Source organism: Protopterus annectens, chromosome 7.part0 (genome assembly GCF_019279795.1).
Source record: "Protopterus annectens isolate FY-2018-M chromosome 7.part0, PAN1.0, whole genome shotgun sequence".
Taxonomy (NCBI): Eukaryota; Metazoa; Chordata; order Ceratodontiformes; family Protopteridae; genus Protopterus; species Protopterus annectens.
Window position 1 is genome coordinate 1529286948 of NC_056739.1, and position 72089 is coordinate 1529359036.

Here is a 72089-nt window from a genome sequence, read left to right on the forward strand (position 1 = left end):
CTATATAAAATGTTTTTCTAACCACTTTGGCCACGTGGTTGTCAAATGAGAGATTGCTATCAACTTGGGTCCCCAGGTCCCTAATTACTTCTTCTGTACTTAATGGATTACCACCTATGTGGTAATTTGTGGGCACTGTTTTGCCAAAGGGGATGACTATACACTTTTTGGCGTTTAGCTTGAGGCCATGACTCTGGCACCAGTTGTCTGTTTCTAGGAGGCCCTTTTGGAGGATGCTTGTGTCGGCTGGAGAGTCGAGTATGGCGCCCAGTTTGCAGTCATCTGCGAACTTGGTCAGCCACAGTCCTTCCATGTTGGCCTGTACCTCCGAGAAATATATTCCGAACAAGAGAGGTCCCAGGACTGAGCCTTGTGGGACACCACTTGTAACTGGTTTGGAGTCTGACATGGCTCCAGCAATTCTAACCATGTGGGTTCTATCCTTGAGCCAGTTTGCAATCCATCTAGTGACATAGGGGTTTATATTTAAGCTGGTGAGCTTATCTATAATGCCCGAGTGGGGTATTGTATCGAAGGCTTTTGCAAGGTCCAGGTAGGCTGTGTGGACTACTTTCCCCTCGTCAGTGGCCTTGGTGACTGTTTCAAAGAAATCAACCAGGTTTAAGAGGCAGGATCTGCCCTTAGCAAAGCCGAACTGGGTAGGATCCAGTGTCTGTAGGTCCCCAATATCTTTATTTATGAGGTCCATGATGATCCTTTCCATAGCTTTGCAGACCAAGCTAGTCAGTCTTATGGGACGATAGTTTCCAGGATCCGTTGAGGCACCACCTTTATGGAGAGGGACCACTGTTGCTGTACGCCACTCTTTGGGCACATATCCTGTAGTAAGGCTGAGATTGAACAGTAGTTTTATGTTTGGGTTTAGCTCTTCTTGGAGTTCATGTAGGATGCAGTCCGGGACACCATCTGGTCCCATTGATGCTGTGTTTTTTGCTTTGGAGAGGGTGGCTCTTACCTGAGCATCTGAGATGTCAGGGGGCAGCACTCTGCTGGGATAGATATTTGCCCTTTTGGTGGGGGGGGGGAGTTTGCGCTGAACCTGTCAGCTAAGATGTTGGCAATGTCTGTGGGTTTGGTGTATTTTTTGTCATTTGGACTAATTCTGAGCATATCTGGGAATTACCACCCAGGTTCCTAACATAACTAAAGAAAGCCTTGTGATTATCCTTAGTGTCCTGTGCAATTTTTCTCTCGAAGCTGGCCTTAGACAATTTTATGAGTACCCTAGTTTTTTGCTAATACTGATCATTGATGCCTTCCCTTTTGGGATTTTGCTCTATCATTTAGTAGCTTCCTCCTTCTATTGTATAGTTTGTTTATGGCTGGGGTCCACCAGACAGGACATCTGCCTTTGGAGGATTGGGTCTTGGTTTTATTTGGGATCGCATGATCCATGCATTCCTGAAGGTGTTCATAGAATGCATTTATAAAGGATTCTGTGGTCTGGGCGTATTTTCTACAGGCCGGGGCTTTGAAGGATTCCACCTCGGTTTTGAGGAGTGTGAAATTTGCTTTAGAGAAGTTTTTCACTGTGGTTTTCTGGGCAGGGGTGGGGTTGGGATGTGAATATCCAGTGAGATTAGTTTATGGTCTGATCTTACCAGTGAGGGATACACTTCTGGTCTGGAGCATAGAGTCCCCATGTTGGTGATGATCAAGTCCAGTATGTTTTCCCCTCTTGTGGGAGTGGTAACAAGTTGTTCCATAGCATTTGAGTTTATAAATTCTAGGAACCTTTGGGCTAGGGTGTTGGAACTAGAGTAATGCTCCCAGTCTATGTTTGGGTAGTTGAAGTCGCCCAATATAATGGTGTTTGGAGAGACCTTCATATTTTCCAGTGTTCTCAGGAAGGCCGAGTGGGGTTCCTGGGTTTGCTCCCAAATATGCAACACAGTCTAGAAGATTTAGGATTTTTACTTGTAAGTGTTTGCATAGGTATTTTTAAACCTCAAGCGGACTTCAAAGAATTTTTCCTAAGGTAGCAAATATACTGGAGGTGTGATGGGTAAGAAAAAGGTAACTGGAAGCATATGTTTTGGGAGTGTAATGAGTTGGTAGACTTTATAAATTCCCTACAGAGTACTTTGTCAGATATATAAGGTGAGCAAATGGGTGTAACTAAGGAAATGATTATTTTTTTAGCTTGGAGACGGGGGTCTGAATTGCCTAGACCTGGGGGCCAGATTCATTAACAGCTGCACTAAGTGCAACTATTGTGTAGGTGGTGAGGCAGGCTGTGCACACAACATAGAGTTATTTCATATTCATTAAATGCCTCTACACTTAGTGCAGAGCTGCAAAACAAAGGTAAATGGCAGAGTATGCTAAGGATAGCATAAGTAGCTGAAGAACATGCTAATTAACCAATCCGACATGATGGAGCTATTGAGGAACCTATAAAGCAATTGTGTACAGTCAGTATAACAGTAAGCAAGACTTAAGCATCTACTTTAACTGCATGAGTAACAGTCACACAAAAACAGTGAGGTTCAGCAATTACAGAAGCAATCATACACAACTGGTTATGAACCATGAATAAACAAATTTATTCTGCAATACAGTTTCATTAAAGAAAGGTTTTGAATAAACAAGCATCAGACATATATGCAACCCAAAGTCAAGAGAAATGTGCAAAGGGCAGGGTGCAGTCATCATCACTTGAATAGGGAGGGAACACCAAAGAAGTGAGAGTGTGTAAGTAAAGCAAAAATGTATTCCTTAGAATCCAGTTTGCAGGGCTATTCTCAAGATATGTTTAACAGTCAATAGTACCAGTCAATAGTACCACTTAGATAAGCAGAATGTTCGTGTTTGTGTGTGTGTGTGTGTGTGTGTGTGTGTGTGTGTGTGTGTGTGTGTGTGTGTGTGTGTGTGTGTGTTTGTGTGTGTGTGTGTGAGGTGATATGGGCCAATATTTGTTGAATGTGTGTGTGTCTACATGAACACAGTCAAGCACTGTGCCTCACTATGTCTTGTCATCTTGGATAGGTGTGACATGTGCATAGTAGGCTAGTCAGTTTTGAGTTGTTGCCCTCGACCATGAGAACTACCTCTGCAAAGAGTTGCTAGTTCCTTAGCACCAGCTAGAATTTGGAGTGCTACCTGATGGTGACTGATGTCTGCTAGATACCATCATGACTGCATCCAAGACCATGACAATATGGTCTACCACATCTGGATATGGACATTGCAATCACTGATGGAGCAGTGGAAGTAGTGTCACTATGGGAGTGGGATCTTGCTATGACATGTTGGTTAACACCAGATGATGTAGTACCCCTACGGCCATGTGGATTACAGTCCTCCCCTGCAGGTGTTCCATTATAGACATTGCCAGATTCAGTGTGTCATTCATCCTTTCCAAGGAGTAACCCACATGGTTTGGCAGTCCCGGATGTCAGAACATACAATGTTTAGTACTTACTATATCGCGTCTGAGGCCCTTGTGGAATTTGCCTGTGCATATGTGATGGCCCTACACATATGTCATGTAGCACCTACTGATACACCAACATCAGGAGCAGGGTGGACAGCAGGTCTCCTCTGAGCATATCTAATAACCTGCCTGTGTGGCACCTCTCCCTCATAATGGCAATGGGGATACTCAACCAGTTCTGTGTCTGGAGTAACCACACTACCCTGATCAACTGCATCACCCTCAGCCTGTCCTGTGTCTGAGATCTGTTTGTCATGGATATGAATAGATATACTGATTGCATCGGGAATAGGGGCAAGAGATGCGGGAGGCACAACCTCAGTGTCAGACTTGCCCTCTGCACCTCCAGAATGTGCCTCTTCATCACTGCCATCATCATCAGAGGCTACCACTACTCTGATATTAGGTGGCAGGAGTTCCACAGTTACACTGGCAGGATCAGGTATGATAACAAGGGGGAAAAAAAAGAAAATAAACAATGATCAAACCTATCTTATGTGAAACGTCATATAACTTAAAAGATGATGTTGTTGTGTCTTTCGGCTTTTCCCAGTTAGGGGTCGCCACAGCGGAAATCCGGTCCACTAATGATTGGTAGTTGATTTTTACGTGCCGAGTTACCAGCCCTGATGCACAACCTTCAATGAAGGTACGCCCATTCACGCATGTCTCCACGCAGAAGACGCTCTAGCTGAGAATCGAACCGGATAGCGTCTTACTGTGAGGCGACAATGCTACCACAGCACCACCACCGGGTACAAGATGATAATGCAATTAAATCAAATAACTTTTAATTTACAAATACATTTGCCTTTTGGATATTAATAAGAATACAGAAGGCAAACTTACCATATGCATGTGGTCATATGAAACAAAAGAGATAAAACAGGGATGATAAAAGTATCACCGAGCAAATGACAGAAGAAACAGAAGAGAATCACCTTTACAGCTGCAGAATAAGATACATCTCATCGAAATTGTTACTTTTCAGATGACTAGCCCCATTCCCCCTTCCATCTCCCTCTCTGTCTGTGTTGCTTTGATGCCACAGTTCTCTCTTTCTCTCTCTCTCTCTCTATATATATATATATACACATACATATAAAGTGTGTGTTTGTATATGTATGTATACATATGTATGTATGTATATATATATATATATATATATATATATATATATATATATACATACACACACATATGTACATAAGACATTCATATATGCATGCAATAACAATTATTTGTTTAAATAGTATACCTGACAATTCTGCAGTAGACACACTTTGATTGTCTTACACATGACATCATGGATTCTGTGTGAGCTCTGTTCTGTGCTGTCAGGATCTCTGACAGTGTTTGGGAACTCCTCTGTTTCAGTAGTGGTGCATCTGTAGAAGGAACACCCCTTGTAGCCATATGTTCATGGGCAGCGGTAACTGCACAACATCTGGCTGCTGTAATCATGTCACTGACCCTATGTCTTATTTTGGAATATGTACTTTCATGACCTCTAACTGAATTCACATCATTCACCACATGCTCCCAGATATGGTTATGGGAGGACTTTAACTCCTGCCTCCCTCTAAGAGGAATGACCCATGCCAATGTAGGACTTAAATGATGACACCATTCTCAATGTCCATGTATCATGGTTTACAGGGAGCAGATGTTGGGATGTCATAGCTCTGTATGACATAAAACATAAAAGGAAAGAAGAAATCCATAAGTAGAAAACAAAAGATGGATAAACACAAAAATATGAATATATACATCCATCATACACAAAATACATGAAAAACTAAGGCTTCATATCAGTACATAAAACTTAAAACAGTCCACCCCCAAGTGCAAAACAAAGAAAGAACTTGATTAAAAATTCATAGCAGGGCTAACATTTCTGTCAGTTTGTAGTACACTGCAGCATTAAAAAATAAATGTACAGTTATCAAGGAAAATTGGTTAACACTTTTTGGTCTCATATGCACTTCTGTGGAGGTACACATCTGCGACTAAACAAAATTGTCAATGCTACTAATTCCAGAATCCATGAACTTGGTATTAATTAATACAACAGTCTTCTGAACAGAGTGTTCAGCTTTCAAGATTGAAATACTGCATTGTCAAGAAATAACTGTGATATACATACCCATGCCACATCTGCTGAGAATAATTCAGACAGTACAGCAATACTTGTATTGTGAAATGTAGTGCATAAGTAAGCTTTAAATACATACATTTTTTCATACAACTGTATCCATTCATCATCACAAATTACATGAAAAAGGGAAGGCCTTGTATGAGTACACACAGCTTAATAACAGACATCCTCTCCCCAAATGCAAAACAAAGAATGAAGTTGGAGAAAAGATTCATATCAGGACAATCATTTCTGTTACTGTGTAGCACATTGCACCATACAAAACTATTGTACACTGTCAAAGAAAAATAGTTAATATTTTTCATTCTGATAAGCACTTCTGTGGAGGTCAGTCAGGTAGACATCAAAATGTCTTAACAAGAGGATGTGGCCAAGATGGCTAACTGAGAGCAACAATTAGTGCAAGGTCTGTGACTGAAAACTTTTCTCTGACAGAAAATGTCATCAAAAAATAAAATTTGAAGATACTTGCTAGCTAATTTTATTTATTAATAGAGAAAAGATTTATAGCTTCAGTTTCATTAAAAGCGGTAGTATTTCTATCAGAATTTCAGCTGTTTGGTTAAGAGAGAAGAGACTGCAACATGACTCACTCAAGAAATTGTACTCACATTCAGTCAATATTATCTCATATACAGGATATATTACTTAAAATAGACAAACTGGATACAAAACTAGAATGTTTCAAAGAAGAGACCGGAAAGAGGATGGTACATTTTGAAGATATTATGAAACAACAAGGGATACAAATCAGCAGTATGGAAGAGACTTTGAATGATCATGAAAGCAGAATAACTCAAGGTGAGTCTCAGACTGAATTTCTTTTCAAACAAAATACCTGGCTCAGAAAAAAACTCGGTTTGGAAAACAGACTGAGATGAAATAACATTAGAATTTATGGTGTGCTTGAAAAGTATGAGGGAGACAATGTAATAAATTTCTTAACTACCTGGCTGCATAAAACATTAAATCTACCTGAAACTTTATCTTTTAGAATTCAAAGAGCATATAGACCCCTGAGAGCATCTTCTAAGAAGGGAAACTCACCTTCATGATCAATTATAGTTAAGTTCATGTCTAGCTTAGAAGAAGATCAAATATTAAAAGCAGTATGGTCCAGCACACCTATTAAAATAGATGAACATGTAGTCAGATTTGACAATGATTATTATAGTAAAGCAATGAGTAAAAGAAAATCCTGTTTACCACTGATCAAGGAACATAAAAAAAGAACACTATTGAAGCCATTTTGATATTTTCTGCAAAGATCAAATTATTCCTTTCTGAAGAAACCAAAATATTTAACACATTTGCTGAGGCATCCACTTTTGTTAACAGCAATAAAATCCTTAATACTGAAGAAAATAACTGGAACAGTATATCTCTGAAGAGAGTGTGAGCTGAATTATTGGAAAAATGCTTCTAAAACTAAAAACAAATTGCTCTTATTCACCATTTGCTGAACTATTATTTTCTGAAACAATAGATTTACCTTTAAAGTAAAAGGTTTGTACTGGACTTTAAGCCTCAAAACATATGTAAAAGTATACATTTATATTTTAAACTAAAAGATTTTTTTCATAATGAGGATTATAAAGGATTAGTTTTACTGCTTTATTATATTTACAGTGACATACTTAATATATGTCATTTAACTAAACTTATAACTGTGTTTCTAAATATTAAAATATTTTCTGTAAGAAAATGCCACTATATTATAAGCAATGGAATTGGTAATTTTAAAGCTATATAAGTTAAGAATTTTATTTATTGAACATCATTTAGTATGTGCATTGCTGAGTTAATTGAATGTCAGTTCTAAGTAATACACTAAATGGAATTGTTAAAGTGCTGGTGATTTTGTTTCCTTGTTCCTGTGTAACACATTCCTTTTATAAGTCATTTATGAAACAACTGAGGGAAAGCTTGAGAACAAAATAATGTTCTATCCCTTCAGAATACTACAATTTTATAACTGTGTTTTCGTTTAGGTCACTCCCTCGATGCAACTGAATACATACTGTGTTTCTTCTCACCTTAAATACACACATAAATCACCCTAATAAAGTAATTAAACAATAAAATAATTATATAATTAAACAATCAGCCACACATTTAAAAATTTTTTGTAAGTAAGCAGCCTGAAAAACCAACTTGCTTATACATATAAAACATGTATTTCAAAATAAATATTTTCAACAGTGCCATCTATTGACCAAAGTGGAAATGCTTTAGATGTGAATGAGGACCAGAATGGTACTAAGTCAGCCTGAACAATTCATATATTAAAATAAAACTTTTAGAATCAAATATATCCTATAAAGTGAATGGTGCTTATAATTAGGAAAATAGCGTTTTTGGTCATATAAAAATTCATATTAAAATTCATGTAACAATTCATATATTTACAGTCCACAAGGTAAACAATTGATCAATGAAGAATGTTTAAAGTTTAGCAGCTCTCATTTTTAATACTGGAGCAATAGAAATACTGTCATTAAGCCCAGGGAATTTGTTGGCCTCTAAATATATTTGCCATAAGAGTTCTTTATATTCGATCGAAGTTTCCCAAGGGCCACCTCTCAAATTATGTCTAAATAGGGCATTGTTAACACACTGATTCTTGATGTCATAACAGTGCTCATAAATTCTGCTCCTTAGCTTTCTCTCAGATTTACCAACATAAAATGCTTCACACTGACAGTTTGCAAAATGTTTGCTTTCAATCAGCAAATCTCTACTCTTTAAATAGAAAGAAAGTGTAGAAAACTTGAAAGAGATGTGAAAGAATATAAAGAGAAGTCCCAGTACCCCAAACCGAGGGTTTTTTTTTACCAGAAGGATGGAGGTAGTTATCAGAATGATGACATAGAGCATTTGGAAAATGAGGAGAACAGGTATTACTTAGTAACATGCTTGGCTGCCCAATGCAGGATACTTGTATTAATGACATTAGCAAAAATGGGTATAATATTTATAATTATAGTGGTTTGGAAATCAGCGAAACACATTTTAACTTATTTACGAAAGGACTAAAATTTGTTCCGAATAAGAAAGCAGACATTAGGAAGGTTATGATAGATTTGAAGCTTTTTCTTAGAAAGAAAAATTTGGAACTGCTGTTTCATTGTAATAATGTGGGGAGCCTTAACACAGAAGTTTTGAGGAGTGCTAATAGAAAGGAAAATTAGGAATGAGCTATCGAAGAACTGGGTAACCCCTAACTTGAAAAGAAAGAACAGAGTTTATGCATTAATTTGCGCTATCGAAGAACTGGGTAACCCCTAACTTGACAAAAGAGGAAACAGAGTTATTGCATAATTTATCGAATGATCTGGCTATAGATATTTTATGAAACCAAAATGTTGGATGTGTTGCAAAATGAGGATAGGTATGAAAGAGCTTCCTTAAATGAGATCAACATAGGTAACAAAACAAATTGATTTAAATTTGTTTAAATATCTGAATGTGGCTAAACCCAGAGTCCCTTCTATATTTGGGGTGCCTAAGGTCCATAAAGATGTTAATAATCCACCACTGAGGACTCTTGGGATTTATTGCAAAACCTTAATAAACATTGGGATTTATTGCAAAACCTTAATAAGGACATTTTTGATAAAGAAATTACTTTTATTACCATGGACATAGTTGATCTTTTCTCTTCCATCCCATTTAAGGAAGGTTTATTATGGTTTGAGGAAGCTTTAGTCAATTTTGGAAAATTTAATAATAATGAGTTTAAGTTGATTTTAACATTGATGGAACTGGAAAAGTGTTGGAATTTGTATAAACGATACCTTGACGATATCTGCTTTTTATGAATATATTACCAGTCCACCAGTTTTTTGAAATTTATGTATGTGATGGACAAAATGTCTTTAAAGTACCTGGACATTTTTATAGGTAAGGGGGATGATAATTTTTATTCTAGAGTCCATAGAAAACAAACTTACTCCAACTCATTTTTAGCATACAATAGTGCACACCCTCAACACCAAAAGAAGGGGTATATAAAGGACAAAGACCTTAAGCAACATGTTTGTAGTTAGAGGGTACCCTTATAAATTAATAAAAGAAATAGAGGATGAGGTAAATATAGGTAGAATTAATACATTTAAGCCAATTTTAGGTGTAATGAATTGGCAAATGGAACAGAAAGATGAAATATATAATGGAAGAATGGATAAAATTTGGTGAATTTTTAGATTTGACAATTATTTACTCAAACCTTTTGGAAGCAAAAAGAATATGGGGAATATTAAAGAAGGTAACTATCTATTTAAAGAGCAGAGATTTGCTGATTGAAAGCAAACATTTTGCAAACTGTCAAACAAGGGGTATAGTATACTTAGCTTCGTGTAAAAGTGTGAAGCATTTTATGTTGGTAAATCTGAGAAAACTTTTTGTCCTAGAAGTAGTTGACAGGGATTTGAGAGGTGGCCCTTGGAAACTTAATATAAAATATAAAGAACTTATGGCAAATATATTTAGAGAGGCAAAAATTCCCTGGGGCTTATGACAGTATTTCTATTGCTCCAGTATTAAAAATGAGAGCTGCTAAACTTTAAACATTCTTCATTGATCAATTCATTCACTTTATAGGATATATTTGATTCTAAAAGTTTTATTTTAATATATGAATTCATTTCCACTTTGGTCAATAGATGGCACTGTTGGTTAGGGATTAAATTTCCTACATTTTGCAGAAGCACTTTTAAATTTAGGATATTTGGCAATATTTTATATATATTTTAGCCCTCCTACATTTTCATATTAGTTTGCTTACAAGCATTTTAAAATATTTATTTTGAAATACATGTTTTTTAGCTAATATTCAAGTTAAGTATAAGTATATATGTATAAGCAAGTTGGTTTTTTAGGCTACTTACAAAAAAAAATTTTTAAATGGCTGATTGAGAACTTGTTGCCTTATTTCCTCCGCAAGTAACTTGCTTTGGTATAGTACTGTTTTTTTACTTGTCTCGTTTCCTTGCAATACTACAATTTTCCCATCTTGAGCTGTGCTGAAAAAATCTAGGTCAAAGTTCATCGTTAATGTCTGCGAAAGAAAAAAAAGGCCTTTTCTATTTTTTTTCTTTTCTCAAGTATATAGGTGCAGAATCTACTCAAAATAACACCTCTTTTCTTTTCTTAGAAGCAAAGAATTGGTAAGACAAAAGCTATAGTAATGTTATAACATATAATATATAGTAATGTTGTAACATAATTTGCTATAATTTTACATGTTAAAATCTTATGCTGCAGTGATATTAACCTTAACTTTACATATTAACTGTACATAATTGAAGGAAGTAAAGTTAAATGTTTGTTGCTGATTATAACAGCTTAAAAGAACTAAGAAGAATGAGAAACTTACATAGGAAATTAGCAGCAGCTGGGTACTGTGAGTTGTAATTTTCACATGCTGTAGCCATATTCTGATGTCATCATGTAAAGCTTAGATCAGAATAACATTTCACAATGGCTAAACACATGTATTCCAATTAAATAAGCTTGAATTATTTTATGTATAGTCAAGATTGCTTGTAATATTAGAATTAATAAAACTAAACATCTTATGAATATGCATATAGACAAGGAATGCAGTATCTACTATGTAAGATTAATAAAAAAGTGGTATCAGTAAATTAAGAAATATGTACACATACTATAATATTTAGTAGAGAACTGATGATTGACTAGCTCTTTGGTGGGATATTTTAGAAATACAAGATATGCAGAATAAAGCAGAACACTATTGGGAAAATAACACAAAATATCCATTTAAATAGCAAACTGCTTTTAAGAATGATATCTATTGCATATATCTGGATATGACAGGAATGTGAATGTACAAGAATTCATATCCTTTACATAAAAATCATATACAATATTTAAAAATAATATGAAAGCTGAAATTTGAAGCTTGGTCATGTGAATGTTGAAGCATTTTACATGTTGAATATTATTAGATTCATTAAGACTACCTGAAATAACTCATTTCATAAATCAAAGTTGAAACATGAGTGTTTCATTGCTGGGTCAGTACATTCATTTTGACAGAAAGTAAAACAGATTTTTCAATATGTTTGGATCCAGGAAAGGAGAAGAGGATTTAAATTGAACACTTGGTAACTTTTGAATACAATATAGATTGCAATTCTTTTTTGACCCCATAGAAATAGTAAAACATTCTCTTTGACCTCAGTAATATTCATATTTTATGAATTAGTTTAATAAGCTAACATTTTTTTAATATTTTGATATTTGATATAAGTGTATTACAGAAATTTTAAATATAGGCACTTGTACTTTAAAAACTAATTCTGAGCTTTTTGTCAGAGCTATAAAATGTGTGTGTCTTCTGGCATGATACATATATATGTAGATTGATCTTTCTTTGGTATTATAGTTTAGTATGCTATAATTACTTTTCATCTGTAAGTTTACAGATATTTTTATCTCTCCAAGGCCCACTCTGTTATACTTATTTATTTCTAGATCTAGCTATAATAATATTGAATGAGTGAATAATTTAGGAATATTAAATGCACAATTTAAACTACTATTATATAAATAGGTATATAGTATACTATTTGTTGGATTATTTATGGTCTGTGATTAATAGAAGAAGATTTTTAAACATGTATGTAGTAATGGGGAATAGTTTAAATGGCAAGATATATAACTAAATTAATAGTCTAATCTATTATCGATTAATGTAAATGGACTAAATAATGGCAACAAATGAAATCATTAATGAGGTATCTAAAATTAAATGGAGAAGACATTATATTCTTACAAGAGACTCACTTGATAGCTAAAGATATACAGTATTTAAAAACTTAGGTTATGAAATGTTATCATCTGCTTCTTTTAACAAAAAGAGGAACTGCTATACTTTGGAGAAAATCCATTGTAATGCCTAAGGTCAGGGGATCCTTTAATGATCCTAAAGGAATGTCTACAATGTAGTATGTAACCTCTCCCACTTTCAAAATATACTTCTATCAACAACTTTCAGCTGCATAACTGGCAACATATAGTGGATCTGTCCCTCAATGATGCTGTGACAGACTTCACCAGGACTTTCCTTATCATCCTAAATAATCTAGCCCCTCCCTCGGAATAATACAAGTAAAAACTATACTACCCTGATGGCTGACCAAATCTATAAAACCACTAATGAAACACAGGGATAACGCCTGGAAATCCAGGATAACAAACAAAACTGAAACCAGCATGCATATGTACAAAATATCTTACCAAACTACACTAACCTTAACTCCAAAAACCTCCAAAACCCAAAAGCATTTTGGCCCACCATAAATCAAGTCCTTACAGCAGGACATGCCACACAGTCTGTACCTACAGTGCTCAACCAAAACAACCCAGTGAATATTTTTACTCTCTTCAATACCCATTTTATAAACTAAGTTACAATCTTAATTAAACAAACTCCTTCCTCCTGCCTGACCAATATCAGCAATACCTGTAATTCATACTTTTTTCTTCACATCTACTATTAGAAACTCCTTCTGAAATTAAAACCCACGACCCCTGCACCTGACAATTTCCTAGGAGAATATTTAAAACTAGCAACAAAGGCAATAGCTTATCTTGTGTCAATACTCATAAACCACTCAATCACATAGTCATGTGTGCTACTGCACTGGAAAAAATGCTATATCCTTCCAATACATAAATGAGGAAATTGCAAGGAACTTAGCAAGTTCAGACCTATTGCTATCCTGTCCCCCCTCTCTGAGGTTCTGGAAAAATACCTTTATTCCAAGTTCAATGAACACATCACCCAAAGTTGCCTCCCCCCCTTCCCAGCAACCCCTATCACAGTGCTACAACCATCTCTTCCTACATTTTGCTAGTACAGGTAATGTCCAAAGGACCACAGGCAAGTTTTTGTCAGCTCTCTTTCTCGACTTCTCCAAAGCCTTTGACACTGTTTCCCACCACAGTACTACAAAAACTTTCAAATGTATAATTTGACCACTCCTCATCTGCTTGGTTCTACAGTGATCTTTCTAATCTATCCTGAGCTATGAAATGGCAGAGAGACTTCTCTACATTTCTCCCAGATTCCACAGGCCTCTCTCAAAGTAACATCCCTGGCCCCATACGTTTTAACTTCTTCATGAATAACCTCTCAGAGGCCTCTAAATCAGCCACAATAGTCCACTATGCCAGTGACACCACCCTTATTTGTACAGCCCAAAATCTAGACAATCTGCAGAAAATGACTCAGGAATCCTTCTCTATTGAAGCCTAGCTGACTGCCTCTGAACTGTTTTTTAACCCCCAAAGTAGTAAACTCATCCTCTTCACCATAAGGCATCTCTCTGGTCAGAAACCCTCTTTTGGCATAGTCTCTGCAAATAACACCAACACTGAAATTTTTCCACAAACTAAATTACAAACCATGTATATTGATGATAGCTTAAAATTTGATTACCGCATCCAACATATTTTAAAGAAAACTAAACAGAAACTGGGCTTCCTATACAGAATTACACAATATATCACAGACCCAGACAAAAACAATTAGCCTTCACACTACTTCTCCAAACCCTCCTCTACTCTGCCCCTATATTCAGTAGCTTACAAACTTCACAAGTAATGAAGCTTGGACAGTGGTACCACAAAGTACCAACATTCACATCAAACCACTTACACAAGATCCACTACTGTATAGCACTCAAAAGAACTGAACTGGCTTTAATCACCTTGCTTCCTTTCCTACTCCTACCTTTTCATAACATCATCTACAAACCAATACATTTTTTCCATCTGTCTCAACCATCATCCAGCGATACATACCCAATAGATCCCCATGATCTGCTGAAAAAACTGTCCTTCTCATTACCAAATCTGAAAATGCAGCAGGAGACACCCTTTTCTTCAATCACTCTTCCAAAATCTGGAATTCCATATGTCTCCCACTAAAACTGGAATAGCACCACAAGCCATTCAACTCCACTTAAAGTCTTCCCTATCCAAGCTGTGGCTCTACCCATGCCCCTGGATAAGCACCATATTTATAACTGTACAAACACATTAACTTACTTTCTATCTTTCACCTCCACTTATCCTTAATATTTTCTCTCTTCAGCACCTACGTTCTGTATTTATCTGTGCAGAATCCCTAAAACTCTTCTTCACTAACTTTTCAATCTCTTTCACCCCTTATATTTAGTAATGATCTGTTATATAACTCTGTTTTAGACATATGCTTTGTTAGTTTGATGCACAAATTGTAACAAGATGTATTAAGATACTATGTCAGAAAATATAATTTGTATTATCAGAGCTTTTCTCCCTGGGTCTCTGCTGAAAAGGGGTCTTGTACCTAGTTGGACTTTCCTGGTCAACAAATGCAATAAAACAATCAATCAAATAATCAGTCATGTATTAGATTTCTTTCTTATCTAATGAAATAAGTCAGAATTCAGCATAATCCTAGTAAAAAGAAGTAGAATTTGTTGTTTTCAAAGAATATGAGCTAACAAAATTAATGATGATAATTAGTGACTCCATGAAATAGAAATACAGTCTGTGAAGCCATCAGGAGTGCTAAGCTACTCAACAAGATGTAAAGAGAAATATAAAAAAAATATATATCCTACAAGAGATTCCTGCTGTGGTTGAAAAAAACAATGTGCATCAAAGAACTGTCTAAAGAATCACCTGATGAAGTTTTTTTTTTTGGTATAATACTGAAAGTTCATGAACTGAAAAGCAGTAAATGGAATGTCATAAATAAAGTTTCTCACTGAAATGTTCCAATGCAAATGTTCAGCTGAGTTGTATTTCTAAACCAGTATCTACTGATGTGTGATATTAATGACAGTACAATAACTATTGAATGCAGCTATTAAAGATTAGAATGGAAAATAATGCATATTATGATGAAGCAGACATGCAGTAAAATGCATATATTCTGCATATTTAAAATATGTACCTCAGAAAAGATGTGTATTATTTTGCTTCTGGAAAAGGTGATATATATATATATATATATATATATATATATATATATATATATATATATTATATGCAGATATAACCTTTTAAATAATATCACATTTGCTCTCAGTCACTACTTCATATGTATTTCATGTGATCTGCTTTGCTGTACATTACTGGGTGTCTGAAAGTAAAGCTGATGGAGATGATGGTGCCCCTATGAAAGGTAAAAACACAGCATGCTGACAAATCAGATTTCTGAACACAAATGCCAGAAACATCACAAGGGCAAAAACTCAAACTCTATATTTTTTTTGTTACCAGGACCTCTGCACTCCTCCACCTGTGTGTGCGCACGCACACGTGTATGTGTGCGTATGTGTGTGTGTGTGGGGGGGGGTTTGTGGGTGGTGAGGGCAACACCCCACATTCTCTAAATGATATATGCCAACTCCACGATCACACAAATGTAAATGGAAAATCTCCCCATTGCCGGCACACTTACAGAAACTGCACCAGCAGTGTCCTCCTGTGGAAAACAATCATCAGCATTTTGAATTTAGTAATCTTGTAACTCAGCACCTGATGCTCAAAGAATGTGAACCTGAAGACTCGTACCTTTGCCAGAGTTGGTAGCAAGACCACCCATCTCTGTCTTCTTTTTTTCTAAATAGAAATGATCACAGGATTTTACAGGCTGTCAGATGATATTTTAAAGCATAAATTCATAATACTTTATGATTCCTGTAGTCCGCAAGCATTAAACTGCAATGCATTTGACTGTACTATGCTATACATTTCCAGTGACACGTTTTATCATATGAGGCACATTTTACTACTTTACACAAATTGTGTCCCATATTTTGGAAAAGAAAGGCTGAGAGATCTGTTCCTGACTAAAATATGTTTTCCATTGCAAGCTCTTCTCTGGTCAGCCCTAGAGGCTAAAGCTTAAGTGACCAACTTAAATTTCTCCCACATCATCTTATGGTAAATCATGACACTGACAGCATTTTCTAACATTCTACAAGAAGAGGTTTCATCTGAGTACTGAATTTGTTTCCAAATTTAGGTTGTAAGTAAGTTCTATGGGTAGATGTTACACCTCAGCAATAGCAACTTAGCTAAAGGACAATGATTTGTTATATGAGGAACATTTAAAGATACTTTTGCTCTCCATAATTGCCTTTCTTTTTGGTTAATGCCAATCAAGTGAATCCATTCTATTGACAGGTCCAAAAGTAGACAGAGTTTTAACTTCACTAAGGCTGTGCAGCCTTAAAGTACATAAGTTTAGCTAAGGGGGTGCCCTGGGGGGCTTCCTTCCCTCTTCATTTATGGTTGTAGTTTTGAATCTGTTTAATGGAATGAGTTCACTGAATAGCACTCACTTAAAAAAATTAAATAGATTTTTAACAAACACTGCGGTGGTGGTGCTGCGGTAGCATTGTCGCCTCATAGCAAGCCGTTGTCCCGTTCGATTCTCAGCTAGAGCGTCTTCTGTGTGGAAGCATACGTGAATGGGGCGTGCCTTTGTTGAAGGTTGTACCTCAGGGCTGGTAACCCAGTACGTAAAAATCCACTACCAATCATTAGCGGACCGGAGTTCTGCTGTGGCGACCCCTAACCGGGAAAAGCCAAAAGACACAAACCTAGGGTTACCACCTATCCCACTTTGCAAAGGACAATCCCTCTTTGGGCAGTTGTGTCCTGCAAAAAAATTGAAAAAAAAAATGGCAAATGTCCTGAGATTTTATGACAAAAATATTTCCTATATTTTCTTTAATAGTTGCATAAAACAGTTATTTTGTATCTGAAACACCTAAATGTTATAAGAAACAGAATAAGCAACTCAAATGCTACAAGAATAAGCGTTTATTTTGGCAAAAAAATGAAGTTCTGTCCTTTGTTTTGCCATGCAAAATTGGGTCTTCTTCAGAAGACTGACAAACCAAAACACTGAATCCCAAAAGACTAAGAATTCAAAATACTGAACACATTTGTAATGGAGGGGGCAAGCTCACCTGCACCCCTCATGCGGGGGGCTGTGCCCCCCACTCCCCTGCTAATTATATATACCAACTCCAAGATCGCACAACAGTGGATAAGGGGCAAATTCCATCATTCAGTACTTTGAATTTTCAGTCTTTTGGGATTCAGTCTTTTGATTTTTCAGTCTTCTGAATTAGACCCATCCAGAGATATGCCAATGCCAGCAGCTTGAGGTGATAGTCTGTCTTTTAACAAATGTGAAAACACATCTTCCAGTTAATAATAAAATGAAATAAGTGACAGTGAATTTTGCTCACATAATTTCACTTAAGACTGACAATATGACTTATTTGTTAGAGAAGAATGCTTCTGAGGAAAACAGACAACAGGCAGAGATGCAGACAGGAAGACAGAAAGAGAGAGAAAGGGAGGGATGGAAGGAGGGTGGGAGTAAGAGACAGAGAGAGAGAGAAAGAGAAAAGAGAGAGAGAGTGAAAGAGATGCACATATTCTCATGATAACTATTAGTTAGCAACAAAAAAAGGCGTTGTTTGATGTATGTGTATCTGTGTGACATTGCTAAAACCAGCGCTAGTGTATATTTCCATTCATTTTGCCTGTCCATTTCTGTTAGTTGGAGGAACTCAGCCTGTCAGCTCTAGGGCACTCAGCATACAGCTATAATAATGAAAAAGGCACGAGAGTGGCACAGACAATTACCAGAGGACAGGCTGCGAAATGAGACTAGATTGGTCTTTAACATGCATTAACCATCACTGGCACATCAGGGAGAGGAGGAAGGAAGAAGGTTCAGAGACAATAAATGTCATTAATTTTATGCTCCTTTCTCAGTCTTTCCTTCGGTCTCTATTACACTACATCGTTTATCACAAGAGCAGCACTTTTTACAGCTAATAGAGTGTAAAGAACAGCAGGGGTCAGATACAAGAAAACAGTGAGTTAAGAGGAGAGAAAAAAACACGTTACTCAGTACTGAATGGAGAGGGAGCAGTCAGCAGAATTTCCAGTGTAAAAAGGAAACCATTTCCAGAGCAGCAACTCTAATTATAACAAACATACAAAACAAAATGCAAATAATTATGTTAAACAGAACTTTAATTTATGCATTCAGTGATATCTACATCATAAGTTAGGATACATTTTAGAAAAAAAATGACCATATTTGAAATGTAGCCAAAAAATGAAAGACAAAATTGAAAAATAACAGTTATAACTGTTTTAGAAAAGCTTGTAATAATGCCTAGCTATAAATAAATATGGGAATGAATGTAAGGGTTTGCCTTATAGCTATAATTACTTGGAAAATGAAGAACAAAGTATCAACGCCTTTGTTTCTTGGGACATACAAAGTCACTTTTGCAAAATGTGATTTGTTTTGCATAATGAGAAGAACTGATGTGTATCCCTGAATAGAGACATAGTACTGATTTCCTTTTTGTTAAATTAATGTCTCAGAACTGCCATTAAAAATTAATCAGAGTGGATTGTTTGCAACAATGTTATATCTTTTGAATGAGATGCTATGCTAGTACAGGATATATCAGTATGGAGCAGCTGTAGCCTGGTACTTGTATATTATGCTGGCCCAAGGATGTAATGCAGGGTGTCAGTGTACACTGCTAGTGACCTGAACTTTGTGAGGGTCCAGATGTAGAGAAGCAGCTGTGACGGAGATTATGTTCAGCTTTCAGCCTTCAGTGGGATGATTTGTGCTTTTTCTGTTATGTGGACAATCCTGGATGGTAGTTGGACAACAATAGCAGGTATGTCAATCTTCTGACAACATGGGCACTGTACTCATATTTGAGTAAAAAGCTCAGTAATACATCCAGATAACTTACATTAATGTCACTGCATTTGTGCCAGGGAAAAAGGTAGGGTATTACAGAAAACATGCTTCTGAAGTAGGCAACACTGCAATCTGCTGCCCTGAGTTTCATCCTACCCAAGAAAGCAATATAAACAGGAGTGAAGGAATTCAGAAATTCCTTCTGGAGGCATGGCCAAGATGGGCTCTGAGTAGCAGCAGATTTCAACAGCTCAAAGAAATATTATTCTGACAGGAATTCTGCCTTCAGACTAAAAACTGAAAATATCTTTATATATGATTTGAAAGAACTTAACTTCATCTACAATAATATCTACTTTAAAACAAAATAAAGGCAGATTTTCTTGTCAAATTATTCCTGGATAATTTCTCCTCATCTGAAAGAATTCATCATGAGCTTCACTAAATCCAGCAACCAATATTCCAGCCTCAAAAGAGAGATTCAGACTTTGATAACACATATACAGGATCTTACTACAAAAATTGATAAGCTGGATATGAAAATAGATAATTTCAAGGAAAAAACTACCAAACAAATGGATTTACCTCACCAAGACTTGTTACAACAAAAATCACAGATTACAGGTATTGAAGAAGCTCTGACCGATATGGATGGGAGAATTATTGAAAATGAAAACAATGTGGAATTCTTACTCAAACAAAGTACTTCTCTACAAAATAAGTTAGATGATCTAGAAAACAGATCCAGATGCAACAACCTAAGAATATTTGGGCTACAGAAGGCACAGAAGAGAACAACATGACTAACTTTCTCAATACTTGGTTACCTAAGACTCTTGATCTTACTGAAGCTATGTCCTTTGGTATTGAGAGGGCACATTGTTCCCTTGCCACAGTGAATACTGCTAACAAAAAGCAACCTAGATCTATCATTGTCAAATTCCTTTCATCCTCAGACAAGGAATTAGTGCTAAAAACTGCCTGTTCCAAGTCACCAATTAAATTAAATGAAACTACGATACGTTTTGACAATGATTATTCATCAGCAGTTATAGCAAAATGAAAAATATTCTTACCTTTGATAAAAGAATTGAAGAAAGCACAGGTGAAAACACACCTTTTGTTCCCTACAAAGCTGAAGATATTATCATCGGAAGGTCACAAAATGTTTGAAGACTTAGAATCAGCTCTGAACTATGTAAAAGTCCATAAGATCTTGGAAGAAAATATAAGAGTTGGAATGGGCTAATCCCATGCTTAAGAGAATGGCTTCTAATCCCACTTGGAAGACTTCAGAGAAACAAAAAAAGACTAAGAAACAAGTGACTTAAATATCTATGTTTGCAGTTTGTTATGTTTCTGGAAACACTGTCACTGTGTTAATTATATGTTGATTTTTTCACTTACAAGGTAAGCCTGCTTTTTCCTTTTTTCATGCTATTCACACATGAGCTTAAAGTATACACATAATTTCATAATTTCATTTTTGCTTATACTGAGGTAAAAATGTATACTAATGGTAAATATATAGTTATGGGTATTGTTATAAAGATATCTTAAGAGAGAAGGGTAAACAAATGGTGCCATTGTGACAGTAAAATAAGTACTTCCCATATATAAACATACTAGATTTCCTTTATAATCTCTATTTTTTTTAAACTATTTGCAGTCAGATCAATTAAACCTACATAGTTAGTAGTAAATAAGAGCTCACCACGCATTCAATTATCATTCTCTGGACACTGTTTTTTTTTTTTTTTTTTTTTTTTTTAATTTAAAACTTGTATATATGTTGAATTCATGTGGGGATAATATAATTTGACAGTCTCAACATTTTTATATGATTCATAAGTGAACTCCTTTACAGGTTTAAATACACTTTTAAATACACTTTTTTTTCAGTCATATGAATATAAAATGGATTAATAAGGAAATGTGATTTATTTAAAATACTTTCTGCTACATTTGGAGTTCTGTGGTGCTGTTTATTTGTAATGGACAGTTCAAACTAACTGTGCATGTGTGAGCAGGCTATGGGAAGCATGCAGATGTTACTCATATGATCTTTCCCTATACATTTTAAATACAGTTACATACTTGTTATTTTTGGTGTTTCTTTCACTCAAAATGATGAAAAAATCTTTCAGAGACTTTGTGAAGCTCGACCTTGATGTCCATGAGCTTATTTCTTCATGAACTACCTTATTTTCACTAAAAATCTTCTCTGCATTCCTGAATGAACTCCACAACATTGCAACGCATTTTGATGATGTCAGAGCTAGTCGACCTGCTCAACCAGGAAGTCAGTACATGTAATTTAATTGAAAAAGCATCAAAAATGCTGGGAAAGGTTGTATTTACTTTAAAAATGTATTTTAAATTTGCTGACTACACCATTTGGACTCGGTTTGATTCTCAAGAAAGAAATCTTCAATTATCTTATTTTTTTTATGTTTATGGTAAACTGAAGGGGAAGGAAAAAAAGGGAAAAGTAAGTGTGCATTTTTTTTCTCTTTTAAATTAATGTATCCCATGTTATTTATATTGTTGTGCCTTACTTAACAGGATAAACTAATCTTATTACGAATTACAATTGATTTTCCATTCAAAGGCTGATAGCTGGATAGAAAACAATGTGTGTGTATCTTTCGGCTTTTCCTGGTTAGGGGTCGCGGCAGTTGTTCATTTAGAATTATACAATGAATTTTAGGGGTAAGGTGCACTTTAAGTAAGTGGTAGAATATTTTTAAAAGGTTTTGTTTTTAATTGATCAATTAACATAATTGTTTTTAATAATTGATAGGAGTATTTAAGTCAGTGTACAAGTTGTTGTGAAGTTCTGATGAAGTCTATGTAACTAGATGAAAGCGCTTAACCTATATGTGTTCGGATAGTATTTGTTATGGATAATAAACTGTTAATTTTTTCATTATTGCTACCACAAAGGAACACCAGTGAAAAACAGCTCTACTTTCCACCAAAATAGATTTTATTATACAAAATTTCTTTCTCTAGCTCCTTGGCCAATGCCTTTACAGAGTAAAAAACTTTGTCTTCTAAAAACACACATTATATACTCCAAACATACTCCACTTCAATCAATCAATTATACAATTTAATAAAACAGCCCTAGGCTGTCAATAAAATAATTAATGTATAAAACTTTGCCAATTACATTCTTTATTAAGTCCTTTGGGCTGTAAAGTTTCATACTTCATAATAAGAATAGATTCCTTCTTTCTCAATACATATTTTAATAAATCCTCATTACCATACTGATGCTCTATTTGTTCTAAAACTGTAACTTTCATATCCTTTAAATCTCCCCCATGTATTAAATGAAAATGCTCCGCTATTGGACTCAATTTATTTTTATTTTTCACATCCCTTATGTGCTCTTCTATTCTTTCTGCCAAATTTCTTTTAGTTTCCCCTGTATAACTTTTACCACATGAACATTTAATTAAATAAATTATTTCCCTGCTCAAACAGGAGTAAATACTCAAAGTATCAAAATTATTTTCTCCTATTTTTTCTGCCTCTTTTATTATATACCGACAGCAATGTTAATTTTTTCATATTTACATCGCTCAAGACGATTCCTTTATTATACTTTGCTCAAGAACATTATAGTTTGTATTTTTAACAGTGGATATTGTATTATTGGGGCAAGCACCATCGGACCCTGTTTCCTTTCTCACAGCAGTTTTGGATGTTATATATTTAATTAAAAAAAAACTGTATGTCACACTCAACAAAAAACAGTCAGAAATCATAGATAAACAGATATCTTTACCGGACATACAAACTCAAATTAACAAACGTAAACAGAACAAAGCACCAGGCAATGATAGCATCATACCTGAATTGTATAAAATCATGCCTAAAACAGCTATTTCTTTACTACATAATGTATTCTATAAAGCCCAGACTGACATTATTTTGCCCCCATCCTGGAAATATACTTTTATTTTGCTCATTCTTAAATCTAGTAAGGACCCTAAATTATGTACGTCATATAGGCCCATAACTCTTTTAAATATTGATTACAAAATGTTTATGAACATCTATGCTTATAGACTAAAAAAATTCTTACCCCATTTAATTAATGATGACCAAACAGGTTTTGTAACTAATAGAAGTACATATGATAACATCAAACGGTCTCTTATTTTAATTGATTATTCACACAGAAAGAAAAAAACTTGTCTCTGGTTAGTCTGGGCATTAACTCAGAATTGGATTCAATACATTGGGATTATCTATTCACATTATTACAATGTTTAAACTTGTCAGATAATTTTATTCATTTACTATTACATCTTTACAAAGGCACTCTAGCTTATATCAAAATTGGATCATACACATTGACTCAAATACCCATCACTAAAGGAACAAAACTAGGCTGTCCCTTATCTCCCTTATTGTTTACTCTCATAATGGAACCATGGGCTAATGATATACAAGGAAATAAAAACATAGAAGGTTTGGAAATTAGTGACAAAATAACTTCTAAAATTCAGTTATTTGCTGATTGAGATAATTCCTCCATAACAGCCTTATTTGAAGCTGTTAACCCATTTCAATTTATATCTGGACTAACATTTAATGATAATAAAACTAAGATCCTATCTATCTATTTAAACAATAATAAGAGAAACATTAATAAAGACACTAACAAATACATCACAGATCAAATTACATATTTAGGCATCATTCTTGCTAAAGATATTAAATTAATCCCAAAACTAAATTATAATAGATGTTATGTAAATATTCAAACTCTACTAACACAATTGAGTGCAATTATATTTACAACTGAGGAAAGGTTAACTATCATTAAAATGATAATCCTTCCTAAATTACTCTATATTATACAATCTATTTTAATACTTCCCAGTAAGGTTTTCATTAATAAGATCAATTCTCTGTTACTAAAGTTTTTTTGGTTTCCCAGGAAACCTTGAATAGCACTTAAACATCACCTTCAAAGTTGGAACAAAGGGGGCATAGCCTTTCCTGATTTCAACCTTTATTCTAATAAAGCTATTATTAGGTCCATAGCACAACTTTTAGATACACCATATCAGGCCAAATGGAAAATATTCTGAGAATCCTCAGCTATGCTATTAATATCGAAACCACAGCCATACAAATTAGAATTTATAAATAACCCAATATTATGGATACTTAAAGATTACTTCATGTTACTCAACATACCCAAACATTCATTTAGCTACTTACACAACATACTAATAAATTTTAGAAACTTTATATTTAAACACACTAAATATTTTTTTTTACAATTTTCCCGATAGCCTTTACTCAAGAATCCTTACAATCCTCAGATATAGATAAAATTACCTTGCTTAAACAAAATGGTCTTTTGTATTGGTTTCAACTTATTACAGACGATAGGGTGAAGGCTGTAGATCAGATCATCTTCTTCTTTCGGCTTTTTCCCAGTTAGGGGTCACCACAGTGGATCACCTGTCCGCTCATGATTGGCAGTGGAGTTTTATAGTGTTGAGTTGCCAGCCCAGCACCCAACCTTCCACAGAAGGCACACACACACTCACACCTAGGGCCAATTTAGAGTATCCAATCCACCTGCAGCATGTCTTTGGGATGTGGGAGAAAACCGTAGCACCTGGAGGAAACCCACGTGACCACAGAGAGGACATGCAGACTCTGCACAGAAGGCACCCCAGCCAAGGATCGAACCAGAGAACCTCTTGCTGTGAGGTGACAATGCTAACCATTGCACCACCGTGGCGCCCCAAAATGTTGTGTCCTTTGGCTTTTCCCAGTTAGGGTCGCCACAGCGGAACTCCGGTCCACTAATGATTGGCAGTAGATTTTTATGTGCCGAGTTGCCAGCCCTGATGCACAACCTTCAACGAAGGTACACCCATTCACACATGTCTCCACACAGAAGACACTCTAGCTGAGTGTCGAACCGGACAGCGTCTTACTGTGAGGTGACAGTGCTACCACATAAACACAATAATTGTCTAAGGCTGTAGATCAGATAATAAGTGAATATCAGTTAGACAACTCCCTGTGGCTTAACATACAATCCCTCAGACTATTCTTACAAAATAAGATAAACCCGATCACTTCTGCTAATAAACAGGTCACTAGTATACTGCTAGATTTCTTTAATTCAATTATTCAACATAAACAAACTTATTCAGACATGGCATTTATATACATACTTATCAGAGAAGAAACATATTGTTGTCCTGCTAATTTCTGGAACCATTTTTATACAGTTAATAACACACTTCCAAGGGATCTAGATAAAACAAATATATTTGAATCTGCAGGGAAAGCAACACTTTCACTTAAATGGAAAATATATTCCTGGAGATTGTTATATAGATCTTTCTACACACCTCAACTAATGAACAAAATGAATGGTAAACTAAATATTTGTCACAGATGTAAGTCTAACACAAACATTAACTGGAACCATATGTTTTATGACTGCCCTGCTTTAAGTGTATTTTGGGAAAACATTAAAGAACTCCTACAAGCAATATTCACAGATAATTTTATTTTGTCCAGATCATTAGTACTCTTCAATACACCGATACCTGGTTGTGTAAAAAAAGTTAAACATTCCTTACTTTGGACAATACTGGCAGTAGCCAGGAAAACTACAACAAGAAACTGGATATCTGAATTCCCTCCTTCCTATGATGATTTTAACAAAATTCTAATGGAAGTTTGGCAATTGCAGATTGCAACTATGACATCTAGAACATCTAGAAAAACTTATAACTATCATATATGGGTTAATTACAGAATTTGTTGAAAAGAGATTGACAATGATATCATATAAATCAAATTTCAACCTCTCTACGTGTTATATACATAGAATAATCAAATACTAGGCAACTTAGTGATATTCAATGGATGTCTTTGTATATAGTTTTAGTAATTTCACTTTATTTGTTAAACATTGCTATGTGAATGCTTATGTGAACACTTTTTGAATTGTAAATATCCTTATGTTAATAGAACATGTCATTGTTTATATTTACTTCTTTAAAATCAATAAAATTGTTAAAAAAAAGGAAATTCCTTCAGAGGGTCAGAGGTTTGAGGCTGGACCTATCAACTTAATGGAAGCTTTTGGGGCCAAGAAACAAAATTAACATTAATAAAGTGAGACCTTTCCAGGATAGTCTATGTCTTACTTCAGAGATGACCCCAAGGAGAAGCAAAGGCAGGTGAGGAGAAACATGCAAGCCCTGGCTAAGTGATGTATATGTTTATGTTATGCCAGTAGATGGGAAGCTTGCCTTAAAACAGCTATAATTTTCAGGAAAGAGAACGTGTCATTTTATGTGAATGTGCACTTAATAGTTATTTTGGAGTATTCCACATGTTAGAGACTATTCATCTAATGCTTGATATGGGTGACACTTACTGATTGTGTAGCCCTAATGGAGGACTTCACTGTTCACTTGGGGAATGATAGAGCTACTTGGAGAGATGTGATTTGAGGAATTATCTTGCCTGATCTGAACACGAGTGGTGAATTGTTTTTGAAGTCTTGTGCTTGTCATGCATTGTTCATAACAAACACAATTATAGATTCAAGAATTTTTATAAATGAACTTGTCATCAAAGCACTTTGATGCAAAGGTCAGTCATTAACTTTGTAATTATGACATCAGACCTGAGGCTATAGGGTCTGAGCGCTCATGTCAAAAGAGCTGCAGAACTGTCACTCATGTAGCCAATGTGGCAGCTAGACAGACCTGGTTAACTCAAATGCACAGTGAGTATGTTTTGGGAATACCTAGCCAATGCTTCCATGTGGGATGAGCTCAACTGTCATGCCTGATACTGTTTCTCCTATGATTCTAGTGAGTTTGGGGATAAAGAGTCTGAAGGGATCTTGTTCAAGAAAGCAAAATATGACAGTATAGAGCTGTGGCTGATGGGAATTTGGTGTTGATTAGGTGGGTAATGTTAGGATCTACTAATGGGCACCAGAAGGTCAAGAAGCAATTGGGATAGACATAAAGACTTTCTGTACAATGCAAGCAAGGAGGAGGAGGAGTCTTTAGGTTTGAACAATAGGTACTGACAGTCCAGGAAGGCAGCAGCATAACTCTCAAACAGACATTATTTTGTAGAAAATATTGATTTTCAGCTGTCCTTCACATCTAGTTATGAAATACTGTCCTGCCCCTCTAAATGTATAAGGTAAGGAAGGTGTTGACTGGCCAGCAAGAGAGGGGGAGAAAGAGAGAGAGAGAGAGAGAAAATGAGAAAGGAGATGAGAGATAAAAGTGCAGGAGATCTGTGGCCACAGTGGGGCTCTGACTCCTATGCACTGTATGACACATGGTCTGAGTTCCAGTTTCTCTTTCTATAGGGACAGGCTGTTTGAGGTAACTGGCACCTGATACAGCCTGAATCAAAGTGAAAATAAAATGACTGCAGAGGTATGGGTACAGCACCAAGTGGTATATTTATTTATTTATGAATGTATGTTATGCATGTATGCTAAATAACACTATGCATGCCACTGCCACCAGGTTCTAGTTTGTATGTAGTTATGTTTTAATCAAGTGTGTGTGTGTGTGTGTGTGTGTGTGTGTGTGTGTGTGTGTGTGTGTGTGTGTGTGTGTGTGTGTGTGTGTGTGTGTAGCAGGGGTCTGTCTTCTTCACTGCACAGTACTTCATAGTCATGCAGATAATGATTTTATTTTATTTGCTTGAATCAACCTTCTAAAGATTACACACTTTATCTTTTAAAATATATGTATCAGTAAACAATATACACCTGTGCCAAAATACCCAGGCTTTTAAAGTTGCTGAATGTTTAATTATACAATTAAACCATTTAGCTTGAAACATAACCAAAGATACTACCACATATGACTGAAATGAGCTTTTTAAATAAATCAGTGTAAGCAACTCCTGGCAGAAGCCGCGGTGGTGCAGCAGTAGCGTTGTCGCATTGCAGCAAGAGGTTCTCTCATTCGATTCTTGGCTGGAGTGCCTTCTGTGTGGAGTCTGCATGTCTTCCCCGCAGTCGAGTGGTGTTCAAAAGACATGCGTGAAATGGGCGTGTCTTAGTTGAAGGTTGGGCACCGAGCTGGCACCTCGACACTGTAAACATCTACCGCCAATCATTAGCAGACCAGAGTTCTGCTGTGGCGACCCCTAACAGGGTAAAGCCAAAAGAAGAACAAGTGTAAGTAGCTCCTGGCATTAAATGTCACTTATTTTGATTGCAAAAATGGAATCCTGTACAGAAAGCAAATAGCTTAACATTATTTTTTTCATCCCTGAAGCCTGATTAACATATGTATCAATATTCCATCATCCCATTCTTGTTGCCAATAATTCCTAATGTAAGATACAAACAGGGGATGAGATATATGTTTTTTGACTTTCCTTGACTCTAGTGGCCCCTCCCTAATAGTAAATTAGGTGTATTTGGTATAGTAACAACTTCTTAAAGGAAGAAAAACACCATTCTCCAATTATAACCACATAGCGCACTTGGCACAATCTTCTAACAAATAGAATATATATGTGTGTTTATGTGTGTGTGTGTGTGTGTGTGTGTGTGTGTGTGTGTGTGTGTGTGTGTGTGTATCTACCTATCTATAAATAAGTGTATAACAAATGCATAAGTACAGAAACATTACGTAAATCAAATAATACACAAGAATTAATTTGCTAACCTGTTCTCTTCAGCACAGTATCTATTAGTAGAGAGAAGACTTTGCAGACAAATAGATATCTGAAGATGAAGACAAAGGATGAACAAACTTAAATTGTGTGATGAGATAACACCCAACACTTTCAACTGCTATAAATAGATGCATTTGAAAAAATATACTATGTTCAGTATTCTACAGACAATACTCATGGGTTACTATCCATGTCTCACAGGTAAAGCAACCAAACATTGTCAGCCCAACAAGAAAGTAACATTTTTGGTTATGTTGTTTCAAGTGAACAGGTCTCAAGCATTTTTCTAGCTTCAGACAAGAATAACCATTCCCCACCCTCACACAGTTACATTGTATAGTACCTTTTAATATACTGCTTTAATTTACAAACAGTGAAGTTATATAAGTTGGACTGTCTGTGTATGTTTGTATGTGTATATACATATGTGTATTGGTGTAGATTTATATGGGGTAAATTACTGAGGCCATTATTATTATTTTTATTTTATTACTATTTGATATCTGAGGTGTACACAGTCAATGTACTGGCTATAATTGCTGAGTATGGGGGTATTTGTGGATGTAAATAAGTGTAACTTACCTCGCTGTTGTTTGCTCAAGTTGAGCAGTGAGTATTCTGGCTTTGTAGAACTAATGTACATATGAGTGAAGTAAGGTGGAATACTTTATAATGTCTACTGTTTGTGTGAAACAAAGTTGAAACATGTTACTGTGGCCATTACTTTTTTAATTACAATCTGATACCATAGGTATACACAGTTAACAATGCAGCTATAATTGTCAAGTGTGGTACCTTTTTATGCTTGAAAGTGACTGACCCTGCTGGTATTTGTTTAGGTTAAACAGTCATTGTTCTGGCTTTGTAGGATTAAAGTATACTTATGTGAAGTAAATTGGAATACTTTTCTGTGCCTATTGTTTGTGTGAAGTAAAGCTGAAATATATCACATTGACAATTTTATCAGAGTCAAGACATCTAAGATGCGCACAGTCAAAAAGTGAATAAAAGTGTTAGGTACAGTTGATCTCTGTGGAAAAAATGACCGACTTTCTGCCATTTGCCCATTTTAAATTCATTATTCTGGCTTTGCAGGGGTAATGTGTAATTTTGTGAAGCAAATCAGAATGCCATAGTATGGCTAGTGTTTATGTGAAGCAAAGATGAAATACATTACAGTGGTACATCACTGTTGTTTGTTTATGTTTATTTGTTGACTGAAGAACCCCATTTCAGTGGACACTTGGGGTGAAAAACTCAATTGGTTCAATAAAATACAAAATGCAGTGTAAGTTAGCATAGGTAAATCAAATTCTTAGTGTCACCTTTGACACGGCAGTTTTAAAAATAAATCATACATAGTAGCATATTGATCTGATTTACAATACATAAAAGCATATCAAATAAAAGTATACATTTACACTGGTACAATCACATTGGTATAGTGCACTCATACTGGTATAATCACATTATCATGTTGAAATGGCATATATTATACACAAGTATTTGTAGTGGAATAGGTGTAAACATGCATAGGTATGTGTAAACAAATAGATACCTGTACTAAAATGGGAGTTAGGCAAGTTATTTATGTTACATTAGGGTAGTATAACCTTTAGGGGGTAGGAAGTAGTAAGTTGTAGGCATAAGAATGTTAGCTGTGGACAATAGTGTTAAGCAGTGATAAAGAACAGACTATAGCAGTAGTAACAAGAGACCAAGACTATATATATTTTATTTAAAATTGCATCTCCAGTCTTTATTACTAAAGTCCAAAAGTTTTGGGGGTTGAGAGAGAAAGAGATATGTGAAAGATGTGGTAAAGGAGAAGATTATGTGTATTATATAGAGTTATCCTGGTGAGGAGCAACAGGAGCAAGAGAATAGGCAGGAGTTCTTCACTTTTTTAAAAGTGAACAGGTTTTTATTAGGTCTTAATGGTAGAGATAGCAAATTCCGTAGTTTGGGGTGTGAATGAAAATAAAGGGCTTCCCCTGTTGAGTAACTGGCTTTGTGAGTGGATTTTAAAGATGTCTTTGTTGAACATACTTTTCTGGGGACAGGTAGCTTTAGATGATACTTTTTTGGCTGGGACACCTGATAGGTTTATGTATAAGGTCATGGGCTACAGGTCATTATGAGCAGTTGAGGTGATGATGAAGTGCAAATGAGTTAATTTTTTTGATGAGCCTTACAAGGGAGGTTGCAGACAAACCTGGTAATGTTCTTGTAGCATGTTTGTAGCTTGGAGATTTGGTTGGTATGAAGATATATAAGTATGGAGAGGCATCAAATAGTGTTGCTAGTCAATAGGCAGATTCTGTATTTTTTCCATTAGGTTCAGTGAGATAACTATTTTGCTTGGTAAAATATTCCAAGTTTTTGATGTGTTTTTTTGATTAGTTGTTGAATATGTAAATAAAATTTTAGGTTTTTATTTATAGTAACTCCTAGCAGTTTATTACATGAAACCTTCTGAATTTGTGTTTTTGTTTGAGAAATTGATTTTAAAGTCCAGGTTGGTGTCCTATTGAGATCTAGCAGTAAAGAGAAACAGTTTATTTTTTGCTTTTTTCAGATTTAGAAGAAACTGTGAACCATCTAGCCAGGCTTAAATGAAAAGAAGAACTCTTGGATAACTGGAGTTTAGAGAGATTGTTACATACAGAGATGAATATTGAGTCATCTGCGTACTGAATGAGAATGCATGCATGGACGCTTTGTAGCAGTCATATAAGAAGATTTAAAATAGGAAGGATCCTAAGGTAGATGTTTGAGGTACCGCATACTGATTAGAAGAAAGAAATATAGAGCTGACTGTCACTTTACAGCTTGGTGTCTGTTATTTAAACACCTGTTGAACAATTGGAGGCTGGAGTGTGACAGATCTATACAGTGTAATTTGTGGAGCAGTTTCTCATGTGAGATAGTGTCAAAAACCTTTTACAGATCCAAGAATATTCAGAAAACCATTGTGTTATTGTTTTTATTAAGGTTAATGGTACTGACAAAGTCCAAGAAGGTTTATCTGAGATAAGATACACTTATCTGCTTTGATGACCAATAAACAGTAGGAAGAAAAAGATCTGGCTCCTGAGATTTGCATTCTAGACTTTAGTAGTTATTTTGCTTCCATTAGGATTGTGAGGAGGACCAACAGAAGAAGGTCCTTTCAGCATCACACCTAGCTGAAACCTCATTTTATTATTTACCTAATGGAGCAAGTTACAGAATACTTGAATTTTTAACTTGCTCCCCATATATGGATCGTGCTTGAGAAACTGTGGATTAACCACTCCTTTGCAGTTTTGTATTAGGAGTTGTTTAAGTCTGCTTGCCACTGGCTCCCTTCCAGACAGAAAGAATTCCCACAGTGGTTGTAATACCCTTAAGTATTTTTCAAATAAGCATTTATAAAGAGAAATTCGGCAAAATGATGGTGGTTGCTGGCTGTTCTAGCTATATTTTTTTAACGTGGCATTTCTTTTTAATTATGTGGTAAAGTTATGTTTTGTCTCTTCTATCCTGTTACTTCTGCAAGCAGTAATCTCTTGGACATTGTTTTTTTTTTATTTTTATGTTTAATTCTGGTGATATCTGAATATTTAGATTATTGTCTTTGTTTTTTTTTGGCTAATCCTCAGTGTTTTAAACTTGCGTTTTTGAGTGGTATCTCAAAATCCTATTGTAATTGGGAGGGGATATGCTTATTGATATACACAATTTATGCTAATTATATGCCCAGATATTTGACCAGATGTGCCTGCTTTTACAGAGCCTTTGCCCAGATTTTCGGAATCTACAGGGTGAGAGGTATGGGCAGCATCTGCAGCAATCACAGAAATTAAGGTTTTGTCATCTTGAAATTTGATGAAGCCATTGAGTACAGATTCATTCCCAGCCCACTGCCTAAACTTCCATTCCATTTCCCTTACAATGTTGTGATTATTTGCTATTATATTATCATAATTAAATTAAATAATCTCTGCTTTCCAAAATATTACATTTTTAATCAAGTATACTAGAATGTATACATCTGAAATGTTACTAAAGTTTGTACTACTCACCTTGCCCTTAAGTACTTGAATGTCATGAGGTGTTAGGTGCTGTTCTTTGTTGCCAATAACTTAATTTTTAAGAAATATTCTATATTTGTTGTTGTCATTGTATTGATACCAGAGCTGTCTTGCATTTCTGTCCTGTTTTTTTTCATGCATATGTTGCTCCGATTAAGGTTATGCCCTTGGGTCTTGACAGAAAATTGGTCCTAGCTCAGTTAGACAACCTTTTAAGCATCTTAATCAAAACTTAAACAAGTTAACAATATGTTAATAAATAGGTTCTGGCAAACCATTTGGTGTCTCAGAAGTGGAAGATAGGACACTGACTAGGCTTTCCTGAGGAAGGGAGGACAATATAGACCCCAAATAAACATTGTTGAGAAGTAGCAGAATAGTTTTGAGGAATGTTTGAATTCGTGGATAGACCTTCCAATGAGAACAAAGTGCCAGGAGAAACTGGCAGGACTGGATTCATTTCAGTAGATGAGGTCTTTGTATTGCAAACAGTTTGGCTGTGGCAAGGCTGTATTAGTTGATGAGATTTGGCCAGAAATGCTAAGGATGTTGGACATTGTCAGGGTATCTTAGTGCAACTTTTCAGTACTGTATGGAATCCAGGGGCACTTCCTGTGGAATAGGAGAGTGGAGTACTGGTCTTAATTTTCAAAAATAGGGATAGGCTGGTGTATTTCAGTTATTTATGTGTCACACTTTTCAGCCTCCAATAAGGGCAGACTTTGAAAGTCTGGAGAACATGATTGCAATCTTCAGAATGTTGAGAACTTAAGTGTGAGTATGATGAATTTATACTAATAATGAGATTGCACATCTACTCATAGGTACATCAATCTCAGTGTTAGTACATAGAAGGAAAGGTGTGTGGTGCAACCCCTCACACAAACTGAGGTGCAGTGGGTTTAAAACTGCAATAGCATTTTTTCTGTCTGTGTTGCATTTCAATTTTCAAAGTGCAAGGGCACAACATTTTGGGTGTGAAAATTACAATAGGGAGCCATCAGCACTACATGCTGGAAAGCAGTCTCCATCCAACAGTCAATTGCTTGGTTCATGGAGCAACACTTTGTTTTCGCTCAGACATTGGAGGGGTTGTGGGAGTTTGTCAGTACTCTATAGATGTCATCCTGGAGAAGGCAAATGACTATATATCCCACAATGTCTTGAGGCAGATGCTGTGACAATAGAGCATCTCAGCACTGCTGAAGTATGTCATTTGTTCACTGTATTTGAAGAGTGAAAGCTGCATTCACATTCTCATCATTAACTCATACCTTTTCAAATAGGTGTAGGACTCCTCCAAGGGTGTTCCCTATTTCCTAATTTACATGGAGAGGATACAAAAGTGTAGTCAAGATGCGGACAGTGTCAAGTTTTGTAGACGTGAAGATTTCACATTTCTTGTCTGCAGATGATGCTACCCCTCCCCCTTAGCCTCCCGCAACTGTGATATCCAACATGAAATGGAATAGTTCACTGCTCAGTTTCAAGCAGATGGTATGGAGACCAACACCTCCATATCAGAGGACAAGAATTTGTCCTACCAGAAATTAGACTGCTCTTTGCAGATTAGAAGATGTCATCCATTTCAAATGGAGGGGTTGAAATAAGCTCCTTATTGAAATGTTGGCACTTGAAATGCCGAGTGCCAAAAAGCCCCCAAAAAGAGAAAACACAGGAGAACAGCAAATCTCAAAAATTGCTCTTCTCTTTAAAACGTCTTTCTGCAGGAGTGGCAAGCCCTCCTTCTACCCTCATGTGCTGGAGAAGCCCTCCATGCCCCCTAACTTATATATACCAACTCCAAGATCTCCATACCTTGGAGAACAGGGAATATTCTGAGAAGTATTATCGTAGGCTTAGTATATACAAGTCTGATCTTTCAGCCATTCAGTTTCCGCATTTTGGAACTTGTTCTGGTGAGTCCCAACATTTCAAATGGTTAACGTTTAAATATCTTGAGGGCACTTTCATGAGAGAAGGTAGATTTGTTTGTGAGTTTGGTGAGTAGATTAATACAGTAACAGCACCTGTATTTCTGCAGGTACTGTACCGGACTGATTTGGTAAATGAGAAATGAGTAACTAATTCACAGATCAAAGTCCTTAGTTGATCAGACATTGTTTGTCCCCTTTTGCACCTATGATTAGAAGCTTTGGGTACTTATCAAAAGCACATGATTACAGAGTCAAGTGGCAGACATAGTCTTTTTATGTAGTTGCTGGTTTTCTGTCCATGTTGCAGAGGGGAACTTGGCAGACCAGCATGTTATCAGTGTACAATTACTGTTTCTACTGGTTGAATGGAGTCAGTTGTCATGGCTTAGGAACCAAGCAAGGATACCCATGGTGTCTCCTATGCTAGGTTACCAGGCACAATCTTCTAGGATAAGACCCCAAGATAGGCAGAGGACATATTCAAGTATCTATATTTCTGGGCCAGAAATTATCTGGGAAGAAAATAAGATGAGCTGGAGACAACTGATGACAATAAGGAAATGCAGTCTACACAGATCAGCTGCTATCACTGTGACTTTCACTACGGCATATTGATGGATTTATGTACTACTTGTCAGGAAAGCTACCTAAATTACTTCAAACTGTCATAAACATACTTAAGTCTCATTAAAGTGAATCATAAACTATATGGTCAAATAACTTGTACAGGGGGTGACATACAGACACAGAGGCAAGGTATCTCTATTACATCTTTATCCTTGGTTCAAAAATATACTCCAGCTGTCAGAGTCAAGGCCAAGGAACAACAAACTCCAGCATTCTAGAGATATTATTCTGTTCTAAATGGAAGGGACAGGCTGATGACTCTCAGCATTTGACCTATCATGTTTAGTTTAGGGAGACCGGAGGGCGCAACAATCATAGTCCCAGTATCTCAAAGAATGCTAACATCATAGCATGTTCTAGTCTATGAACAAGGGGCACTGCAGAATGAAGAAAGCTAGTAAAACAAAGGAAGATTAAGAACTTTACCTGTTTGTCTGCCACAATGTTTACAGTAACTTCTGCAAGGCCAATGATGGCAGATTATCAGTCTCAGTATGAGATAAACAGGGCAGACTTCCCAGAGTGATGATAAAGTTCATCCAGACATGGACAGGAGACAATGGAAATTTGAATGTATTTCTTCAGTGAGCCTTCAAACAATAGCACAAATGTAATGGTATAAGATGAACCCTTTCACACAGATATTTGTAAAAAAAACACGGTTTTATCTATTGGCAAATTAAATGTACAATTAAGTATCCAGGAACAGTTTTGAAGACAGTGGCGTACCATCAGGCTCAGCAAAGTATTGCAGTTTCTTTCATTTTTTCAGTAGTATTCACTCTGTTTCACTAAGTTACAGTTTTGTTTGCTCTAGTAAAGGCCTTTTATGCTACTCTTTCTTCTTTACATAACCAGGGCACACATTTATGACCCCGTGCTTTTCTGCTTTTGGCTCCAATTTTTTTTTTACTCCACTACACTACTATCTGCTCTTTTTGTGCTGATGCACTGATTTCTGACACATCCCTCCAGTGCTTATTGGATTAGCCCTCTCTTCAGGCTTACACCCTGGTTTGAGGTGATTTTGCTGGGCAATATCTCTGACTACTTGCTTAGCATCAAGTGACAATGTATATATCAGCATCTGTGCATGCTTATTAACTTAACTTTTGTTTCATTATTAAAATAATCTGCGTTGCTGCAGTCAGGCAAAGGCTGGAAGACAATAGTTAAATTATTGCCTTCTGTATGAGGACAGAGTTTATTCCGTCTTTTGTACTCGTACTGAGCAGCTGTGCTGTCAGGCGGAGTGGTAGATGAGCTTAGTGAGCTGAAAATAAAGGATGTGTAACCTTTTTAATAAAGGCTATCATTAAATGGAAAACACTGCTAATCAAAATGGCAAAAATGTAGAATAATTGGACTGTCAGTACCAACCAACATTATGTGGAAAATGATGACATTACCATTATGTAACAGCACTACATATTTGCTAACTAAAATGCATCTGTTATTTAGAATTAGACAGATTTTCCAGTAGAAAAAATACAATCTGAATAATATGTTATTGTAAAATGTCTTCACTATGGCATGCGACATGAATGTCTTAGTGAGTCTGTATAATAAAAACGCTCAATTTCACTATTAAAATTTGATCCTTAAAGGCAGGACTAGGAGCGCATCACCTATCTAGTCCACTTGTTACTTATTAGATAAATTGCAGGTCTTACTTAGATAATAGCCTGTTCTCCTCTTCACATCCTAAACCCTACATGTCTAACTTGTGACTCCTGTGCCTTCTTTAACACAGTCATTATATTGCTCCAAATGACTTTGTCTTCTTTCTAAATTATAACCCCCAAAAAAAAAAAACATCTGTACACCTTTACACTTTTCTTGGAACACCTTTATACTTTTCCTGGATTTTTGTTACAAAAATCCATTATTTCATCTTCTTGTCTTGCACTAAAATTAGTTGGCCATATTTTAGATCATTCTTCCCATCTGTTCAAGTCCTTTGCTAATCTTTCTGCATATTATTTTGCATCAGTCCTGAGGCAGTATTTTGAGTCACCAACAAATATAAAAACTGTTTTGTCCATCCCTTCTGCAATGTAATTTATAAAGTCTTTGAAAGGGACTGGCTACAATACTGTAAGCTGTTTGTACGTAGCAGGCATGCTGTTCTTCGTGTTCTTGGAACATGTTTGCTGCACAGCCAACAGGGCCTTCATCCAATGCAGAGTAACAAAACATGAGCACTAATTTGAGCTGCCTGAGTTTCACTGATTTTTGGCTTTGCAGAACTGATGTTACAAACATTTACTCTGTTACTAATAAATATGTGTTCTTGAGATCTATTTTCAAAATGAGAGTGAAATCCCAAAGCACCTTATAGTTTCATAACTGTGTGGAAATTAAGCAATAATCTACAACAGAATGTAAACTATGCTTGGTATTATCTATGCCTAATATGGCACAGACAAGAAGTCATGGGGACAATTTATAGTTTTGAGTAGTTTGGTATGATTAAATGGATCTACCTGAGAAAGCTGAAAGTTGAGAACACCGACAGCAAAAAAGTTGAGAACACTGACAATGCAGAAGGCCGACAATTCACAAACCTGACAGACCATAACCCCAACAAAACACAGCATCAGCATATAAAGACATCTGCAGTCACTCCAGAATCACAACACAGCAACTAACTAAAACAAAAAGAAAATGAACTTACTTTCATGAAGTTAGCATTAGGGCTCTGTCCCCCTGCACCCCCTGTGGGGGGGCTCCACCCCCCCCATAACTTTAATATAATAACTCCGAGATCGCACTACAGTGCGGAAATGCTTACTTGCTTGTCTGTGTTTTGCATGTCGGGGTTTCAAGTTGTCGGCTATTTCAACTGTCGGCCTTCTGGTGTCATTCATCTCATTGTCGGTCTTCTGGGTTGTTGGCCTTATCAGATAGACCCAATTAAATATATATGTATATATATTTTTTTTTCTGAAAAGAAAAAAACTCTGTGATTCATTAATGTCTACACTAAGAGTACACTAAGTACACACTGTTCTGAGTGAACAGACAACACAAAAATAACTCAAGCTTTCTTTCTCCTAATTTTAGTTTTTCTACTGATTTTCTTGCAGCTTTAAATACTGAGGAGGCTTCATAAAGGTTATCACAAAGTATAGACTCCTTGTACACTTAGTATAGTCTTTCTGAGTAACTAGAAAGTTCAAAAAATGTGGTATGAATTTTCTTGAATACAGATTATGTACACTTAGTGTAGGTGTTATTGAATCTGGTGTATATATTTTTCTTGTTTTGTTTTAAAAGGACTTTAAAGCAAGCATGATTATGTAAAAAATAATTTGTGATTGTAGGTGGAATGGGCATTCCAGATGTGCCATGAGTTTTAAAAGCCTCAGAAAGACATTGACCGTGAACATGTGTGAAGTTTTATTTCAAGTTAATTTGTTAAAACCTTAAATGTTTGAGGTTTTTATTTTAAAAAGGGACCCCACAAATGAGAAGGATGTTGTAATCACTGGTTATTATGTCCTGATCCCATCTGCCTTAAGTGATCTTTATCCACTCTAGCAGGGAAGAGCATCTGTGACTTAGAAGGTAAAAAATGATCTTTTATGGACCTTATCAGTTTGAAGCAAATGTAGTAGGTTCATTTGTATCAGTTGGTCTTTTAAGTAGAGCTGCTCCATGGGCCTACAGGATCCATATTTAAAGGCTGGCAACAAATGAGTCAGTGTCTGCTTTATCTGAGGTTGGATTAATACTAGCAAGAATTTGAAGTGTGCAGACAATGGTAATGTCAGCATCTGGATAGCTTATTCCATCACCCGCTCAACATCTATTGGCATTGAGTAAAGCTGCATAAAATTGGCTTATCGTTTGCCATTTAGTACCAAGACTCCCAAAGTCAGATTTATGCCTCGGGATATCATTCCTAGAGTCAGCATTATGCTTTGAAATGCCATTGTTGGAAACATCAGTGTCAAGCATACAGATGCCAGGAAGGTATGTACTATCAGTGCTTAGAAGGCTGGTTAGTACCCATATTGTGTCAGATAAGGGTCACCGCAGAAAAAGGGGCAAAAAGTATTGATGTAGTGTGGCACATTAGTGTTGGCACTAGTGCTAATTCCAAGGTCTTCAGAAAGGGAGATGCAGGGTAGCTTGACAACAAGCTGCAGGCAGTGGACCTAGAAACTGACAAACTCTGAGATGGTGTTCTAGAGAAAGTGCTGTCAGTGGGCTATGGAGATGCCACTATCAGAAACATGTCTTTCTAAAATATTCTTATTATAATAATGCAATAATGTCATTGATCCCTTTGGCAAAGTTACCAAAGTCAGTGGTCAATCTAGACAGCCGGATCAGCTGACCTCTAGGAATATTTCTTTTCATGAAATGCATTATTAATGTCTTTAACAATTATTTACATTACCTTGGTGCTCATCCCACTTACATGAAAAAAGTGGGGTTATAGTGTAGTATGCTCACTGCTGCTGTGTTTGATAATTTGGGCTCCCCACCTTGTGATCAAATGAATATATCACAATATAACATTCAGATGTATATACAGTGGTGGGTCCCTCCCCCAAATTTATGTGCAAAAAATCTAAGTGCATTAAGCATTGTTTGGAGAATGCACACACCAGGATGTCTTTGTCACTTACACATAAAAAGTGGGGATGTTTAAGTGTGTTTTTTTGCAGGGCATGTAATTTAATACTTGAAGGCTCTGTCATTGTTTTGTCTCATATGGACAGAAGCATTAAATCAAAGCGCACTATGATTGTAACACCACTGGCTTGATTTACATTGCTGTCTGTTCATATTATGATGCATTTTACATTGGTATGACTACCAGAAAGTTATCTCAAAGAGTTAAAGAACACTTGTACACTATTAGCAAAGACACCAACAGTACCTTATGTAGACACACCTTAACATGAGGTTCTTTTAAGAAGTTCTATTTTGCTGTCTTAGAGCGTTTACCTGTAGATCTTAGGGTGGGTTGCTTCAAGAAGCAGCTACTTAAAAAAGAAACACTGTGGCAGCTTAAGATGCAGGCCAGTAAGTTTCCTGGCCTGAATGATACCATTTGTATAAAAAGTTTTTTTATAACTGCTTTTTAACATCATATTATCTTGTATTGTGCTATATTTATGTGCTGTGAATTCAGTGCTTTTTTTTACCTTTTAGGTCTACTATTTGTCTTAATTAATTTATTTATTGTTTGTTGTTCCTGTCTGGTCAGTTTGCATTATAAAGTTGTATTCTAGTCAGCTGAATTTCCTTGAGGATGAAAGCGCTCAAAAATAAACTTCCTTTAAGATTCTGTTCTGTTGTGCCTATCTGTGGAAGTTTTCATGGTTCAGTTGTGCTACTCGTCATCTGAGTGGTTTGTTTGTGTTGTTACTTTTCTTTATGGTTGTGAGGAAAATAATGGGTATTGTTTCCTGTTCCTTACAAGCAAGCCTTAAAAATGATCATGCTTGTCCTTACTTTAACTCATGCTTATTGCAGAAGGGGCCATATGCATTTCAAAATTTTCATTGCACTTATGAAAAAGTGATGCTTTTTTTGGCTAATGAAGAAGTTGTTTAATGAATAATGTGATACTGTCATCATTAATGGAGCTAATCTGTGTATGTGTTTGTTAAGGTTTGTGCTCACTATCTTTGTAATCTGCCTGTTTTGTGAACTTATTACTAATGTATTGCTTATCAGAATTTAAAGGTTCAAACCAAAAGACAGCAGTTTTGGAAGGTGCCAAAAGGAAATCCAAGTTAACAACCAAACACAACATTGTAGAACCACTGGAAACACAACTTATTTAGAATTTTCATCTTTTATTCATATTGAACACACACTAAAAAAACTTGTGTTTTTATAGCTTAGCTTACAGTCACATGATCACATGTAAAACCAACAGATGGGGTTGATAATTTTAGCAACAGTTTTCTTTAAAAATACTTTTATAAAAATATATTTAATATTCAAATTGTCATTTAACCCTGGACTTAAGTTTGCCTCTAAGTCGAATTGCTAACACAGTTCTTTTATTTCAAGCAACTTGTTAACAACTCCTTTAAAACAACCATTTTTTACCTAGTCAAGCTCAAAACAATGAAAACTTTTTTACAATTCAATTATGTTGTAGAATGTATATAAAAAGCATTAATGTCATCTTTCTTTTTGATAGCTTATGCACTCTCAAAAACCATCTTTGAAAGTTTCCTGGCTGTTTTCCCTACATATGTAGGAATCACAACTCCCATAGGCAGCAATGTACACAATCCATATACTGTTGAAATTAAAGTGTTACCTAGTATTTATGGACCTCTCATTTCCTTTAATAGTCAAATAGGGACTGTTCATCCTGTACTTGCATATCTTACAAAATGCAAAGGAAGATGTTCCCAGTCATTTGTTATTCTGCTACATCCCCGTGTTCTTTTATTGAGTAACATCTTAATGCACAGCTCACGTGTTGTGTCTGTTATTGTGTGGTGTTTTTTTCATAAAATGGGTTCTTATAAAGTCAATCTACCATCTTTGATTTGATACATGTCAAGCAGAGTACCCCGCTGACCCTCTTCAAGAGAAATCTTGATGAGTGGATGAGAAATAGAAAGTTCACCCCATGGATAACTCCAGTGGCTCTACTCGACAGTGGTACTGGGAACTAAGGTCGAGTGGCATGATGCCAGGGTAATCCTATGGCTAGGCTTGTAAAGACTCCAGGGGCATTAGCCTAGTACACACATATGAACCTATGATGTGAGCTATAGTAACTTCACAAATAGCTTTTGTCAAGACTTTTCCCTTGATGGTTCCAGTATCAAAGACACTTTGAGTAACAACTGGAAAACCTTTTTGGGCAACATCAATTTGCTTAAAAAGGCAACAAACAGCCCAAATTACACTTAAAAAACCCAGTAACATTAAGATGTTATTCAAAAGTTCAAGTCTGCATTGCAGCACTGGCATGATAGTCATTATTTGTCTTCCAAGCATTAGCTGCAAAGGGCTTACTCCTGTGGCACTGTGTGGAGTAGTTAGGTAAAACATGCAAGATCCTGTGGCACTGTGTGTAATAGTTAGATAAAACATGCAGGATCCTGAGGCACTGTGGGACTTAGGTTGGTATGACTTGAGAGATCTGTAAGTATCTGTCTATCCCAAGATCATTTTCTAGCTGTTTGGACTGCCCTCTCCATGGCTCCATTTGACTGAGGATAGTCAAGACTTAAGCTAGCATGAGAATAACCACATTCATCAGCAAACAGCTGGAATTCAATTGATACCAACTGTGCACCATTTTTGCAACCAGTTCATTGGGTATTCCATGTATTGTAAACATGATCTTGATCCCTGCAATTAATTGTTGTCTATTCATAGTTGATAACAGCAATATCTCTATGCCATGACAGTAATAAATCGCTACTACTGTAGCTTCTGCCCCCAGACTTACACAATTCCACAACCGATTTTTGCCATAGTCCTTATAAGTCAGCAATAATGGCTCTTTTTTAAGATGGTTTATGGATAATAGGGAATTGACATATTGACACTAGGTTTGCAATGTCTAGTTTAATGTCAGATCATCATGCTAACAATTTGAATCTTTCAAAACATTTTGTTAGATGCTGGTGTAATTTGTGTATTTGCTTGAACAGTTCGGTAAGTTGTGATGAAGGTACTACCATTCTGTCTTGCTACAGTATCTAGCCATCACAATCAGACAATGTGCACTGAGAGTCTACTATTTATCCGTCAGATATTTGACTGTGTCTAGTCACTGGGCCTTCAATGTCAGACATATTTGATAGCTGTCAGTAACTCGTGGTCATTTATGAAAACTTGTTTTAATCTTTCTAGTCTTTTTTGAGTCACTGGCCAAGATGTTACAATGCTCATCACATAGGCAGTCACATCTTCTTTAGTATCTGAATATATTTGGTCATGTACAAGATTGAATTACTCAGGGGAAACCAATGGTTTGCTGTCAGTCTAGAGGTGGAAACTCTCAAATCCCACTAGGTGTCTGTAGAACTTTTCCCATGCTCACACATTATCAAGGTACTCCTTCTTGATTTGTGGACCTTCTTATTCCTCATCAGTTAGTATTCTGGAACAATACGCAACAAGGCATGATGCTTGTTTATCAATCTGGAAACTGTACTTTCTAGGTTGTGGTCAAGAAATGTGGAACACCATTTGGCTTTAATTGTATCTTTATTGGTTCTTAGCTAAGCAGACGAACTTCATCAATATGCCAACACTGACTTGGATATTTGTGGCAGTCAGCCCCACCATGCAAACTGCAGCTCCACCTAACAAGATTATTTATGCAAGGACAATCCAGCACATAATCCCAAAGCTTGAACGTCTGCCCCTTCCATTCAGCCATGCCTAGAAATCTACCAGTGAACATTAGTTTGCCTGCAGGGATGGATTTTTGGTCACTGCTTTGTGCAACTGAAGATGTTTCAAGATAATTCTGTATGTAGCATATGATATTACAGTAAAATCTGCCCATGTTTTTATCTTAAAACTCAACGGGGTTCATTAAATATGGAGTATTACTTGCCAGTCTTATTTGATGTTTGGCTTAGCAGTTACTGAACCCAGAAGGAACACTTTCTGAACATTGTCTCGGCTTTATCTTCAGTTGACAATTCTTTAATTGGTTTAGATTTACAAATGACAACAAAATCCCCTTCTTATTACATCTTCAGTCTCAGTGCAGTACACTGCTTTGGCTCAGCATGATAATGGTTGCAGCTCATGCATTTGCAAAGCTTACATTCACTCTGCTTGTCATGCACACATTTCTACTGACCAAGATCGTATGTCTTTTTTAAGCTTCTCATTTTCTCTGCATTTTGCCTCACACCTGTCATTTGCCATACTCACATTAGCATTTTGCTTCTTTTCAGCCACCCTAGCAATTTGTACTGTTTTTCCAAACTTAAACTCACTTGTAGCTGTCATTTTTGAGGAACTTCAATGTCAGCTACCCTAATTACAATTCTACTCCTAGACTGCTCATCTTTAATAACACCAAACCCACAGTTTTCAGCCAGTTAATGCAAGCACCTTATAAAATCTTCAACACTTTTATCTGTAGCTTTACCACATCTGTGGATGCATGTCTTTACATGTATTTTGTGTGTATATATATATATATATATATATATATATATATATATATATATATATATATATATGTGTGTGTGTGTGTGTGTGTGTGTGTGTGTGTGTGTGTGTGTGTGTGGTGGTTTTAGGAATGAACTAGAATGGTTTTTTTAACAAAAAAAAAATAAAGCATTATATTTTAATGTGTTTGGAGTTGTTTGTGTGTGTGTGTGTGTGTGTGTGTGTGTGTGTGTGTGTATATATATATATATATATATATATATATATATATATATATATATATATATATATATGGGTTCACTACTAAATCTCAAATTACGGAATCTCGAGACTCTGAACCCCGAAGACTAGAATCTCGAGATTCCGTAATATTGAAATTAAAAAAATAATTATTGAAAGTATATGCAGGGGGCAAGCCCCCCTGCAACTTAAATATACCAACTCTGAGATCGCACCACAGTGGAGTGTACGGCAAAATAGTGCCATGCAGAGAGGAACAGAAATTTTGCCATTCACTCTACTGTAGTGCAATCTCGGTATATTTAAGTACAGGGGGTGTGGGGGGTGCAGGGGGGCTTGCCCCCCTGCATATACCTTCTAAATGTTGTTTTTTTCTTTTTATTTATTTTTTTAGTTTCGATATTATGGAATCTCGAGATTCTGGTCTTCGGGCATCAGAGTCTCGAGATTCCGTAATTCGAGATTTAGTAGTGAACCTATATATATATATATATATATATATATATATATATATATATATATATATATATATATATATATATATATATATATATATATATATATATATATACACACACACACACACACACACACACACAAAACACAGAGATTTTTTAAAAAAAAAATGTTCTTTTAGTTTACTAATTACTGATTCATATGTAACATTCTGGACATCAGAAAATGAAAAAGAATTGTATATTGCTTCCATTTCCTTGTCCATTGTATAGACCAAAGTGGATTTCTTCAGTTTCTTTGCTAACTTGGCTGCTATTTTGAAATATTCATGTTCTCCCACACCACACTAGATGCTGTGCCTACAGATGGTCTCTTCTGATCAGTGTACTACACCAGTAAACCAAATAAATAAATAAAATGTGGAAAACTCTGTGTCCATGCTGGTCAGGAAAAATGGTTTTACAAAGCAAATGGCACTTGTGAGTTATCATATGTAATGAAAACTTGTCTTACTAGGCCTTAAGGCTGAATTTTGGTAACATGACCACTTTGTATGGAGCAATCTCTTTTTCTCCATAAAATGGCTTATTCTGAGCTTTAATAATTCACTTGACTCATAGATGGGTTCTTCTGATCTGGGCAAGATGCGCACATTCAATTACACAGTCTTCTGTATATGCAGCAACTTTAATGTTACACAAAATAACAGTGCAGCAAGAGCAATGGTAACAGCTTCTTCACTCATCATGAACAGAACTAGCAACTGGCAAGCTAGACACAGTGCATTATGGGATACAGTACTTCTTAAAGTTGCAGTACTATTATACACATTCCTAGTATATACAAGTACATCAGCTACAGATTTCTTATCTTCACAATATTTACTAAAATATTTTAAAGTCCAAATTAAGACTTAGTATATTATAGCTGTTATTCTACATGTATTTGCTATTATCATTTATTTTGAAAATGAGTTAAATGTGTACATCACATAGTACAGAGCAGAAAGAGTTCATTGTTACAAAATGTTATTTTTACATATACATTATTCCTTAACATATACTTGGCAAACATAACTAGGTAAAAGAAACATTTTGCCACTTACTGAAGTCAATAAGATATCTCAGTTTTAACTCCCTAGTATATTGATAATCATCAATAATTTTTTTTTTTTTGGGGGGGGGAGTTGTTGAAGAACAAGGAAAAGTCCAGTGGAAACTCTGAAAAATTACCACAACATCTTATTATTAATAAATGAAAGATGTCTCAAAGCATCATTTTTCATCTATTATGTATGCTTGTTTTCCATCATAACTGACTTCTTTAGATCTTTAGAATTGCTTAACTTTAACTTAGTTGCTTTAAATACAGATTAGAAAATATTTCAAAAGATAATACAAAAGAGCCATACAATGATGTAAAGCAGTAGTGTCAATTTGTTATGTAAAGTAGTTTCCAGATTAAATATCATCTACCACCTCCTTGCAGAACAATGTCTGACACACAAAAGTTTTACTGTTATTTCCCACCCCTTTGTAAGTCATTTCTCATTAAATGCAAAAATAAACAGACTATTTTTCACTTCCATTCTGAGATATGCACATATTTAGTTATTATCAGTCCTTCTCCTAATTGCATAATACTACCTAACTTATAAAGTGTCTACAGAAAAACTCTCTGAGGCACACCACGACAATAAGAAGCTGACCGTCGTTCATTTGACTGTTTATTGTAGAAAAAACATATACATATAAGTAACAGAATGTTCCTAGTACTCAGTAAGCGCTTTCACATTCCAATAGAATGCTTCATCAGACTGTTAGTGCACCAACTGATCCTTACATTTAAATAGCACCTTCAATCAACAATGCACCAATCACCTATAGGCTCACACTATCTTAAACATTTTTTTCTGACATTAATTACTAAATGAAATTAACAGTTAAAACAAACTATTTCCTATATATGTTATTTACACATTATAGTAAAATCATGTTAAATGGTGACGCAAAAATAAAAAAATATATATGTATATACATTCTCATAGAAACTCATGGAACTCACTTTGACATAAATATCTGAAAAACTGTTCCAAACATCTTTGTGCACATCAAGCAATAAAACAATATGCACATAAAACAATACAAAACATGTATGTAAATAACATTATAAGGAAGGACCATACGTAATATAAAAACTCTATAAAAAACACCATGGAAAACAACTATCTAGCATTTTGTGTCATACAGTAAAAATATATATGCGTGTATAGAATGCTAAAAAACATCTATAAAAATCATATAAATGCTTCTCACAGTGAGGAAACTACTATTTAATAAAATAACACAATACCAGGAGGGCATATCTCATACCGGCTAGGTATAACAATGAAGTGTTAAACACCACTTGATATATATAAAAATTAATAAAAATAGAAATGAATGTTTATAACCCCTTGCACTAAGGAAGGGTTTCAAAGATACCCTTTCATTTAAACCAGAGGCTCTATCAGCTTGTAGCCTCATAATCCACCTTGCTTCTCTTTGTATAGTGTAATTTTTATAGTCACCCAACCAGACATCTCTCTATATATCAGTTCTATGACTATAAACTTAAATTTATGTGCTGTGCCTTTCATCATCACTTGTTTGGCCAAAGCATTGTTATCATCTTCTCTATTAATGGCATGTACGTGTTCTCTTACACATTCTCTAAGAGTCCTACATAAAAGGATGTGCATGTCATGCATACTGCCAGATAAACCAAATTATATGTTTTACAGTCAGCATATATCCCAAATTCATAGTGTCGTCCTATATCTGGGTGTGTAAAACCATTACCATTACATTCTAAAAGATTTTTTTAACAACTGAAAACCCTTGCAATTTTTTAATGGATGGCAACTGTCAATCAGTTAACGAAAGTATATAAGCAGAGACACTGTCTGCAAAATAAATTTCTTTAATTGGCCAGTAGATTAAGGGGTATGCAAATGTGTAACAAGCTGTTTAACAAGTCTGTACGTTTCTGAGCAGATGCATATTTTATGAATGGCAAGCAAGACAGCAAATCAGCACAGATCATTCTCTACATAAACTGTTTTGATAAGTTTTAACAGTTTTTTGCCTCATCATCTATATTGACAATTGTCAGTGATTTAACTCATGCATCCAAATTTATGAAGTTATACCACATATTTTATTTAGTGTGATCTTTGATTTTTACTGATAAATGTTGCCCTTTGCAAAACTTTTATTAACAACAGTGTTGTGTATTCCTAGGATGAATTCATATGAAGCACTAGAGAGTGGTAGATGGCTACATGTCATTCTGTTAGAGAATACCTCAGGCTTGAGCTCTGTACCTTGGGTGTAGGTAGCAAGAGCCTTAATCCCCTAACCACCACCATTTGTGAAAAATTTTCAGATTTTTGCCTCATATTTTTGTTCTGTTCTGTTCCTCATAGATCTGTGGTTTATGGAGTTTTAATTCATTAAATAGTTGATGGTGCAGTGGTAGCATTGTTGTCTCACAACTAGAAGTATTCTGGTTTGATTCTTGGCTGGGGTGCCTTCTGTGTGGAGTCTGCATATCCTCTCTGTGTTTGTGTGGGTTTTGCTCTGGTGTTGTCTCATGTTGCAAAGACATTTGTCTGGAGTGTTTCTCCCTGGGTCTCTGCTGAAAATTGGCTTTTGTTCCAAGTCAGACTTTCCTGGTTAACAAATGTTAAATAAATTAAAATGGCAGGCATTTGAATTTCAGACTTCACATTCTTCAGAAAGTACATGATAATACAAAACCTTTTACTTGAGCAGTTTTCTAAGTTTATAAGATGAATATTTGAAATTTGTCCCTATTTTGGGGACTGTATTTCCACATTACTGGCTTTGTCCTTGTGTTTTGTGCTAAGAAGTTGACAGCAATGGTGAGAACTGAATTCACTGAATATGTTTGGGGGGAATGTATTCCCCCATTATTGGCTTTGTCCAGGTGTTTTGTGCTAACAAATCTGAGATATATAACATTAAGTATCCTGTTTTTTGCTTATTTCTTAGTTATTTATAGCACTTTTATTTTACTCACTGTGTGTGAGGTATTAAGTAGATGTTTTTTATAATTGTTAAGCATCTGGTTGGGTTTGTTTGTTCTGATTTTTGTTTCCCACCCTCCCTCTTGGTATCTTGTTTTTATACTTGGTGGCTATGCAGTTGCCCACCCCTACTGTAAATTTGATCTGGGACACTCCTCCCAGTCTAGTGTCATTATCTCATTCTATCTATTCCAGGGATAACATTTGAAAAGGCCAACCCAGTTAGCTTCTGCTACTCCTTTCCCCTTTCCACTTTACAAAAAAAAAAAATTCTAAGCTTGTTTCCTGCCTTTCCTATAAGTTGTCTAGTTCAGATACAGATTTGCTGTAGCCAGGACTGTTTGTAAGCTTCTGAGCCCCCAAGCCTTTCTGTGCTGGAGGGAAGCCTTCTAACTTAATTTTGTTTCTTAGAACTACCCAGTTTCCTAGTTTCAGCACTCAAATCTGTTTCTTTGAGCTCAGCACTTGTTCAGAACTCATTGTAAACACTAAATAAGCTACAAATTACTACAGCACTCAACTTTCTTCACTTGTCTAGAGAAAAACAGTTTTTAGTACTTAATAAATAAGCAACTATCCAAGGGTCAGCTCCCGGTGTTTTCTCCTGTCTACCTGATGAATCTGGGCATCTTGAGGCAATGCAGCAATTGCCTCATGTACACAGACAACCCTCTCCTCCTACCACCCAACACTACAACCTGTGAGAGATGCACTTATATAACCAAACTGGAAGCAAAGCTCTCTTCACCCAAGACTAGACTAGACAGTCAAGAGGAGAAGGTAAACACTTGCACCACACCACACTCATCACATAGTCTCTCAAAACCTATACCACCAAAACACACACATAGTAACACAAAACACATACCTACATTTATGAAGGCTCTTAAAAAAATCTACCCAAACAACAGGGACCTCCAAAGCAGAAACGCAAGCAACCTCCACCCCCCAACACAACCCAAATGATACATAGTCCACAAACTCAGTGTGCCACTCAACCACAGCCCATAAGGCATAACAACGTACCTAAAACTCTAGTCATAGGTGACTCTATAGTCAGGCACACTGATGTTCCACTCACCAGGCTAAACAAGGAGAAAGTCACTGTCAGCTGCCTGTCAGGTGCCAGGATCTGCCACATAACGCATGCACTCAGGTCACTCCACAGCAAGTACAAATATGACTCTGTCATTGTCCATGTTGGTGTGAATGACCTGAGATGTACCTCCCTGGTCTACATGAAAAGAGATGTGGAGGAGCTTTCTGATCTTGTAGTCCAGGCAGGTATGAACCTAGCCCTGAGTAGCATCCTGCCATCACCCAGAATGATACCACAGTATAAGGACAAAATGATTGACTTCAACAATTGGCTAAGCTTCTGGTGTCATTCTAAGGGGATCCAGAATCTGTCTGCCTGGGATGACATGATCGACAAATCATGATGCTTTGCCAGAGATGGCCTGCATGTGTCACCCTTGGGATTCCGGATACTGGCTAAGGCTCTTGCTACCCCTATAGTGCCTTTTTTAGGCAAGATTCAAATGACAAATTCACCACCTTAACAGGTACAAGCAAGCTAAATCTGAGGGTAATGCTACTCAGTGCTAGAAGTCTAAACCTCAAAATGCACTCACTCGAGGCACTCCTTAAGATGGAGAACCTCAACATCTGTGCAGTGACAGAGACCTAGTTCAAGGCTCCAGAGAGCACCCCTGCATTACCAGGCTATAATTCATACCATACCTTTCGGCCACCTAACTTGGACCGAAGCACTAAAGGCTGAGGCGTGTCCATATTCATTAAGGATATCCACACCTCCAGGCTAGTTGCTCAGCATAATGCATCTGAGATTATCCAAGTGCAACTAACTGTGGGCAAGACCGCAATGCAAATTGTAGCTTGCTACAGATCCCACACCATGCCCCAGGATTCCCACTCCTCATTTCTTGATACACTGTAAAATATTAGGGTACAACCTAACACCCTAATAATTGGTGATTTCAGCTACCCCACCATTAACTGGGAAAACTACTCATGTACCAACTCTTGTGCTCAACGTTTTCTGGAATTCATAAATTCCAATGCCTTGGATCAACATATCCACACCCCCACCAGGGGCAGCCATATCCTAGACCTGGTCATTACCAACATGGGCAACCGGTGGTCCACACCAGAAGACAATTCCTTATTGGTCAGATCCGACCACAAGCAAATCACCCTAGACATCCATATCCACATCCCAGCCCCACCCCAATTAGGGAAACCACCATAAAAAATTTCTCCAAAGCCAACTTCACGCTTCTTAAGACAGAAGTGGCAAACTTTACGACACCCATGCTGACGGACAATAGAGATACGAATGCTGAATCCTCTACAATTGCACTTTATAAGCACTTACACGAGTGCATGGATAGTGCAATCCCTAACAGAAACAAGATGCTATCCTCCAAAAAAAGGAAGCCAATCTGGTGGTCCCCTGCTATAAACAAACTCTACAACAGAAGAAAAAAACTGTTGCAAAAAAAGTAAAATCCCATGATTGGAGGAACTCCATGGTCAGCCTCAGTAAGAAGCTGAGATCCCTCATAAAATCCTCCAAAGCTAGTTACGAAAACAAAATTGTCACTTATTCTAAAGACAGCCACAAAGCATTCTATAGCTATGTCAAGAATTCCAATGGCAACACTCAGATCTGCTCTGAGGTACAGCACAATGGCACTAAATATACAGAACCAACTGATATTGCCAACATCCTGGAAGATAGGTTCAGTGCTAACTTTACCCCTCTCTCATCCCCTAAAGGGCCCATCTCTATACCGGAAGAATGCAAAGTACCTGTAATAATGGCTGCACAGGTAAAAAACACACTCTCCAAAGCCAAGAACACAGCATCCATCGGACCTGACAACATCCCAGGCTGTGTTCTACATGAACTACAGAATGAACTGGCACCCCACCTAAGTACCATGTTCAATCATAGCCTCACCTCAGTCTTTGTGCCCACTGAATGGTGCACAGCAGCAGTTATCCCACTCCACAAAGGGGAACCACCACGGACCCTGGGAACTACCGCCCCATTAGCCTGACAAGCCTGGTCTGCAAGGCTATGGAGTGTATCATCATGGAACTTATAAACAATGACATTGGTAATCTCCAAACTCTGGACCCTACCCAGTTTGGGTTTGTAAAAGGCAGATCATGTCTCCTAAACCTGATAGACATCTATGAAACAGTCACCAAAGCTGTAGATGAGAGTAAGGTGGTACACACAGCCTATCTAGATCTCGCCAAGGCTTTTGACACCATACCCCACTCTGTAATTATAGACAAACTCACTAAACTAGGTATGAATCCCTATGTCACAAGATGGGTTGCCAACTGGCACACTGACCGAACCCACACTGTGAAAGTAGCAGACTCTAAATCCAACTTCAGACCAGTGACAAGTAGAGTACCACAGGGTTCAGTCCTAGGTCATCTCCTGTTTGGTATCTACTTCTCTGAAGTACAGGCTAACACAGAAGGTCTTTGGCTAACAAAGTTCACAGATGACTGCAAACTAGGAGCCATAATCAAATCTCCTAATGATGTGGACATCCTACAAAAGGGACTCACTGAGACAGATGCCTGGTGTCAAAGCCATGGCCTCAAACTCAATGCCAAAAAGTGCATTGTCATCCCTTCTGGTAAAAACTCTGTACCCATGAACTACCGCATAGGTGGTAGTCTACTTAACACCGAAAGTGTGATAAGAGACTTTGGGACACAGGTGGACAGTAGTCTCTCCTTTGATAATCACATCGCCACAGTAGTCAGGAAATTCTTCTACTTGGTACACCGCATCACAAAAGGTTTCTCAGCCAGGAAAAAAGAGGTCATTGTTCCACTCTACTCATCATTCATTAGAACCATTATAGAGTACAACGCCCCTTTTGGTATGTACCTCACAAGACATCTACAACAACTGGAAAGGCCACAGAAATACCTCACAACGAGGAATACCAGCCTCAAACAGATGCCCTACGCAGACCGTCTCAAAAAACTCCAGCTTTACTCTGTCGCATATCGCCTACTCAGAGGCGATCTCTGCCTAACATACAAAGCTATGTCAAACCCAGAGCTGTTGGACATGCTTCATGTAAAGAAATCCCAATCCCTCCAAGCTACACACTCTAGAGACCTAAACCTTGTCACCACAATAAACAGAACATGCTGGAGGGATAGATTCCTATCTCAGAGACTTCCCATACTCTGGAACAAACTACCTATCTATATCAAAGAAAGCTTCTCATTAGCACTCTTCAAGAAAAATCTTGATGATTGAATGGGAGATAGGAAATTCACCCCGGGGATCACTTCTGTGGCTCTGCTTGACAGGGGCACAGGAAAATAATTTTCTTGGGTGGTAAAAGCCAGGGTACCATTTGTCTAGGCTTATATAGGCCCTTTGGCATAGTGATATGTTGCTCTGACTGTTTTGCACAAGGTCCTGAGTTCAAGACTTGGTAGTGAAATATATGGTGGTAACACAGCATTTTATTTTAGCAACTTTCCAAGATTATACAAGCAATGTTTGAAATGTGTCCCTGTTATTTGGGCTTTTGTCCCCCTCCTAATAAATTTTGGCTTTTTCCAGATTTCTTGTTCTGCAAATTTGAGAGATACAGCTGAGTGTCCAGCAGATTTTACAAGGAACTGAGAGCTGCAGGGGAAGAGAAGTTTAGTGCTGCTTATGCTGAGTCTGCTTGCATTGTTAATAGCACAACAGGTAGTCTACTTGCTTTTGATGCAGAAGGCTGTAGGTTCTACTCCCACAGTACATAGATGTAGTGCTGATACTGTACTGTGTTGTAAAGGGGGTTGATGCTGCAGTCCTTTTTGGTGAAGATACCTAGTAACTATGAACTTGTTATCAATTTGCTATCCATTCCCTATTACAATATTACTAGCGTATCATTTTTTAAATGTAACATAGGCCATTTATTCCTCAAGGGCAACAGGCATTTTATTTGTAGATGAAACAATGAAATATAAAGTTGTTTGCTAGCATCAACCTCTTCATTAGTTACACATCTCTTTAATGTGGAATTATTTAGATTACTTTTACTTTTTTAAAGATTGTGCATACTTATTGATACTGGTGGATTGCAGAAGTTTGTGTAGACTTTTATGATGAAAATGCTCTGAATTGGGCAGTTTTGTCATTATTAGTGCATGCATTTTGTTTCATTGTTTACTGGAAAAATGTTCAAAACAATATTATACAAGGAATATTATTAAATACGATCAGGATGGTGTATCAAAGAACACAGTTATGTTTCGTGTGCAAGGGGTTTATGATTTGAAAACAGCCCAAAGTTAATCTTTATCTGCCACAGGCAAAATGTATTTTCTTTGAATCTGGGTTTCAATGCTGTTTTAATGAATGTGAGTTTCAAGGGCAGAGAAGTTTTAATGCTAAGTCTATTTACATTGGGAGACTGCATTGCTTTGTTTAGCAGATGTCTATTAGTGTTTGTGCTGAAAAATGCAAAATAAAACTTTCAAATTAAATCCAAATCATTGCAGAAGTAAAGCAGTATGCACATTACAGTGTTTATGGTAAATGGCGCAAAATGGCCAAGTAATGGGACATTGGAATGGCTGCAGGGGGGGGGCTCCATTCAACCATAATTTTGTGAGGGGAAAGGCAGCAAGCTCACAGACAGCCCCCGGCTGAACTATACCTCTCAGCTGTCCAGATTTTTGCAGAATGAATAGATTTTTGCTTCTTATTTTTGGTTTCTTCCTCATAAAATTTGTGGTTTTCTGGCAAATCATTTAGGAATGAAGTCACTAAATAATGACAGACATTGAATTTCAGACTTTATAATCTTCATAAAAATCCATGCTAAATCAAGACCTGTTATTCTGTCAACTAAGTTTATACAAGAGAAATTTTTAGCACTGTTTGTATGCTCCCCCAATATATTTGGCCTTGTCCAGATTTCCAGTGTTAAGAGTTGAGAGGTAGTGCAAATCGCTTTATAGAATCCAAACCTCTCAACTGTCCCTGATTTTGGCTCAGAATGTTGCTCTTCCCCATAATAATACCTCCGCAAAAAGGCAATTTTTGATAGAAAATGTGGAGGGTTTACAATTAATAAATAACTGTAATAATCAGAGTTATAGATTACTTTTATTTCAGAAATGCATGTAGATTCTCTTATTTTGTCTGCTTCTCAAGTTAGCAGTACTAATATTAAAAAAGTGTCCCTTCTTTGACAGGTTCCCAGCTGTATTGTGTGGCTATTTTATATTTTTGCATCACATTTTTGGTCCATTTATCATAAAATTGTGATTTTTTGGCAAATTAGTGGCAAATCATTAAAGACTGAAGTTAGAAAATAATGACAGACATTTGAGTTTCAGATTTCATACCCTTCAGAAAATGCATACTAATGCAAGACCTACTATTCTATTTTCTTTCTATGTTTATAAGAACAATATTTAAAATTTGTCCTTATGTTTGGGTTTTGTCCCACTTTTATGTATGGCTTTGTCCAGATGTCTTGCTCTGAGGTTGGGAGGTATGACAAATGTGTCAGGGCCATCACTGTCAGCTAGAGATATTTCAGATTGTGACATACTTGTTGCACCCCACTCTCCCATGTAGTGACTCTGGCTGTGTCCAAGCAAGGCAAGGAGCAGTTATGCAGTGCAAGTGTGCAGAGTATCCCCCATCCAAGGTAGACAGAAGTACTACAGTGGCTTTTCATCTGTCCTTGATTTTGCAGAATGTTCTGGTTTTCTGTCATATTTTATACTGTTGATTTATGCTTCTTATTATTCAGAAAATGCATGTTGTCTCAGTGCCTGTTGCTCTGTGTTTAAGTAGCAATACTTTAATGACCATCAGGTAAGCTTGTCTGAGATTGTAAGATGCAAGTAAGCTTTAATAAGCATACTGTTAAAGAATTACCAACACTGAAAACCTTTTTGTTGTTGCCATGCAGACAATATTTACATAACTAGATAATGTATAAGTCTAGGGTATTGAAATGCATATGACAGTATTTGTAATAATGGACAGGATTACAGTATTTTCAAAAGCTCATTTCATTTGTTGGAGACTTGCAGTCAACTTTGCAGGCTTTACCTGTAAACTAAACAGAATGAAAATCTACTGTGTGGTCCATAACCTGTGCAGTAATCCTTTAACCAATTTATCTTGAGCTTGTTTCTTGTTTGCTATTCATTTTTTACTTTGGTCATATTTTCCCCATGAAACAAGTAGATAGTTGTTGTGAGGCAGCAGGTCTTTTTTGGATAAGAAACATTTTTGCAAGTGAGGGTATCACAGAGATTGCTACTTTCAGCATGTTACTTGGTACTTTTATAAAGCTGAATATAAATTATAATTAGAACTGCAGTGCAAGGAGAAGTGGTTTGAGTTGAGTGCTGCTTGTTTTTCTTATACTTGAGTTTGACTGGCATTCCAGTAATGTATTTAAAAAGTAATTTACTTTTTTCATGCCTCTTCCATCTAGGTATTAAGTAAGCTGTCATGTAGCCAATGCATTGAAATACTTTTTTCTTCTACACTTCATTTTGTCTTGATTGGACTCTCATAATGACAGTTTGACACCCAGGGCAATGTATTTAGTTAAAGTTCCAGTTTTTGTGGTTTTCAGCATAGGTCCACTCCTTTCCAGTTGACCATACCCCTTCCCATTGGCCCCACCCATTCAGCTGTCTCCTGCAGCCCCCCTTTGATTCGAAGTCACCATCCACCACTGATATATATATATATATATATATATATATATATATATATATATACAGACAAACATGCACATATACAACACACACACACACACACACACACACACACACACACACACACACACACACACACACACACACACACATTCACAGGCACACACACATGCACACACAACACAGACACACACACACAAAGATACACACAAACACAGTCTCATATATATATATATATATATATATATATATATATATATATATATATATATATACATATGCAAACACACACACACACATACACACACACGGAAGAATTAATGACAGAGGAGTAATTGGACAAGACACATTGGTCTGAGCAGGAATAGGTGGGGTGTTTTGATAGAACAATAATGTATTTGGACTGAAAGACAATGATTTTGTTGCAATATGACATTACAAGCAGGAGTCCCGTGGTCTGTGGCTGACTGTGTGGTTAATTTTTTTCTTTGCTTCTGTGGTACAATGTGTGACATATTCTGGGTATGCAAGTAGATATTGGTAACACAAGGGATGTTTAGCTTACTACTGAAGCATGTGGTATGGGGCAGTTTGCATTAAAGCATTAAAATGAATTCTGCCTCTTGTTCAGCATGGGTCTGCAAGATGAGTTAAACGATCATACACAGTCAGAGATTGTGCAATGTGCAGATTTTAGCCTTTAAGCTTTTGGTTTTAGGGACAGCACTGTGGGTCTTGTGATTATGGTGTCCTTATACAAATAACTCAGATCACAGACATGCAATATAACTTAAGTCACAAATTTTATAAGTAGTCAGCTGGGACAGCAGATGGTGGTATTTAATGCCTTTTTCTTCCTTTTGAGCTGCATGACAAGAAGAATCAATGTACCATGAGTCAGCAATCATCATAAACTACATGGGATCAGCAATAACACATCATAAAATATAAGGACAGGCAATGTTTCTCAAATCACAAACGTCACAGTTAAGAGAATTCAAGATGCACCAGTGGGCTACTTACTGGTCAGGTTTGGTGTAAGAAGTGTCGTGCATATCACAAAGAGGCACGATCACTCACATTGCAGAATTTAGTACCATGCTACTGGAGTTAACATAGGTATTTCCCATGTCACTAGTAGTCTGTGTTACCTGCTTCAGGTGAGTGATATAGACCATGTTGTATGAAAGATTGCTTGTACAAAATGTTTACAGGAAGGCAACTATAGGTGGTATCAATTATTTTAACATGTACTTAGGGGAAATACTTCTTACGTTTTAGTCTGATGTGAAAAGTAGAATTATTCAGAATGGTGAATAAGTAATATCATTTTGTTTAGACTGCTTGGTCATTAGTGGCAATAACTGAGGAAATCTGAAACATTGCAAAAACCTATTATTATTACTGAAGATGAATGCACGACTCATCATAGCATGGCAGGCAAGTCCTTGTTAAAAACAGTGATGGATGAAAATGAGAAAAAAAAATAAAGCCAGAGGGGAGAAATCTATAAAACAGATTCTGAGCTTGTTAAAACTGTAGTACAAGTCTGCACATTAATAAGCAAATTAGTAGCTACAGGGAATGTGATGAAGAAAAAGAAGTTGGCTACAGGCCAGAAGAAAAAGTCACTAAAATGGTACCAGACAGGATTGCACTATTAATGACAGGGTGCATATGAGATTCTTGTGTAACTAGACATAAAAAGATTTTCACAAAACCAGTAGTTAATTTTATTTTTGTTTTATTTTATTTTACATTTATTTTCTAGGCTAGTACACTGATCACAAACAACAATTTGCAGGTATTGCACAGGTACAATACTTCACAAAGAAGAAGTGGAACAGAGAGGCAGTAAGCTATACATATCAGAAACAGAACAGAAAGTAGCAAAGCATAACAAAAAGTGTATAGTTGCAATTAATAGATGTAGAAACAATTATGAAAAGTGGATGCGCTGAGAAAAGACAAACTTACAAACTTGAGGGTTATACTACAGAGAAGCCAAAAAACAAAAAACAAAACAAAACAAAAAAAAAAGAAAACTAAAGCAAGGTAAGTAACTGGCAGGCACAGACATGGAAAGAAGGTACATTGACAGCATTAGTGTGGCTCTGGTGGTGGTAGAAATAGCAGCAGATCTAGTTATCTCAGTCCATTGTGTGACATTTTTAAGCACAACACATATTTAAAAATTCACATGGATTGTGGAAAGGGGAAAATAATATAACACTTAGATGGGAACATTCAAGGTGAAAAGATGTGGGAATGAGTCTGAAATTTCTTTGCTTATTTTTTACAACACATGATGGTCATCATTTAATTGTAACTGTACTACAGAAGGAAATGGGTTTGGTAATAAAGATGGGCTGATCATGGTAAGGATGTAATAGGTACAGGAAGTCTGGAACACTGCAAAAACCTAGTATTATTACTGAAGAGCTGTTATGTTTTTCATTTAAAGCACATCTTCATTTTTTTTTGTTTCTGTTTTCTCCTCTTTCTTTCATTCACACAGCCATCCCAGTACCTCTTGCTGGGTTTGTTGGCACTCTAGTCTACCTCTGGTCTATTGCCCACAAATTTTATTGGGGTTGGCAGGGATGCTAAGAACGGTCTGGGGAGGGGGGGTTATGCTGTCAAACATCCACTCAGGGGGTTTAGTTTATGGACTACCCCTTGTTACTCCTATTCCCTGCTTCAGACCTTGTGGTATGGCTGGAGGGTGGTCATGCATTGTAGATGTATGGTGTATCACCCTGCCTCTACAGCAGTTAAACCACATCTCCACCCTATTCCACTCTTACAGCCAAGCCTATCAGAGCACCATCTCCAGCCTCCACCAGAGATCAACACAGTAGAAATGCACAGGTATGCCTAGCCACTCCATAATGGTAATGCCCATCTCTCCCTCCCTGCTGCTCCATCAGTTGCCCGATCAAACCTGGGTCACCTGGACTGTAGTCAGGGCTTTATCCCTATATGCCACTGGAGCGGCATGCACATCTTCAGTTTTACAGTTCCATATTCCTTCTGAGTTTGCTTCCATTAAACCTATTGGTGCTGTACAGCATTCACATTCACAACATGCACACCATCCACACGGCATAAAAATTAAAGGAGCTACTGAGAAAATTTGCTAGAAGCAGCAATTGGCAGATTTCAATGAAAGGCTATTTTTCTCAGCAGTCACAAGCAATACAAGTCCAAATACCCTAAGTCATTTCAGTTGACAAAAGCTGCTAAAGAGATAATAGTCATTATATTATTAGTAGCCTGCTGTGCCAAACTCAGATTTTAAACATGGCATAGAGGGACAAATCCCTGTCTCTAAACTAGATGACCTGGATTGAATTAACAACCTGGATGTTGAAGGAGCAGACATGCAAAAATAAGGAACAATGAAAAATAGACTTCTTTTCATGTGGAAAGGGCAAGGCATGCGTCTCAGGAAGTACACTGCATCTAAAACCCCCCAGAGAAGATCAGGAAGTATTTGCCCTCAAGAAGAGGTAAGGTATGGGCTAATTGGACTAAAGTTACTTATAGAAGTGGGATGGGTAACAAACCCGCACACCACTCCATTGCACATCCAATCTTTGAGCCTTTGTAGGCATGTGGAGGAGAATGTAGGACACTATATTTACTGCATTTATCCTAATCAGAGTGTTTAACTTCAAACTTTCCATTGGTACATCAAGGTCATGTTGTCTTGTGGGCACATCATTGTTAATATACATTCATTGGCATGTTGTTTAATTTTGGATTCTACTTGCCTTATCTTGATTGCATGGATTTTTTTCACATTGAATAATCAGTAGCCATTTAAAATCTCATGACCACATTGCCAAGTCCTCACATGTGGAGGCTGAGTAGCTAAAAATCTTGACTTGCATATACCAAGCCCAAGATTGCTTCTCAAAATATTCCCTTTTCTCTGGGGTAGTTCGTTCACCACTGTGTTCTGCATGTGGCATGCTTTTATTAAAGATGTTTACTGTATACCCATCGTTTCTGAAACTTCTAGTAATATACCTACCTATTATATTACATCTTTTCCCTAGTATCTGCTTTGTTTGCCTGTCATAGTATGCTGTTTCCTGCATTTTATTTGTTGCTTCATGGCTGCACTATATATGACTACATGTTTTAGTTTATGTCTGTGCAAGACAGGCATGTTCTTTTATTTCTTAAAGTATTTGGGCTACCTATCCTACTTCATATGTATTTTGGCAATCTGGACTTCTTTATCACAGTTTTTTTTTTCTATTTGAAAATAACAGTCTACATGTTTTCATCTGTGTCCCACACCTTGTGCAAATTATTTTTCTTCTTCTTTTTTTTTTATTTGCTGCTGTTTAGTGCTACAGAGTATCTTAGAGTCACATAGTTGGCAAATGGAAGTGGAAGGAATCAAACCCTGTACCTTGATACAGGAAGCCTTTAATTATTTGCACTAACTGACAGATACATTTGTCTTCAATATAAAAGGAAGCTCAGTACCTCCTTGTTAATACTGAACAATAACAACCACATTGAGTGTGGGAGGGCTTAGGTTCACTTTCCAACACAGAGTACATACTCTCCATTCACATTTTAACTTTTAAAATGCAGTGATTGGTAAAGGATTTGGATGTCTGTGTGTAAACAATCATCATTATGATGGTTTTCTTGCTGAAAGGAGAAATAACGGCTCTAGGGGAAGTATAGTATCTTCTAGCCACTCTTTGTTAAATCAGAGGAAGTAAGCCCTCTCTCACCTCACACAGAAAGCTTGGAAAGCATCCACACTCAATTCACAGACAAAGATCAGTATTTTCCTTTCATGCTTTAGTTGTTAAAGAAGGATTTTGTACTGCATGCATTTGGATGCTATTTACTTAGGTGTTTGGACCCAAGCATCTTACAAACACTACTTCAAACAATGAAAAAAAGATGTCATAAGATGTCACAAGTCAACAACTAAACATATCCACATAGAAAATGCAAAACAGTAAAATCAGCTGAAATAATAACTGTCAAAATGCATTAAATACATTAAACAACAAAAAACTTGCCTAGGGTTCACACACTCATCTAGACAGTACTTAAGTTGTCTGTTAAAAAGAACTCAATTTCAGATGCACAAAACTGGGAAATTAATGGATTCCACAAAGCCAAGTCCAAGCAAATGAAAGAGCTTTGACATTACAGTAATATATAGCTCTTTGAAACTACTAGCAGTTCCCCATCAGCAGACATGAGAGGGATCCATGTCATTCAGGGATCTAAACACAAGGACAATAATTTTAAACACTGAGTGTGTGCCACTGCTGACAGCCAATGCAGTTTTCAAAACATGAGAAGTACTATGATCACAGAGAGATGGAATTTGTACTCACTGTAAACAAAGGAATTAATTGTCTGAGAGCTGAAGATATACTGCATTGTAGCACTCAATGCATGATTATACCAGGGTGGGAATCATCATCTTCATGTCACATTGAGGCAGGAAATGTTCAGTGCTCTCAATGCACTGATTTCATAACTACTAACAACATAATTGTCAATGCACTATTCCAGGAACATCACAATATATCACAGCAGTGCTGAGGATTCCATAAGTTCATCACTAATTAGTAGGCTATCTTTCTTAATAGGCCATTCTAATCCTCACCAGTGTTGTTCTCCCAATGGGGACAAATATGGGGATCTAAGAACGCTGAATGGTGGCATGTACTTCAGCTTTATTCTGATTTAACTACAGCTGACACTGATCTAATTTTTATAATATTAAACCTCAGTGGTCTTCAAGAAGGCTGAAATCAGAGATATTTTCCTGACAACGGAAGTGGTAAAACTGAACATCATCAGCATAGCAATGTTATGTCTCATTATGAGTTCTGCTAGTAGTAACATATGTAAGATAAACAACACTAGTGTCATAACCAAACAACAAGAAACCTTACACTGATACTACCACAGGTAACCATATGAGAAAAATACTCCAGATGCAACCCATTAAATGCATCCTATCAGGTAACAATCAAATTAGCTGAGGACTATGTCCAAGAGATAAGGGTAAGAATGCAGGACTGCAAGTAAAACTACACTCCACAGTGTTGAATGCTGCCCAGATGTCCAGTAGAGTCAAGACTAATTACAACTGTCTATCACCACCAATATTGAGTATTATCAGCAGGCCAGTGGTCATAACTGCTTTATTATATGTTTGAGACATAGATGTCAAGAAATTCATCTTGAGATGATGAGTTACAACCCACTGACCCACTCATAATTCTTTGTAGTGCATAGAGATTTATCTTTTCTATGCACTACAAATTAGTCAAAAGTTAGATATAACCAAAAAAAAGTGATGTGTTGTTCCAGCTTTGAAAGTTGGTAAAGCAGTGGGGGAGTGGTTGATGTCCTATGTATTCCCTGTTTAAGGGAAGCAATTTAATTAAAAAAAAATATGTACTTCAGCAGATAGAAAAGGGAGTTGAAATGAAACCATTTCATGCCCTGCTGCTGCTGTTTACTGGTTAGCGGTCTGCTTTTAGTGCAGATCGAACCTGAGCAATGCTTAGAGGAATATTTATCAATTGTTAACAAGACCTGACCTTAACAATTGTTAAGTAAACCCTCTAAGCATTGTTAAGGTCAGGTCTTGTGCTATAGCAGCACTGAACCAGGATTTAATTTAACCAATTTTTGGGCATAATCAGGGCAATTCTTGCACTATAAGTGATTTATGACCCCTTAAAGTTTTGTCTTGAAGCTATATCTAGACTGATAACAAGACTGAGGATGAAAGAGACCTACAGATGTCAAATAGGAATGAAGCTTACCTTAAACTATCTCCCTGATAGCTTTATCTGTAAAAAAAAATGTTGGAGACAGAGTGATAGTTTTCCAGACTAGAGGATCCAACAGGAGTTTTTTTTTTCAGAAGACTAGTGGTTATTGCCTCTTTTACTAAGAACCAAATGGTACCTTTTAATTAAGAGACACAAACTATTGGAAAAAAATCACTGGACTGAGGACTTTCGACTAAGTTGTAACATGCTTTGTAAGACCCAAGTCCAGTACACATTAGGTTAGAAATATAGTTGAAACAGGTCCATTTTGTATTGTCAAAAGTGCGGTTCATCGAATCGTACTTTATCGAACACACTTTAGCGAAAGTGCATTTTGTCAAAAATGCACTTTGGTTAAAGAAAAAAAACATGCAGTTTGCATGTACCATTAGTTGTACATCAACTTATATTGTTGCTGTACAACCAAAGAAACTCCTGTTGAGATTGTGGTACAGTGGGGATAAGGGAATATTCCCTTTTCCCCACTGTAGTGTGATCTAGGAGTGAGAATAATAAAGTAGGGGGTGTGGGGGGTGCACGGGGGCTTGCCCCCTGCATGATACTGTTTAGTTTGCTATGTTTTTTATTTTTTTTTTTATTTTTGAATATTTTTGTTCCGCGAAAGTGCATTTTCAATATAATGCTCTTTCGTGGAAGTGTATTTTCGATAATACAACGTAGACCCAGTTGAAACAGCATTCTTGGCCTCTTTCATGTCAACATAACCACTGGCCAGCAATATCTGAGAGCCACCATACTACAGAAGTAATGTGTTCAAGTGGCATTCTAATCTTAGTAACCCTATATGAGAAAAAAATGTGCAGCCTTCTAACACAAAGATAAAAAGCTCTTCAAGTGAACAGTCTGACACATCATATTAAAGGAGACAGTCAGTATAAAATGGTAGTTTCAGTGATTGAAGTTATTGAAAAGTAAATGCAATGAGAGTCACTTTCAGTGGTAAAGGATCAATTCCCCACTGCTATCTGACTGAAATTGGTATATATTTGTCTGCACAGGTGTCTCCATGCAAAAAAAAAAACTTTTTAACATTAACACAATTACACTTGCTAAAGATTTCTCTGGCAAATCAGCATGAATCTGAACCATATACACACAGACATGAACCACATGATCTACCACATAGATAAAAAAACAGTTACAACAACAGGTTCATCAATGCTTTTCTCCAACTGGAACTGATTCAGTAAGTGAATCACGTCTCTGCTAGAGCTATTTTTGACATCCCTGTATTGATCTTTTTTGTAACACAGTGGGAAAACACTGGAACCTACTGCCCGATGAACTAACATTACTTTCTTCCTTGCCTCTCTTTAAACATAACCTCAAAAAAACACCTCCAAACACACTGGTTATGCCCCTGTAGCAAGCCTGACTAACCATTTCCCTTTACTAAGTATAGCTCCCTAAATTTCGAATTCCTACTATTCTCACTTAAATTACTAACACTCCTAATGCATTTGTTACATACTAATTCCTTGTAAGATAGACTAACTAATACTCCCAAATTTATATGCCAACAAACTCTCTCTTGTAGAATTATTACACTTAATTAACTAACTTCTTTCTCTATCTTATTAGTATAGCATACTTTCTATTTCTAAGCATGAGTCCTTGTTGTATTTTTATTAAAATATTTTCTGTTAATGTCTACATGTCTACTTTTAATTCTTTAAATTTTAATTTTTAATTTTTAATGTTGTAATTCTATAATTGCTGGAGCTTTTCTCCCCGGGCCTCTACTGAAAATGGAAATATATCCAGTTGGACTAGCCCGGTTAACAAATATAAAATAAATGAATAAATAAATAAAATTTAGTCCAGTATTCTGTGGTCTCCTCCAGGGTAGCTGTTTGTAGAAATGGGCTAAGTTATGATTAGGCTAGAAAACTGTCTCTGCCTGAAGTCTCCATGTAACCATTTCCTCAACAGATCAAGTCAAAAGAAAGGTTTCTTACATCAGTAACAGAAAAAAAACCTTGAGCAGAGTCAAGTCTCTTCATAACCTGGAATAGGTTCCCTCCCAATCCCAGATAACTATTTTTTAACCCAGGCATTGAAATTTAGGTGCACAAGTCACTTTAGATATATGGACACTGAGCTGATGAAAAAGTTGTTAAACTCCTGCAAAAAGGTCCACAGTTAAGCAGGTGTATAGCAGATGAGGAGAAACTGGATTTTTGCCTGCATAAGGGCATATTCAAATGAGCTGGATACCCCATTATCAACTAAGAACATCATCCAGGATCTAAAAGATAACTACTCTTGCACTAATATCACTTACATATAACCATTAATTACTGAATAGCCAAGTGCTCTGGCTCTGACCAGCTAAGGATTGAAGATATTGACACGATCAAAATCGTATTATCAAGTTGTGGATAAAAACTGAGCTGAAAAGTATATATAGGCCGTTACAAGGTGGAGCACAAGACAAGGCCTAAGGATTGCACGATTCATCTACCACATGCAAAGAAGACAACATCTCTGTTGGAGGCTCTCAAAGATGGTATTTAATCCTATCTTCAGAGATTTTCCTACCAGAATGGCAGTCAGTAACCAGCTCTATAATCTACACGGTCTAGTGTACTTGGACCTGGGACCAGTCTTTCCTGCTCATTACCCATTGGCATTTTGTGAAGCTAACTTAACAACATTATAACGCTGTGTTGGGAGACAGAAAAGCTGACTCAAGAGGGAAGGAGAGTAAGAGGGACCTATTGCTCAAATAACTTATCTCTAAGCAGGAAACAACATGTCTATGCCTAACTCTATATGCTAATAGTTGCAGAAAAATAACACAATCAAAAAGAATAATAAAATATGGAAGAATTGCAAATAAAAATGAGTTATGTTGCCATACAAAATATCAGGGCTGATTGTGATTCACTTACAAAAAGTGAACAACGTAGTCAGCATTAAAGCAGCATCAGCTGAATCAATGTTCTTCTATTCAGGGTTTCATAAATAACGCATGGATACATTTACTTGCTATTGCATACAAGCAAAGTAATTAGTTATAATTGTATTAAATAACATAAAACAGAATACTAAAACATAATACAAATCTTGATTTTTTTTAGTACAAATATTATATTTATGTAATGTAGATCAATATGTATGTATACTTTTAAGAAGCTTTCCATGGACTTGCACAAGTGTATAAATACTGAACACATGCAAGCCTGACAACCATTTTGTAGTAAGCTGTTGAGATGTAAGCATGCATGCATGTCTGTGTAGTCTGCCAGTTAATCAGTTTGTTTATATGTTGTGCTGCTATCCACCCTGATGTGTTTCTATATAGTAAAGCATATAAACAAACTACCCCGCCTGTTTATCTTCAATTGTAAACCAGGACGAGCAACAAGTTGTCAGAATGGGATCCAGAAATCCAGAGTCAAGACCAAGAGGCACTCAGTTAATGGTGGAGGAATATAGAGGAATGGATCATCTCTACTGCACATATAATTCACCAAAACAGGTTAGAAACAAATTCCAGGTGTCAAAACTTGCTTAAATGATCTCTTATTTGAAAAATATAAAATGAAGCACTCAAAATGCTTAAAACGAATTTCTAGTTAAACGAAATGTCCGAAATTGAGACATAGTGATAAAAATATTCGAAAAAGTTACAAAAATGTTTGAAACAATGTCTGAATTGGATAAAATGAATAAAATAAGTGAAACAACTGTATTTTTTCAGTATGTGCTACTTTTTTTGCATTAATAAAAGCTATTCAAGATCTCCAAAGTATAATTATTTGCATGTTTGTGCAGTATTATAGTACAGTTATTTCAAAACATACAGCCATTTCAATACATATTTTGCAAAGTACAGTATTTTGAAAAGTTTATTGTGCATTTGAATGTTATTACAAGTACTGGATGTGTGTGTATGTTCATATATAATTAGAAGGGCCATTTTTTCAATGTATTTGGGCATACTTTGTTGGCATGGCTGAAGGAATTTGAAAACCAGGTCCGTTTGTCTTTGACAATAATATTGCGGAGAATTGGAGAGTGTTTAAGCAAGAGTACGATATTTTCATACAAGCTGCATTTTCTAATAAAGATGACTATACAAAGGCATTTATTCTGGTTAATTTAGCTGGTTCAGAAGCCATAGAAAGAGAGCATCCATTTGTGTATGCACCTGCTGTGTTTGCAGGGGAGGGGGGAACCATCATATAGTGGTACTGACTGAACCAAGGGAAGACCCCATTGTGAGTGCTTAAAACATACATTTAGAAAAACGTGCAACCCCCAAATTAATATTACAATGGAGAGGTACTTATTTTACACAAGGGATCAAAAGCCTGGGGAAACTTTTGCAGCATATATAACTGACTTGAGAAACAAAGCTAAAATGTGCAGATTTGATGATTTGAGGGATGAGTTGATAAAAGACAGACGTGTGTGGTATTAAGGATGATGCTGGGAGAAAAAGTTTGCTTTGTGACAATGATGTAACTTTGAATAAGGTCATTGAGATTTGTCAGATATATGAGCTCACAGAAAAGCACACAAATATGCTTACAAATGAGAAATGTATGCTTCCAGTATCTTCTAAAGCTAATATTGATAGTATGCAGCACATTGTTAAAAGAAACAGGCCCAAGCACATGGCAGATATGGGGAGACCTGCAATAGTCCCTGGGAAACCCCATAGCGTTCTAACAACTTCCAGAGTGCACAGTCTCAGTGAAGCACGAGGGTGAGTCAGCAAACTCAAAGCATGTACCCTCACCTAGCCTCATAGTCAACTGATGTAATTGTGGTGGCAGTCATGTGTCTAAAAGAGAAAAGTGCTTAGCTTTTGGTCAGCAATGCCATAGATGTAAAAAGTGGAATCATTTCTAAAGATTCTGTAAATCAAAAGAGGCACATTCTTTTGTTAAAAGAGAGCATTCAAAGAGACATGTTGATCAATTAGAAAGCTGTGACCCTACTTTTTATGTTGATGGTGTGTCCATGTTTAATGAAACAGTCAAGACAGTAGATTTATGGGCAAAGAATGAAATGTTTTGTACTGTTTGTATAAATGGAAGACCCATAGAGCTCAAAGTTGACACAGGTTCAAAGTGCAACATTATGTCAGCAGAATCATTTGCTAGAGTATGTGCTGGTGAGAAGCTTGATTTGGCAAAGTGTGTGAAGCTTGTTGCTTATGGTAATGAAGAAATTCAGACTGAAAATTCAGTAGTGCTTTCATGTTACTCTGCTGGAAACAGCTATCACTTGCAATTTTATGTAGTCAAAAGGCACGTACAGTCATTATTAGGCCTCAAAGACAGTTTGAAAATGGGACTACTTTCATTTAATAAGGAAGTGCACCATGCAAGCTTAAAAGGCAACTGTTCTAATTTTGCCCAGACTATTTTTTTCTGCTGATCTTTCTGAAGACAAATTAGGCAAACTACCAGTTGTGTACTCCATGAAGTTAGACCCTGAAGTCAGTCCAGTTGTCAGACCAGTCCAGAAAGTTCCAGAACCTATGCAGAACAGAGTTAATGCTGAGCTAGATAAAAAGGTGCAGCAAGGTGTAGTTTGTCCAGTTGGTGAACCTACTGAATGGGTATCTTCCATGGTTGTAGCTCATAGGAAATGCTCAGATGACATCAGAATGATAACAGAATATGTATTGATCCAAGAGATTTGAACAAAACACTGATAAGACCTCATCATCCAATGCATACAGTCAAAGAAGTCGCTGCTGCTATGCCAAATGCCACTGTTTTTTTCTGTCTTGGATGCAAAGAGTTCATTTTGGCAAATTTTGCTTGATTGAAAATCTTCATTACTAACCACTTTCAGTATTCCTTTTGGCAGGTACAGATTTTTGAGAATGCCATTTGGGATAAATTCTACCAGTGGACTCTTCCAGGTGCAATGGAGCATATTTTTTTGGGTGTCCATGTGCTATTATAGTATATGACATTCTAGTAGGACTTAGTGGTGAAGCTGAGCATGACAGAAACCTCAAGAAAGTTCTGGAAAGAGCACATGAAGTGAATCTTAAGCTGGATCTTCAGAAGTGCAAGTTCAGCCTATGAGAAGGTACTAATGTTGGTCATTTATTTATCAGTTCAGGCTTATGACCAGATCCTTCCAAGCAAACAGCAATTCTTGAGATGCCAAACAATGTTCAAGCCCTACAGTGTTTTCTTGGCATGGTTAACTATCTAGGCAAGTTCCTTCCAGACTAGAGTCAACCTTCAGCACTGCTTAGAGAGCTGACACACAGAGATGTATCCTGGTCATGTTTAAAACAACACCAGAGAGCATTTGTTGATATCCTGAAACAGAGAATTGACAGTCCACCAACATTTAATTACTATGATGTTCACAAACCAGTTACTCTTTCTTGTGATGCTTCAAAATTTGGTCTTGGTGCAGTCATTCTTCAATAGGGTAGACCAGTAGCCTATGCATCCAGAACTCTAACCTAAACTGAGATGCAGTATGTGCAGATAGAGAAAGAGCTCTTGATAATTGTGTTTGCATGTTCGAAGTTCCATGATTATATTTATGGTAGACCTATCCAGACTGAAACAGATCACCAACCTCTAGTCACTATTTTGAAAAAACTATGCAAACAGCTCCTGCCAGATTGCAATGCATGATGATGAACTTGCAAAAGTATAATTTCAATCCTGTCTACATGAAGACAAACTTCTTTATCTTTCTGATACTTTATCCAGATCACCCAGAAATACCACTGAATAGCATGATAATGAGAAAGATTTTAAAGTCATGGAAGTGAGAAATTTTTCTTCCACATATATTGATGAGCTTAGAAGTCATACAGCCTCAGAGCCAATACTTCAGAAGCTCAACCAATTTATCAGTCAAGAATGGCTGTCCACGCAATCTGGTTTACTTCATGACCTGCAACCATATTTTCCTTAAAGAGATGAGATTTTGTCTGACAATAGCATCATCATGAAAGGTCCAAAAGTGATTGTTCCAAAATCCTTGCAGCAAGAGTATATTACCATCTTGCATCATGACCACCCAGGAGCTGATTCTACCAAAAGAAGGGTGAGAGGATTACTATTTTGGCTTTCTATGTCAAGGGACATTGAGCGAGTACTTTCATCTTGTTCTGTATGTAATAGTATTAAGCCACATCAGCAGAAAGAACCACTTCAGCTAAACCAGATTCCTGAACTACCTTGGTCGACAGTAGCTACAGATATTTTCAAATGGAATGGTCAACATTACTTGGTGTTAGTAGACTCTTATTCAAATTGGTTAGAGATTGACCTACTTCCTAATCTAGTGTCCTGTACTGTCATTTCTAAGTTGAAGGGTCATTTTGCAGTTCATGGTAGACTGCACATAGTTATTTCTGAGAATTGTACACAATTTACAAGCCAGCAGTTCAAGATATTTGCTGAAGAGTGGGACTTTACTCATGTTACAAGTAGCCCTGAGTACCCGCAGTCAAATGGTTTGGCAGAATGTGCAGTTCAAAATGTGAAACAATTACTAGAGTAGTCGAAATGAGACAATAGTGATATTTTTCTGAATTCCTTGAATCTCAGAAATATTCCTTGTGATAAACATCTTGGTTCACCTGCACAGAGACTTCTGTTGAGACAAACCAGAACCACACAGCCAATTAGCAGTAATCTACTGGCTCTATGTGTCAAAAACAACAGATCAGTGAAAGCCCATCTGTTGAAGATACGCTTATCCCATAAGTCCTATTATAATAAGACCAGCAAACCACTCAATCTATTATGAGAAGAGGAGATAGTGAGTATGCAGATGTCCAAAGGTT